The 72089-nt window shown below is 40.1% G+C and overlaps 1 protein-coding gene across 4 annotated transcripts; it reads right to left on the reverse strand.

Annotated features, from left to right (window-relative positions):
- Positions 1 to 6825: 6825 nt before the first annotated feature.
- LOC148017382 (zinc knuckle (CCHC-type) family protein) lies at positions 6826 to 33907 on the reverse strand. 4 transcript variants are annotated; one of them, XM_087663414.1, is made up of 8 exons: positions 32340 to 33646; positions 32009 to 32257; positions 30917 to 30979; positions 8820 to 8966; positions 8604 to 8699; positions 8134 to 8332; positions 7941 to 8058; positions 6826 to 7816 (listed from the first exon to the last, which is right to left on the reverse strand). In XM_087663414.1, exons 2-8 carry the CDS (start codon positions 32011 to 32013, stop codon positions 7335 to 7337), a joined length of 1110 nt encoding a protein of 369 aa, XP_087519540.1. In that variant the 5' UTR covers positions 32014 to 32257; positions 32340 to 33646; the 3' UTR covers positions 6826 to 7334. The 4 variants fall into 4 exon arrangements, with proteins under 4 accessions (XP_087519540.1, XP_087519541.1, XP_087519539.1 ...); XM_087663415.1 differs by having other exon boundaries at positions 8820 to 8959; positions 32340 to 33645; XM_087663413.1 differs by lacking the exons at positions 32009 to 32257; positions 32340 to 33646 and adding an exon at positions 33657 to 33907 and having other exon boundaries at positions 8820 to 8959.
- Positions 33908 to 72089: the final 38182 nt, after the last annotated feature.

Below are 72089 nucleotides of genomic sequence, written 5' to 3' on the forward strand. Positions count from 1 at the left end.
TTGTCAATGCTTCGTGCACTTGTGAGGAAGAGGACTATCTTATCTCTTGTGAAAGTGCAAGATTCCAAGGAAATATTATATGTTGAACTTTGAAGTTTGAAGTTAGCCTACAGAACAAGAGAATGAATTCGTTTTTATAAGTTGGGTTGATGGTTGTTTCGCCACCTTTGATATGATTCTCTAAATCTTCTACGCCAGCCCTCTGATCGTGCTAGTAGGCTGAGATAGTTATGGTTACCTCCTCCTTGGCAACTGCAGCCCCCACGAATAGTCCAGAACAAGACGACTTCTCTCTGAAACAACAATAGCAGTCCTGCGGCTCCAGATTGATTATGCTTGATCTGCAGCTCAATCAGCCTCGACGTCTCATCAAATCCTCTCTTACAATCTCTGCATTAGCACGGTTATGGTTTCAAAAGCGGCTCCATCTTCACTACACCTGCAGAGATCCTTCTCCAGCATAGAAGCAGGGCCGCCGCTTGTTAGAGTAGGCGCCGCAGAAGCAGAATATCCCCCCGAAATCTTCACATGCACACCATAATCACATATATATACAACGACGAATATCCTCTCCTTATCTCTCATTGATTTAAAGAAGCCTACGCTCACCCTCAACACTTCACTATGCTCTCTAGGTCATGTCGTTTGGAATAAAGCCCAAATCTCACATTAATGCCACCTGCTAGGGCTTCCTTTGATGCATCCTAGAGTACATGCTTATGCGGCTGAATTCACTTGTACTCAAGCATCTGATGTTGTGATGAAGATATGTAATGGACATCATGGCATGCACGTCAAACATCCAATGCTTACAAGAAGCATGCATGCAATCTGAAACGGTTGTGTGCCATACATTGTGCTTTCAATGCCTACTGCCTCATGCATAGGAAATTCATTGATTAGCTTTAGATCCTTTAGCTCTTCATATTCTCACCTCTCAATAACTGATGATGGAACTCCTATCCATCCCCACACTCACAGTATCTCTAGTAATATATAAGGACAATAAAAATCCTAACTTTCGACTGATGTAGACCCTTTAGGGCCCTCAATTCACCAACCCACCACCTTACTCTCTACCCCCCGAGTTCATTGAGTGTACGATTACCCAATGTGCAATGTCAGAAGGTGTGTGCACAAAAAAGGTGCTTCTCTCATGCATGTGCATCTAGATTTATTGGATCTAGCTCCAATGGGCCTCATGTCGTGCAATGCATCAAGATGGTACAATTAAGTATGTCTTCCCATTGACATGAAAGTAGTTGAGATGTAGGGGTATATGAAACACCTAGTGTTGTGCAAAACAATGTATGGTGAACTGCTCCTATCCCTTGTCCCCTATGATGTGCAAGAGTTCAAGGCTTAAGAAAAATATACTTCCTCTCCTTGCCGCTTGGCTCTTTGCATTCTCATCCTTCTTCCAACTCGTACAAACAACTATCCTTGGCAAACGAAGTTATAAACCTTATAAAAATATAGCCATGAAGTGATGTTTGAACTACTAGCTTATTAAGAACTCAAGTTTTATTAGATTATCAAGACACAAAAGCAACAACCGAACAAGCAATCAAGGTCCTTAAAACAACCTACCCTATGTGGACTTAGGGTTTTCTAAGTTTTGTGAAAGCACATCACAATGCATTAAGGTTGAGTAAGCATCCAATTGCAATCCTCAACTTCAAGATGAACGCCCCTACTTTTAAATAGTAGTGGACACTATATCACCAACCCTCCCCCAAGGAAGAATACTCCAGCTCTCTTAAATATTCTATGCCTTTCTGCTTCTGGTGATTCCATGCCATGTCCCCTTGTATGAAGATCAAGCCTCCTCTCAATGATCTCCCCTAACATACACAGGTCTTGGTCTTCCAAATTTAGATGTACCTTGTATGATTCTTCCCTGTTGCTTCTTTGTAGCCCCTATTACAATCTCATTTCAACACTAGCAAAAGTTGTGGCTCTTAGCCCTCATGCCGAGGATTCTAGTACCAAGCCTAGCTCTATTTTTGCATGTAGCCAGTTCCATGGGTAGCCACAATGCCACTCTCAAGACCTACATACGAGAGGCCTTGCTCCTCCAAAGTCTATTATTGTCCCTTCTTTCCCCGATCCAAACCTTTTATCAACTTGTTGATCAAATGTTTCAAGGTATTACAGTAATTAGAAGAAGGGCTATCCTTATGAAGGACGATGCTTCCCCATTTTTTCTCCATAGCCAAATTACTTCCAAGCTCCATTCACACCCATCACATCCTATACAAAATTGTTTCCTTCATACCTCTACTCACTGTTTCTTCCAACAATATGTCGTGATCCTATGGTGTCATGAAAAGAAGAAAACACGAGCCCCATACTCTTTGTACATCACCCTCAGCTATAGCACCCTTAGTGGCTTTTAGTGCTAATACAATAGTAGAAACCTTTTGATAAAGTAGCAATAGCAATGTGTTCCCCTTGAATACCCTCCACCTCTCTTCCCTTAAAGACTTTTTTCATCCTATTCATGTATTGTTCACGGCCCACTTGGGATGCTTGGCTCTCTCTATCATCTCCCCTTCATTCCAAAACTCGTTCCACTTCCTCTTCTCCTTAATCATTAAAAATTTAGATGTATATCTCATGAGTCTTCACCCCTTCCAAATTTCTTCCTCACGAGTCTCTGTTGTTGCCCCTTGCTATATCCAAAGCCTTGTCAAAACTCCCCCTGTTTCATGGTCTCCTGTGCCTATTTTTTTAAGCCACCTCCCTTCTCGTCTTCTTTCTTTTGTTGGTTACTTTTTAGTTGCCTTTTTCAAATGCCTTTGGATAAAGCCTTATAAGCACCTATTCTCACACTTTAGGCACTCTAGTTCCAACATGCACACAACAATAAAACTTATTTATATAGGACAGCCACATCACAATTTAATTTTATGCACACATGAATACATGCAATAAAATCTCTAGTATGCACACATATAATCCCTTCATCACCAAAAGAACCCACCCATAGGTATATAAAACACCATGCACTACCCTATATAGTAGATCCCACAAAATACACAAAAGTAAAATAATTCTATGGATAGAAACAAGGACCTTGGGCCATACATATGTTAATATTCCAAAAGAAAAAGGTTTGCACTCTTCTTGATCTCTCCTGTCATGATAAGAAAGGAAGCTACACTCCACCCCCATTCTTACAACTCAAAGTAGTGTTTGAAAGGTTGCCCATTCCTCATGTGCAAGGCCTAGTGCACGAGCTCCTATACGACCCTTGTGTATCTAGAAGAACAACATGCTTATCCAGTTGTTGATGGGCTACTATTCAAGCATCTAATGTTGTAATGAAGATGTGCAACAAAATATCACGGTGATGGACTACTGTTCAAGCATCTAATGTTGTAATGAAGATGTGCAACAAAATATCATGGTATGCAGGGTAAGCATTCAATGCTTCCATAAGAAGATATCCATGCAATTTGGAAAATTTGCCCCTACATTGTCCTTTCAATGCCTAATGCAAGATGTATACAAAATTCCTTGATTAGCTTAAGATCCTTTAGCTCTTATACCCTTGATGTGATGGAACTCCTCTCCACCCCCCACACTCTCAAACTCTCATGATGGATGCGATAATCCAAGAAAACCCTAGCTTTTAGTTGATGTCATTCTATGACAATCCTCTAGTCACCCAACCTCCTTTCCCTCTCATTCCAATGGTTCCTAACATGTGATAGAAGTTCCCAAAGTGATGTGCAAGAAGGTGATTGCTCATTGAAGGTGTTCTCTCATGTGCTCATGCCTCTAGGATTGCTAGATATAGCTCTAATGGGCCTCATACAGTACAATGCATTGAAAATGTAGTGCTTTAGTGCTTCAACCTAATGGCATGGATGTAATTTGAGATAAAGAGACATACAAGGCCCATGTGCAGTGCCCAAAAACAAAGTGCAGTGTAGTGCATGTGTCCCTCTTGTTCCCAATGAAGTGCATGAGTTCAAAGTTCAGAAAATATACATCTTCCTTTGTGTAGCCTTGACCTCTAGCACCATCTCCTTTATTCACATGTACATATACTCAAACTTGACAAGAAAAGGTTAAGCTGCAAACTTGACCACACAAATGATGCTACTTTAGATGGCTATGCATGGCCCATATTTGAATTTATTGTGTGTACTTGTGTCACATTGAGAGATTATACTCTCATACCTATATCGTCTCACGAATTATGAGAAAGAATAATGTAATTAGTTTATTAGTTAAATTTGTCGCAACATAGCCATGCATAAACAAATTCCTACACATGCACTATACTTCAAGGAGTATAAATCTTCATACTAACTTACACATGATTTACATTGAAGTACTTTTTATTATGTTTTTATCATGTCTACATTTAATAATGTTAATATGAAATTGCAACTACATCATGATGGATAATTATATTATTATTATTATTATTATTACTACTACTATATTAATGTGTGGCTACACATCACTATGCTTACACAAACAATTACACATTTGTGCCATAGTTAAGTGGTTGAAAGTCATCAAACTAACTTACACAAAATTCATTCCATTCAATTATGTTTGTCTAGACTTTAAAATGTTAGCAATAATAAATTTTAACTACTACATACTGTGCATTTAATTTATCTACAAATATATACATATAGCTCTACACATATATCATTGCTTTATTTATATAAAGGTGCCTTCATGTAACTAATATATTTTCATTGTGCCGCTATTAGCTATAGTATATGCATGCTTGCATATCTATGGTTAATTGTGTACATGTAATATTGCAATGTGTGATACATAGAGATGGACACACACAATTTGTGGCTATATTATGGACTGAGTTGAAATGACACAAACTAAATTGTGGTATAAAGAAATGAAGTAGTTAATAATGTAATGTAATTGAAACACAAGTATCTCAAAATCCTTACGTGAGCAATGATGGTTGGCATATGTATCATAAGTCATAGCCTTAGCTAAAATTGTATATAGTATGTGAGTTCTTCTTTGAAGATGCCTTTTATGTGTGGTCAACAATATCCCTACAAACCCCAACCATCTATATTTATCCTTTTTGGATTCTTACTCTCAAAGTACTCGCTACAACTAGACTATTCCTTATTTTTTTATCAATAGAGTTTTGCTTATCTTAAAATTTGGTATGATGTTCTCTTCAAATATTTAAATGCCTTACTTACAAACAATCAACTAATCAATATCTATATCAACCTTAAGTATAAAACAATGTGACATGTTTTTGTATGTACCCCAAAACTTATAAACATTTGGGCGAATTTGACTTATTTCTTTGAATTTTTCTTTCACATGAATGGTGAAAGACTTTCATAACCTGGATATACCTTAGAAATGTGGGTGAATAAAATATCTTAAAAATTATAACTAAAGTTACTTAACTTTCTTTAAAAATCAAAGATATATAAAATTTTAACCAATTGGTGAATATTAGCCACTAAAGTATACTAACAAACTTTCCATTAGATGAGACTTGAAGTATACGATGTGCTTAAGTGTCTTTTTGAAATATTGACAATTTGTGTTTACAATTTTTGATGTGATCTTACTATTATTAAATAAAATACAGACTGAGATAGAGAATGTGTGGAAGTGAATGTCCTCCACAGATTTCAATATGTCAGTAGGCCATTGTCAAGTCCACCATTTTTTTTTGGTGGTGGTGGGTGGTGGGGGGGGGGGGGGGGGGGGGGGGAGGCGGGTTTGGGTTGGGTTATTGGCATATTCAACTAAGAGCATAATGACAAGAATAAATCTCCACACATGTACTAGTTTTCTTATCCACTACATTCTCTCTTCCCTTTTTTTTTTGTTTTACTATACTACCATTCATACACACTTTTGAAGTCTTGTAACTTATTTAACATTACATGTACCACAAATGCTGCCCAAAGCCTTTTTGTCGTGAAATTGCAAGACATTAAAGCTCCCAAAAAAGATTTACCTATTGATTTCACAGTTTACAAAAGCTTGCTTTTTGGGAAATGACGCTAATACCATTTGTCAATGATTATCTAGATATATCAAATCTATGAGTAAAGTGCTTCAACAAGAATGAATAAACTAATTAAAGCAAATCTTTTCCATGCCATTAGTAGACTTTGAAGAGATTACACACAACACATTCGCCTAATCAATTCACAACACAAACACAAATCAAACCATGCCTCAAATGCATGCAAGAAAAGCATGTGTTGGTGGTATCGATAGTTAAGCAAGCATGCATCTACTATTTTTAAGTTATAAATCATTTAAAAAAGTAAGAGGATCACCTCAAAAAAGAGTCTATCCAAGACAACAAATTTGTTAAGCCATGCTCCCAAAATTATGGTGAGGTGACATTCAAGTTGTAGTGTATGTTGACTGCTTAAAGGTTAGATCACACATCATTTCGAATTGTGATATTTTTCAAGTTATTAGGAACTTGAGACTCATGTATGGGACTTCTTAATTATTGGTTCAATAATGAACCCTAGGTAAGATTCATGGAAATAATATGGGTTCCCTTTCGATTGTGGTTAAACATGGTGACTCGTTATACTTGAAATGATCAACCAAATTACTATGGAATAAAGCAACAAAACTTGAACCTTAAGCTGGGTATGGGAATTTCCAAAAAATTACAAGGGTACAGTAGGTGGCCCTTGCAAAATACACAGGGAGTCCGGACTACTTTCCTCAAATTTGTACCCATCATATCTCAAGGGGAGAAGCTTTGATTTAAAATACACAGACAACAAAAGATAAAAAGGGTAATATTGATACCGTTTTGGGATGTATGCATGTGTGTGTGTGTGTGTGTGTGTGTGTGTGTGAGAGAGAGAGAGAGAGAGATCTCATGGTTCACCTCAGGTGGCCATAACTTGAAACATGACCAACGAGCAATAAATTTCTTACGTAACTGTCTTTTCAGGAAGACATTTCATTTGAAAATGGTAGCTAGCACTACAGAGCCACCCCATAGGAAGTTAAGAGACTTTCCACCCGACCATCCATGTACATAAGCTACTACACTTGCAATGGCTTTGTTCTATCCTTTGCTCGCACATTCACAAGATGTCCACAAGCACATTGCATTGTAGGAATTCCTGGAGAGCCCTTTTTATGACTAAGCCCAAACATCTACCCTTCATGGCATTCACCAGGTCAGAGAGACTGTTGAACATATTCAGACATTCAAGGAGCCATTCGAAGCAGCATTTGGAATGAAGCCTGACCCCCTATTATGTAAGATTCACTTTGTAGCTAAGGTGTTCTTTTCTTTCCTGGTCCTGGGACAGTCCTGCATCCAATCAAGTATCAGATTCAGATGATGAATCTGTATAGTCGGCCTTTTTCTTCTTTGACCTGCTGTGCTTCCTTCCCAACTTAACAGATTCTGTTCTCCATCTTTGTTTCTTTGTTTTGTGCAGGTGTTCACTGTCACTGTCACTGTCACTGGCAGATGCTTGCTTGCCTTTCAGTTTTTTGACATGTTCGCTTCCTTTGTGCTTCTCTCTTCTTGTTTTATGGTGATGGCCATGATTCCCCTCACTATCACCGTCATTGTACTTGCCCTTTTTCACTTTCTTTTTGCAATCAGGGCCACCGTCACCATCACTATCGCTGTCATTGTGCTTGCCTTTTTTCACTCGATGTTTGTGACCATGGTCACTGTCACTATCACTCTCATAGGCTGACTTGTTTCTTCTCTTCCTTCGCTCTTTATCTTTGTGTTTCTTTTGTTTCAACGATGCCAAAAGGTCCCCAACATCCGTTCCACCAGCAAGAAATCCTGCATGATCAGTCATTTAACACAACATGAAAAACTGACGTGGACAGCCTGGTACTTTTGCTGCATGTTCTCAATAACTTCTAACTGAGGACCCACTTACAACTTGCAAAATTACACTACATACCACCATATTCATCATAAATATCCTCTGGTATAATCTGCTGATTTGGGTCATCCACCTTAAAACCACCACGTGGTGGACTCAACCCTCCAGGCCGTTGCTTTAATTCCCATTTCAATGGCTGAAGTAACAAAATAGGTCAGTTTACTGGGACTTGCAAAATGTCAAGTTGTAGAAAAAGAAGAAAGAGAAGCACCTCATCCGAAACAACTGCAGTCATGATAGTCAGAGGATCATCACGTCTCTGTCGAGCCTCCTCACTTGGAGTGATACTGTCCTTCATTGGACACTCTCTGTCGCCACTCTGATGACCAAAGGCCCCACATCGCGCACATTTCACATTCCTAATCTCTATAGCAAATGGCTTGACCCTTGCAGATGCGCCACTCTCAAGCCTGTAAATGGGGCAAAATGGACACTGTTATCGTAACAACACTTACAAGTTGAAAAGTCGAATGTACCATAAATTTCAGATTAGAGACAAAAACACTGGCCATTTTCACTTTGATATTGATAATTGATCACTATTTGCTTAGATGTTGCCCTGCTAAATATATGCACAAATTATCTAAGGACCTTAAAACAAAGGCCTCGATGCTCTCATGTCTTGCCTAATACAAACCAAGAAAAAAATTTATTAGTAAACCCTCAAATATTGGACCTTACCTTGGAGCATTCTTAAGAACTGGGAACTCCTCTTCGGTCGGCACAGTCCGACCGTACAAATCTTTAACACGTGCCTTCCTCTTTTCATCAGCCTTACTAAAGAACACACTAGCAGCTTTCTTATGATCTTAATAAGGAAACAAAAATCTGGGACAGCTAATGCATGTTCTATAAATTTCTTAACTTCACCCAATGAAAATAATGATGAGAAAGTACCTGTCAAGATTATCAAAGTTTAACTCCACATCATTACCAGCATGTCTCTTTTCATCTGTAATCTCTGCTGCTCGTGCGCTTTCTGCATTGTAACCTGGTGGCCTGATATACATGAAGCTTACTGCCTGCATTGCCTCAACCTGCATGCTATCAAGCCAACATATTACACATCAATCAAAGTATATGATTACGACACTTCTGTGACTTCATCCTTGCTGCATGAAAACCAAATTATCGAGAATGTATGGAAATCACATTATAAAACACAGTTCATGACATTGTCATTCAGTACTATGATTAAAAATAAGCCTCCAAACTTTTTAAGTGGACACAAAACTTATTGTTTACCCTTGCCTAGTCATTTGGGTTTCTCCTTTGTCAACACTATTCAACATCTCCTCTTAATAAAGCTGAGGCATTGCTTAAGAAACCTCTTGTATTAGTTTGAAGTTGAAAGTTGCAAATCACATTATTGTGATATATCTGATTATATTACACTTTATGAGTCCAGTGAGCTCTGTTTGTCATATTAACACTAGGTATCTTCTTTAAATAGTGTGTGAGACATCTCTATTACATCCTTGGACATTCACAATGGGTACCCACAGGATTGGCCACTAGGTGTGGACAAACCTAAAGATTAAAAACAGTTTGAGTCTTATTAAAAAGGGCTGAGAGAATCATTTGTGGAATCCATTATATCCTTGATCATTCACAATGGATGCCCACAGCATTGGCCACCAAGTGTAAACAATCATAAAGGTTAAGGTGGATGAAGAGTCATATAGGAAGAGTTAAGGTGATAATTTGCCGAATCTTATGTGAATAGCATACTTGGACTCTAGATCTTTTGGAAATCTTGTCCAAACACTAGGATGGTCTGTGTTGTTGCTATGGAACACTAGTCTCCACAACGCATGCTCAACAATCTAGCTAGAGCTATCTCAAAATCATAAGCCTCTCAAGGCAGTCTAGGTGGTAAGGGGGAAAGAAACCATGGAGGTGGAATGTATCGCCAGCCACCTAGGGCCTCCTGCCTGCATCGTGAAAAAAAGTTGTGGCGACCCCAAGTGAGGATGAACTGCCGTTGGAGCTCCTGACAAGCCTAGGACTTCCCCTACAGCTAGTCCCAAAGGCCACGGAGTGAGTGGATGATGGATGTCCAAAGCTCTGATAAGGTGCATATATTGAGAGCCTCCCACCACCAAAAATCATCTGGCAACATGCCTTCCAAATATGACATCCCATGAGTCTCCCAATGATCTCCCAAACCTTTGAGCATGATGATGTGGACTCCAATACTTGATGGCTAGGCAAAGCATCCAAGCCCGACTGCAATGCAAGAGCCTACTTCAAAGATGAAGATTGTATCACACATCTCTGCCTCGTATAGTAGGTGGTGGCCTTGATTGACTGACTGCCAACGAAAGGCCCCCTACGATATACACCCCGTGCTAGGTGCAACTCAATGGAGAAGATAGTAAACTCCTCTCCACACTCACTTGGCTACCTCACATGACCAAAGACAATGCTTAGGGGTCTCCAAGCACTACTATGGGCAATGCTTGCAAACTCTATCTTGCTGCATTTAGCTAGCCAACTCCCAACAGCCAAGCTCCTATGTGTGTTTGAAGCCAAATGAAATAGGTAACTTTCATTGGCTTCCAACTATCCCATAGGCATTGCCAAAAGGCCCAATGAAAAGCATCCACGATGCTATGCTCTACCCAATATCTTCTACGTGAGGGCACACAATCCATATCCTCTGTCATGAGGACATGTATTTTTGAAACCTCACTTAACATATGGATTAATTTTTAATCACATGATCAAGTAAATGTTGCACATATGGGGTGCAACTGGGGTTAAGGTAAATTTACGAGCCTGGGACCCGAAAAAATCACGAGATGTCAAAGGCAAAAGTTGTTATAAGTTATGCCGCACATGTACTTGGTGGTATTTGGTGCCAGTTGTTGGCCTAGGTTATCCATTTGGCCATAAGTGTTAGTTGGTGACACTAGAAAAAAGTGACGTTTAATGGTACCTAATGTCAATCTGATGGTCAAAGACGGAGCAGAGACACTCGGGAATGGAAGTTGACTAGCCAATTTAATTATTGGCCAGTCATCTTATTTTTCAGGGCACTGAAATAATTATTAGATTAATTTTCAATATTTAAAGGCTGAAAATTAATATTTAATTATGGAAAATGCTGGAAAAACCATTTGGAAAGGTTATGACTAGTCAAAAATGCCCATGCAAGGCTGAAAAACGTCTTTAAAGGCTGGAGAGAGGCATTTTTATAAATTCAGCTTGCAAAAGAGAGGGAGGAGATTTGCAGCCATTGGAGGACCTTCTGAGGCTGTCAAGGGCAGGAGAAGACCAATCAACAGCAGGAGACAGCATCTACAACCTGTTGAGGCAGCGCAGCAGCAGTAAATGACTGATTTTCTTTAGTTCTTTGCATCTACAAGCTATTGTGGCAGGGCACAACTGCATTTGACTGATTTTCAATCATTCTTCGCAACAAAACTCTAAATTTTCTCTCTCTACAGCTTTCCCCCCATCTCCCAGCCATTTCACAGCTTTGCTCTGAAGATCTCAGCATTTGGACCCTTGCAGGCTGAGAAATTTCATTTTTCTCTGCTCAAAACCCTAATCTACAACAGAAATTAGAGTTTAGCAACAGCCTCGAGAAGCGTGCCAGTAATTAGAAGCTCCAAGATTTGGATTCAACAGGGCTAAAGCTGTTTTTAGCCTATTCAACTGGAGGGACCAACAAATAATTGAATTTGGGGCATTTTCCATCTCCATCAAAGCGGGTGAAGGCCAATTCATTGCCCGAATCAAGGGGCAAATCGGATTAAAGACTTGTTGGTGATTGATCACAGCAAGGGGAGTTGGAATACCAAAAGGGATTGGAAGAATCCCATTGTAAATCAACTTCTGCTTCGATAAAGCTAAAGAAATACCAAAAGGGGCACCAATTTTGGGACCAGTCGGATGTGCGTTGTCCAAGATCAATAGGTAAATTTGTATTTTCAGATTTGCACTAATTATTTGCTCCTGTAATTAAGTTGTAATCAAGGATTTACCACCCATCCACGGAAGGAAGGCTGGTTACATCCTCCTACATTGAACATGTCTACCCACCTAGCTATACAGGCCAAAAAGCACTATGACTACTAGCAATTGTTGTGGCTAACCAAAGCCACTCTCTTGGATCCCACTCTAGCTCGTCTAGAGACTAGCTCTCCCAAATCCAAAGGCGCCACTCTTGGATATCAAAGTAGCGTACATATAGGTCCACACTCCAAGTCTTCCTTTTAGGCCTGAAGGCCGATGATGCAAATACTCCTCCAAGGGATGGCAAGGAGAGCCGCACCCTTCTGTCCTCTATTGATAGCTAGTTGGCCATTCTCCTATGCCAAGAATATAGTGCCTAGGAGGCAACATTGAGTCTGAAGGAATCAATTAGGCATGGAGATCGAGGCAGACAGTCATTACGTGCAGTGACAGATACAAAGAGAGTGCGAGTGAGCAGAGTAGAGAGTGAACACGTTTTTCGGTACAATGACAAGAGTACCACTTTAGGTTTTAGATAGATATATGTATGAAAGTACAATGTGCTAAGGGTGTGTTCACACCCGTACACATATAAAAGGCATGATGGCCCTTTATTCCCAACAACCTCCCACCTAAAGGCAATGTGCCTTGAGAGGAGAAAAGAATCAGCTCAGTCTAAGTATGTACAAAGTTGAAATAAATATATCTATCCAACTCCCATCATCTGTCGGCAATGAGCAAACCGCTCTGCTGGAAGACCCTTCATGAGAAGGTCTGCAGGATTATCATCTGTATGCACTTTGACAAGCTCAATGCTCTTATTGTCAAGTACATCTCTAATGAAGTGATACTTCACCTGTATGTGCTTTGTCTTTGCATAAAAGACAGGATTTCGTGCTAACATGATAGCACTCTGACTATCATGATGGAGAACAGGTAACTCTGTGATGCCAAGCTCTCCCACCAGACATGAAAGTCATAAAGCCTCCTTGCATGCCTCAATGACAGCTACATACTCTGTCTCTGTAGTAGACAATGCAACACACTTTTGTAGCCTGGAGATCCAAGAGACCGCTCCTCCTGTGAAAATAAACACATACCCAGAAGTGGACTTCCTGCAGTCCACATGACCAGCATAGTCTGCATCCGTAAAGCCAACAATAGATACCTTCTGCTTTCCAAAGCAGATACACAACTCCTTTGTGCCTTTGAGGTATCTCATAATACCTTTCACTGCATTCCAATGCTTCTTGCCAAGGGTTGCCATGTATCTGGTAACCACTTCCATTGCAAAAGCCATGTCAGGACGTGTAGCAACCATAGCATACATCAAACTGCCAACAACTGAAGCATATGGTATCTTGGCCATTTCAGCCTTCTCATCATCAAATGTAGAGCTGTCCTCTGCGCTGAGTTTCACATATGGAGGCAATGGAAGCCCAATTGTTTTCCCCCCCTCCATATTGAAACGCTGCAAAACTTTGGAGGTATACTCTTGCTGAGATAGATAAGAGTAAACCTTTAGAACTATCTCTGAGTATTCGCATGCCAAGAATGTGATTTGCATCACCAAGATCCTTCATGTCAAAGCTGCTATAAAGACTTTGCTTCAATGAATCCAAGGCATGAGTATTCCTGCCAGCAATCAGCATGTCATCAATATACAAAACCAAGATAATCAAGCTGTCATCCACTGCCTTCTTGGTGTACAAGCAGTGATCCACTGGACTTCTATGAAAGCCTTGGGACTGCATGAATGTATCAAACTTATGATACCATTCTCTTTGTGCTTGTTTCAGCCCATACAAACTCCTTTTGAGTTTACATATCATTTTTTCTTTCCCTTGTTCAACAAACCCTTCAGGCTGCTGCATATATATGTCTTCATGCAGATCACCATGTAAAAACGCAGTCTTTACGTCCATCTATATGAGCTCCATATCCTCAACTGCAACCAAGCCCAAAATGATTCTCAATGTAGTCATCTTGACTACAAGAGAGAAAATCTCATCAAAGTCAATTCCATGCTCCTGCTTGTACCCTTTTGCAACCAATCTTGCTTTATACTTTGGTGAGGAACCAGAAGTAACCTTCATTTTGTAAACCCATTTGCATGGAAGGGTTTTCTGCCCTTTAGGCAACTGCACCAAGTCCCAAGTGCCATTTTTTTCAAGAGATTCCATCTCTGACAGCATGGCTTTATACCATTTCTTCCTGTCCTATCTGTCCATTGCTTCCTTGAAGCAAGACGGTTCACCACAGTTTGTCAACATGACATACTCAGCCACATTAATTGCACCAGGAACAAATCTGACTACATTCACCTCTTCAAATTTTACACTGCTCTTCTTAGGCTGACTGTCCTTTTTCTCTTCCTTGCAATTATCTGTCTTCTTGCCTTTTCCGTTCTCTTTCTTTCATTTGTAGCAGTCACGTTTAAAGTGATCCTTCTTGCCACAATGATGGCATTCAACATCTTTGCCACGTGATTTACTGCGTCCCTTGCCATCATATTTGTCCTTTTGCTGTGACCTGCCCCCAGTATGCAAAGCATTGGAAGACTTACTGGATGCATTGTTCTGCCGATTCATCTCTTCCATAAGTAGAGCACTCTCTACATCAGCATACAAAAGGATCACATTAGAATTGCTCATAGCAATCCTAAATGTATCCCAACTCTCTAGTAGAGTGCAAAGCAAGAAAGTAGCCTTAAATTCCTCATCAATGTGCATCACATTACATGAGAAATCCCAAAATTTCAGCTGCAATTTCTGTTGTACGTGTACCCACGGGCATAAAATTTGATACAAACGGTCAAAAGCCCCAAAATTTTGTGCTCAAAATTGTCACACACACATCTGCATTTCCTCTATCATGCATAGGACCGTCTAATTTTGCCAAAATAAAGCAATTTCAGCAAAAACCCCAAATTTTACAAAGTGTTGATATCCAAATTGCGCGGAATTCAACTTGCATGTACATAAAATGACCAAATGCTGCACAAATTTTGCCCAAATTGCACGGGGTCCAATGTGCCTCAATGTCAAGAAATTGGGTAAATTTCAGCCCAATTTGTGCATGTACATGAAAAGCCCCAAATGTCGGAGACAAAATGTCACAAATTCTTGCAATTTCTGAGACAAATATCACTTTGCATCTTGAAATTTGGACAAATCCCCAAATTTTCCAAGTCCTGCGTGCACTAATTTCAGTGAAATTGAAAGAATTTCACTAAAAATGTGAAAAGCCCCAAAATTCCCGGGCAAATGTGCACCGACTTTGCAATTTCTAAGTCAAATTGTCCAATTCTATGTTGAGATCCCCAGATTCGAGAAAAGCCCCAAATTTCTGAGCCGATTTTGCACAGATCTGAAGTCTTATGCTTACACGCGCGAAACCCTGTCATTTTTAGTGAAGCAATTATCAGAAAAAAAAGGTTGAATTTTGGAAAAGAAAAAAATCTGACGGGTCAACGAACCCGTCTGCCATGCAATGTGACGCCCACTGGAAACGGCACCTGTTCGCCATCCCGTGACCGCCGTCCCGTGACACCTCGCCGCTGGCGTGGCTGTTTGGTGCCCGCGTGCCCTCTTGCCTGGTCGTTGTTCCCTGTCGCCTGTCACACAGCTCGACTGGTCACGCAGCAGCAGCCTCCTCATTCGTCAGCGCTACAGCCCGTCACACACTTGGTCCACGCCTGCTGCAGTCGCCTACTGCAGTCGACTGTCACTGCCTGCAGCTTACACCTGTGACTCTCCTGCTCGCCTTTGAGCTCTCGTCACCACGCTGGTCTTCTGCCTCAGCCTGACAACCGTCTGCAACACCTTACGCTCTGATACCAATTTGAAGGAATCGATTAGGCATGGAGATCGAGGCAGACAGTCATTACACACAGTGAGAGACAGAGAGAGTGCGAGTGAGCAGAGAGTAGAGTGAACGCGTTTTTCGGTACAATGACAAGAGTACCACTTTAGGTTTTAGATAGATATATGTATGAAAGTACAATGTGCTAAGGGTGTGTTCACACCCGTGCACATATAAAAGGCACGATGGCCCTTTATTCCCAGCAAAGTCTACCTACCACCTATAGGGACATGCCCACGAGCAAGAACTGAGTGCCCACACCTCTCTAGCTAGCATTGGCTCTCTATGGAGGGATCGCTACATCAATCTCCCTCCTTGCCTTTATCCCTCTAGAATCCTACAGCCTACTATAAGACCTCCCAATCTACCTACGATCTTGTAGGCATCCCTCCAAATGCTAACAGAGCACGGAGGACCCGCCTTCCAACCAGCCCATTGGATGTGAGGTGCTCTCCTTTGTTGCAATCTGTCACGATCTCGAATCTATGGATTCCAAACAACAGGCTATCTAACATGTTGGGAGCTGCTACCCTAGGGCCTTATGTAGACATTGTTAGACCCGTAGCAAATTGTTGAGGAAGGATGATCTAGGTAGCGGGTCATTGTTGTAGTGAAGGTCCATCTCAAGGACAATTTGCACTCTCCACCTACCCAAGGCCTGCAATCTCAAAAGCCCTCCTAGAAGAGGACTTTCCATGTCTATCCACCTAGGGTAAGCCCTCAAATCCCTAGCTTGCCTAGTAGGGTTTGACTCTAGTACTTTGGATCTCCGATCAATGATTTCCAAGCTCTCCTTAAAGTGACAACAAACGATAGTCTCCCAAGCCACCATAACAAAGGAATCACTGGACCCATCCGATCCAATCCAAAGGATATTTAGCACCAAGCAGAGTAGTTGAACCATACGCACCAAGAAGAAACACCAGCAAGAAGCAATGTACCAAGCTGTTGACAACACTACCTAGTTGACCACTAAGACCCTACTTGCCAAGGAGAGTTAGACCATGCTCCAATAGGTCATCTTCGGACTAATGGAGCCAAGCACCAAGATGAATTGTTGGGTTGTTATGATGTCAAGTACCACCTAGAAACCCAAGTGCATGACTGTCTGATCACTACTCGCCTATCTAAAACACCAAGAGAAGACCCCGCCCAATGCTAGAATTTAGGTTTGTAGGAAAACCAATCAACTTCCGCCAATTGATTTTCGCATCTATAGCTGTGAAAAACACTAGTGTCAATCTCACTCTCTCTAGTATCATTATATTATCTCAACATATAGGACTATATCATCTACATACTCCAAGCCCACTAGCCCTATCTCAACCACCACAAGTAGCTTGAAGCCTTGTAGGCCACTCACTGTCAAGTAAAGAAGTAGAATATCGCCTCCGAAAAGAGTAGAAAGAGGTAACGAGTGAGAGGTTAGCCCTAACGAACAAACTACTCCAACTCAAACTCTGCCCCTCTCCACCCCCCAATGACCACTCTACCAGTGACCAACTTGTATAGTACAAAGACTCTGCTAATCCATTGTTGAGGAAAGCCTAGTTGTGCCATGGCACCCTCAAAGAAGTCCTAGTCAACGCTATCATAGTGAAACCAACCTTCCTCCTCGATAGGGTGGTAAATAACCTAATTAAGCACTAATTAGAACAAGCATAAAATTCACCTAGACTGAAAATGCACACTTTACCGCTTTAATCCTGGACATTGGACACCTTATTGGCCCCAAAACTGGCATCCTTGCAGCATTTCCTTTTCTTGTATTGCAAATGGAATGAGTACAACTAAGATCCTCCGATCTCCTCCGCTAATCCAAGTGCCTATTGCTGTCAAATCTAACCAACAATACTCCAAAACAATTCGCCCCTGGGGATTGGCCTTCACCCTACTACTTGAAAGACAAATTCAGCCCCAAATCTAATATTGGCTGCCTAGCATCTTGAATCTCCCTGAAATTCCTCAATTTCAAATAACCATGCATATGATATTGAAGGAATGGGCACCACACACCTAGCTCTTGAAAATGGTCAAGAATTGACTCTTCATGATGTTAGGTATGTACCTGGCATTAAGAAAAGCTTGCTTTCTACTGGGCAACTAGACAGCAGAGGTTACTTCACTACCTTTGGTAGTGGAATGTGGAAGATACAGAAAGGATCCATGCTAGTCACTATAGACGGTAAAAAGGGAACTCTATATTATTTCCACTGCAAGGCACTCCTAGAAAGTTTGTTGCAGTTGCAAAAGAGCAATCACACATGGAGTTAAGGCACAAGCGTCTTGGACACATGAGTCAAAGGGTTTACAAGCACTTTCCCCACTTAAAAGAGTTGACGTGAAAAAATCAATGCTTGACTTTTGTGATAACTGTTTTTTGGGAACACATGTAAAGAGTTCATACTCTCATGAAGTCTGTAGAAAGGCATGTATTTTGGATTTAGTCCATTCTTATGTATGTACCATGCCAATAAAAACTCATAGTGGTTTCCGTTATTTTGTGCCTTTTATTGATGACCGTTCTAGAAAGCTATGGATTTACTTGTTTAAGCAAAAAAGTAAGGCATTGGATGCCTTTAAAAAGTTTTATGCATTTGTTAGTACTCAAAAGGGTTTAAAATTAGAATGCATAAGAGCAGACAATGGAAGAGAGTATGTATCTAAAGAATTCAATAAGTTTTGTGATGTCAATGGGATTAATGGGAGCTTACATCTCCTTATAATCCATCATCTAATGGTGTGGCTGAGCGAATGAATCGCACTTTATGTGAGTACATTTGGTGCATGCTATCCACAGCTAATCTCCCACAATTGTTTTAGGGAGAGGCACTTAAAACCACAGTACATATTTGCAACTAATCTCCACATCATGCACTTGAAAGTGGCATCCCTGAAGAGGTTTGGTCTAGCAAACCTACTACATATGACCAGTTACAAGTCTTTGGCTACGATTGCTATGTACATGTACCTGCTAATAGCAGAACCAAACTTGATATGAAATCCCACAAAGGCATCTTTATGTATTATGGAGATGAATGTGAAATGGGTTATAGAGTTTGGGTTCCAAGCATGAAAAAGGTACTACGTAGCCGAGATGTGGTATTTAATGAGTCAAAGCTACTGAAAAATGCCACATCTAGTGATTTAGACAAAAAGAAAGTAAAATTTCAGCATGATCAACCACTTGGATTGCCATCAACCACTGAAAATTCAGCTCCATTTGATGCTGGTTTTGATAATCAACGTATTATTATTGAGCCAGATGACAATGGGCAGCAAAGGGATGCTGAAAATCAGCTTGGGCAACAAAATCAGCATGCTGAAAATGAATTACAGCAACCGGAAAATGCAGTTCAGCAGCCAAATAATGAGGTCATTGACATTCCTTTGGATGCATTGACATTCCTTTGGATGTAGATCCATTGTCTGATAACACAGATCATTGAGTGAGAAGGTCTACACATGTCAGGAAACCTATACAAAGGTTTGATCCCTCTTTGGACTGCATTTTACTCACAAATGAGGGTGAGCCTCTTACATATAAAGAGGCATTATCATGTGAGTTAAAGAAAAAGTGAAAGCTAGCTATGCAAGAAGAAATGAAATGTATCAAAATAATACTTGGGATTTGGTTCCATTGCCCAAAGATAGGAAAGCTATTCCTAACAAATGGGTCTATAAAATCAAGTGTATGGATGGTCCATTGCCCAAAGATAGGAAAGCTATTCCTAACAAATGGATCTATAAAATCAAGTGTGTGGATGGCAAACCCAAATACAAAGCCACGCTTGTGGCTAAGGGTTATACACAAAAAGAGGGGATTGACTTTCAGGAAGTATTTTCACCTATTGTCAAAATGACCACTCTTCAAGTATTGTTTGCTATTGTAGCATCTATGGATCTTGAACTTGATCAGATGGATGTTAGAACTGCATTCCTTCATGGTGATTTAGAAGAAGAGTTGTACGTGAAACAGCTAGAGGGCTTTGTTATGCCAGGAAAGGAGCATTTGATGTGTAGGCTCAAGAGAAGCTTGTATGGTTTAAAACAAGCTCCTAGACAGTGGTATAAAAAATTTTATGCCTTCATGCTCTCACATGGATTTAAAAGAAGCAATGTAGATCATTGCTTATATATAAAGAAGGCTGATGATGGAAGCCTTATAATACTTGTGCTTAATGTGGATGATATGCTTATTGTTGGTAAGCATAAAAGCCAAGTTAATACACTAAAAGACAGTTGCATTCAGCCTTTTCCATGAAGGACTTGGGTGCAGCTAAACACATTTTGGGCATACGTGTGACAAGAGATAGAGAGCAATAGCTTTTATTTCTCTCACAAGAAAAGTACATCAGCAGAGTACTTGATCGTTTTTCTATGGCAAATGCTAAGCCACTTGTTGGGATAAAGGCCCGGTAAACACCGTGTATAGTACACACACATTGTACATGTGAATGCACCCTTTACATGCCCCAAGTATAAATACATTTTATTCTTTGTGTACCAACACATTTGTTGGTACACTCTAATCAACTCGTACTTTCACTCTGCTCACTCATTCTTCAACTACCACACTCTCTCACTCGCCGACTCCTGCTCGACTTCTATCCCTCTCAGCTATGCTCTTGTTTCAACAACTCGTATCAGAGCTTAAGGTTCTATGCACACTTCCCAGTGTCTTACCAGTCGAACACAACCAGCAGGCGGGTGACTAAGCATTCGTGTCGTGGACCAACAAGCATCGATTGATAGCAAACATGCAGACAGGTCAACAGGAACGTGGACCAGCAAGTGTCGACTGATAGCGGGCGACAGGCAATCGACCTCTACAAGCAAGCGACAGGCAAGCAACCTCTGCGAGTAGCGAGCAACACGTGACGAGCGACAAGCAGCAAGCGGCAGTGGCGGGCAAGCGCCAAACGTGACAAGGCAGGGTCAACGGGCCCCCCCAATCATTTTGTAAATCGTAACCTTTATTTTCTTTCAAATCCTTTCTTGAATTCCTTCTCCTTGGCGGGAGTTCACACGTCGGAGGCACAGATCTTAGATTTGTGAAGATTCAAGCCAAAAATCTGGGGCTTTTCCCAGCTTTGACATCGTTTATGCCTGTCAGTGACTTTCATGTCAAAAATTGCAGACATTGTGAGCCATGACCCAAATTAATTTGGGGATTTTACCAAATTAGTCAAGATTTTGCCCCTTTGAGCAAAATTTCCTCACATTGGATCCCAGAAATTTGGAGCTTTTCATATATTGGCAAAGTTTTGCTCAGCTCGGTCAGATTGGTTGACATTTATGCAGTTTTGGAATTAAAATTTTGGGGATTCACACAGAATTTGATAAAATTTTGCATTTTTGCCGGTGTGGTGGCTATGTTAGGGATGAGCTGAGGAACAAACTTGACCCAAAATCCACCAAAGGCATTTTCACGGGCTATGGTGATGAGGGTGAATTTGGCTACAAAGTGTGGTTACCTTAGTCCAAGAAAATTATTTGCAGCCGTAATGTTGTGTTTAATGAGGCAAAATTACTAAAAGGCACTTTAGCCTCTAATGAAGATCTGAAAAAGGTGAAGTTTCAGAGTTTGCAGCCACCTATTACTTCAGAAAATGAGCCTCACGGTGCTGTACCACAGGTTGAAATTGATGATCAACCGGTTATTTTTGAGCCAGATGATGATGGACAACAAATAGAAGCACAAGGAGGTCATGGATAGCAGGATAGGCTTGCGTGTATGAAAATGCAAGTGCTGAAAATGAAAATGAAGGTGTTGTACAGCATGAACAGCATGCTAAAAATGGTTTACAGCAGCCAATAAATGCTAAAAATAATATCCCTCCAAATGTAGACCCAATTCCTGAAAATGTTGGTCATTAGGTACGCAAGTCTAAACACATAAGAAAGCAACGACATAGGTTTGACCCCTCCTTGCATTATGTGATGCTTACAGATGAGGGTGAACCTCTTACATACACAGAGGCCAAATCATATGAGTTCAACAGTAAGTGGGAGCTAGCTATGCAGGAAGAGATTAAATCTCTATATGCAAATGATACTTGGGATCTTGTGTCATTGCCCAAAGGAAGGAAGCCACTTCCAAACAAATGGGTGTACAAAGTAAAGACAGTTGATGGGAAACCCAAGTACAAGGCAAGACTGGTTGCCAAAGAATATGCACAGAAGGAAGGGATTGATTTCCAAGAGGTCTTCTCACTTGTTGTAAAAATGACTACTCTACGTGTGCCTTTTGCTCTTACTACTGTATTGGACTTAGAGATGTATCAAATGGATGTAAAAACAGCTTTCTTGCATGGTGACATTGATGAGGAAATCTACATGAAACAGCCCGAGGGCTTTGTAGTTCCTGGAAAAGAGCAGATGGTGTGTAAGCTAAAACACAGCCTCTATGGACTAAAGCAAGCACCACGATAGTGGTACAAAAAGTTTGACACTTTTTTTCTATCTCATGAGTTTACACACAGCCATGCAAATCATTGCTTGTACATGAAAAAGGATACAGATGACAGCCCCATCATACTTATTTTGTATGTGGATGATATGTTGCTAGCTGGGAAAAGAAAGACTAGCTTGGATGCTCTCAAAAATCAGCTGAAATCATCTTTTTCCATGAAAGATTTGGGGAATGCAGAGCATATTTTAGGCATGAGGATTCGTAGAGATAGAATGCAGAAATTGCTGTTTTTATCTCAAGAAAAGTACATTGGAAAGGTACTGGACAGATTTAATATGGCTGAAGCTAAGCCTTTTGGGGTACCCTTACCTCCTTATCTCAAGCTTAGCAAAGCCAACAGCCCAAAAGATGACGTGGAAGCAAATGCTATGAAGGGAGTTCCTTATGCATCAGCTTGTGGCTCTCTTATGTATGCTATGGTAGCTACTCATCCAGACATTGCTCATGTAGTGGGAGTTGTTAGTAGATTTATGTCAAATCCTGGCAAAGCACATTGGGAGGCTGTCAAGTGTATTCTTCGATACCTTAAGGGTACATAAAGAAAAAGTATTTGCACTTAGTTTGCAAGGTTATTGTAATGTAGACATGGCAGGTGACTTGAACACTCGTAGGTCCACCAGCAGGTATGTCTTTTTAGTTACTGGTGGGGCTATTTCTTAGTGTTCCAGGTTACAAAACATTGTTGCACTAAGTACCACTGAAGCTGAATACATATCAGCTACTAAAGCTTCTAAGGAAGCTATATGGTTGAGCAAACTTGCAAATGATCTCCGCATGTCTATGGGTACTGCAGTTTTGGGATGTGATAGCTAGAGTGTTGTGTATCTGGCTAAGAATGCCATGTATCATTCATGCACAAAGCATATAGATGTGCGATATCACTTCATCATACACATTCTAGAAGATGGTCAAATCACATTGACCAAGATTAAAACACAAGATAACCCTGTAGATGTTCTCACTAAAAGTCTAAGCGAAACTCAGCACAAGCATTGCATTCGACTAGTGGGAGTTGGTTAGCTAGAAGTTCACATCGGACCTTTAAGTGGGAGGTTGTTGGGATAAAGGCCCGGTAAACCCCGTGTATAGTTCACGCACATGCCCTAAGTATAAATACATTTTATTCTTTGTATACCAACACATTTGTTGGTACATAATTGACTTGTACTTTCACTTTGCTCACTCATTCTTAAGCTGCCACACTCTTTGACTCGCTAACTCCTGCTCAACTTCTACCCCTCTCAGTTGTGCTCTTGTGTCCATTACCACCATACCTTAAGCTTAGCAAAACAGCTTGCCCAAAAGAAGATAAGGTAGCCAGCTCTATGAAGCGCTTAGGACCTTTAAGTGGAAGGTTGTTGGGTGTAAAGGCCCTTTCGATATTCCCTTGTATATATTTACTTGCACATGTGAACACACCCTTGCGGGTGTAAGTGTACCATACCCTAAGTATAAATACATTCTTTTATTCTTTGTGTGTACCACACTGGTACACACCCATCTCAAATCTCCACTCTCTCAGCACACTCTCTGCTGCTGAATACACCTCCTTTGACACACACACACTACCTGAGTACTTCCGCTCATGCCCTTTAGCACCTTGATCAGTAATCCAAAAATAACTCTAACCTTGGCTCTCCAAGCCTTGCGATACATGCTCAGACACCTAATCTCTCAAGACTTCCTCCACGTGGGCAATGTCCAACTGCAAAAGTGGCAAGTCTAAAGGAAGAAGTGCTTTGGCCATCAAGAGGTGCTAGTAGATGTACCCTTCCACTCCTGGACTTATAGATCATGAAGATTCCTAACTCCAAAAGAAGTGGAAATCCCCATGACCTGCAACTCTCATGTACATCTAGGGGCCACTATAGAATTCTTATGGTAGGACCTAAGCATGTTGTTGAAAAGTACAGGCTCTTGATGGGGCATAGATACTACAAGCATCATGGGAAGGGCCACTCGACTACTGTCAGCATAGTTTCCCAAAACGGCATTTTGAACCCCTTGAAACCACAACGTCAAAATGGGATAACCATTTTCTTTAAGATTCAAGAAAAAATGTTCTATTATCTCCCCTCCCTTTTCCCTTTTGGGGGGGAGGGAGAGGAAGGAAAAAAAAGTAAGGGGGGGATATGAAGAAATACCCTGACACAAAAACATAAATCAAAGCGTACAAAAAACCATAAACTCAAAGGAATGCAATTAGGGTTAGAGTAACTCAGAGACAATGAACACAGTGAAATCTACATGAATGACTGAATACTAAATATAGATTGCTCATGCACCATGAAAATTATACCTCAAACTCTCGTGTCTCGAGGACCAAGGCAAAGTGCTGAGCAAGAGTGTGTCGTACTCCTAATGGATCCCGAAACGCAGCAAAGGCAACCTCCGTGAGTCGAACACCAGCAAACACAGCTATGGAAGCTGGATCTGATGCAGACAGGCAATGAGGAGAGAGAAAATCAGCAAACACAAATACCTGGAGGATGTAGACAGTCTGGGCAGCAACAAGGATGATGAAACACAGTAGTATGAGGTCAGTAGAGTGCAAGGCAGTAGCTAGAAGGGCCAAACACAAATGTGTGGGCAATCGCCGAGCTGTTAGCAGCAGCAAACGCAGAAAATCGAGTTGCCAAGCTGATGCGGAACCACCAAAAGGGTAGAGGACAGTAGGCGACAACTCCAAGATGTGTAGATTGCGAAGCAAAGGCTGGTATGTAATGCTTATGTTAGCTCAACGTGGGGAACTCGGCGGCCGGGGGGGAGCTTGAACTTTACCTATCCATGTTTTCATTTTTTGCTAACTGCAATGTGTTTTAGTTTTCAGCTTTCATTTCTAGCCTTCATATCCTAGTTTTATTACATGTTTGCATGCTTGTTTCTATTCATTAAAGCCATCTGCAATGAGAGGATGCATGGAGTCACATAAAGACTTGCGAAAATATGAAGGTCGTACTCTTGCTAGCACCTAGTAGATACTAAATAGAGTATAATGTGTATATTTGGCAATGTAAGCATCTAATTATGTAAAGGTTAAACTAGTAACTTGTATAGTGTACTACAAGTATGCACACACCCTCATACACACGCACGCACACATTTTCTTTACATTTATATTCATATTTGTATTTATTTGTTTATTTCTATTTCTATTTTTTTCATTTTTCTATTTCGGAAGTCCATTTCGCAACTTTGAAACACATTTTCATTTCCCCATTTCCGAAACCCCTAGCATTGGGGGTTGAGGCTTGTCACTCCCAGTTGGGTGGAAGAGGCCAAGGGTGAGGGTGTTGGATGGAAGTGGGGGCAGTACCCGGAGGTGGGGGTGGGGTAGGCCCCCACGTGTATGCTTTTCTTATTTTTTGTGGGTGTGTGGGGTATGGGGTGGAGTGGGGCAGGTGGGGGTGGGGGTGGGGGTGGGGGTGGGGATGGGGGTTAGACATGTATGAGGCAGAAGGGTATCAAAGTGCAGCAAATGCAGATGCCTGACTTTAAAAACCCCAAAACACACTTAATTAATGAAGAAACCATCTTGCCAACTGATTTTGTATTTTCTGTTGGATCGAGAGATGCTCATCAAGAAGAAACTCTTCAAAACAAGCTTTCATTTGTGAGTAATGAGGAAGACAAATATTTCTTCAAGAACTCCAAACTAAGTAAGAAGCTAAAAGAAAAACCTGTGAGTATTCCGATCCTTCTAGATGCACTGGAATCTAGCAGACACCAACATGCATAAGTAACTCACCCGAATTGCCGGAGGGCCGGTAACACGTCCACCTTGCCACATGTCCGAATGGAAATGACTCATCACCAACTTGCAAACGGCCAACCTATAAGCTCCCTTTGAAGTTTGCGAGTATAATGTATTAACTATTATAAATACCACACTTGTAAATTGCTACACCACAATGCCTTCATTGTTCCCTGTTCAACAACCAATCACCACCCTCCCTTTCACTATTCACTGCTCTATTCACAACTACCAACCAGCCCATGCCCGTTTTCATGCCCATCTCAAGTCTAGAGTCTCCATTAGACACGATTGTCTGCACTATGCAACATCTCTCTTGCACTCTCTCAAAAAGGTACAAGTATAAGGTTGCAAGATTACAAATTGTACTCTCTCTCTCTCTCTCTCTCTCTCTCTCAATCATCTCATTATTCATGGCATCAACATCGTAAGGACACGGCACGGTAACCAGTCTCACCAAGACTGTCATCACCACTAAAGAAGTAGGAGAATTGATATCCAGATGGTCTTGGAATGATGTACATGTTGAGTGTCCAAGGAGCGGTGGAGGATCTCATGCATAGACGTATAAATTGTATTCTATTGTCACATAAGTGGGAGAAGCAAAATTCGAGCTCACCTCTTGCACATTGAAGCCATGAGGTGCAATATTTCCCCAGCATGACTCGAGAGAAGAGAAGAGAGCTTACAAAGAAAGATACGAGACTACAACATCGTCTTCAACAAGGAGAGCACCACCCTGTGCCAACAATCAACCTTGCTACATTTGCAATGGCATCAAATTCTCAAGTATCACATGCACCATCTAGTGCTTCAATTGGTCACGCATCAGCTATTCCAAATATTTTTGTAACAGGAACATCTATTGGGCAAGCATTGAATGGTCCTCCCAAGCAGTAACACACTCTTGAGGCTGTTTGGGATCCACAAAAAAATGAGAAAGATGATGATATTTTTGCACGCTTCTTTTTTCATAATCACATTGCGTTTAATGTTGTTAGGTCAAAATATTTTAAAGCAATGTGCAAAAAGATCAAGGAGTATGGCCCAACTTATACTCCTCCATCATAGACCTTAAGGTGCATACAACATTGCTTGAAAGAGAAAGGCAAGTGGTGGAGCAAGCAACTAAGAAAACCAAGCATGTATGGCAAAAAAATGGTGTATTACTCGTTGGACATGGATGGAGTGACTCACAAAGGAAATCTATCCATGGGGTAGTCACTTACTCTCAAGGTGAAATGTACTTCATTTCATCTCATGATGCTTTAGGACAAGAAAGTCAACAAAAATGCATGCTACTGAGTGGGAAAATGCAATGGAGTTTATTAGCAAAGAACTTGTTGTGAGGTTTGTTGTTGATGGTGAGCCCACAAATATGGCAATAGGTTTTATTTTACAAAATGTCTATCCTCGTATTGCAATTTGTTGTTACATGGTCACTATCTAAACAACTTGCTAAAAGATATTGGAAAGCTCCCATAGATAGAGCCTATTATCAACAATGTAAATTTTATGGTATCGTTTGTGTTGAATCATCAATTCTTATGTCATGAGCTTAGCAAGAAGTTAAACAAAATGCTTTTGAAATATTCTAACTTAGTTTACATTTAATTTCATTATATTGGATCGATTGAGCACATGTAGTGGTGCTTTAAGGCAGTTTTTTGTTAGTGATGAGTTTAGTAATTCACCATTGGCTATCATTACTGCAAGCACTAAAAGACCGCCAAATACATCATTTTTTATGAGAACCGCTTGAAATCTTTCATGAACAACCATGAGGACACCAAAGTAATGCATAACCCTAATGTAAAACAATCTAAATCCATGGCATTCAACAATTCTATTTACTTCCCCATGATTCTTATACTCAATAGCACATGACATATCTTCCATTTATTTTTCATGCAAGACATGCCATAGGTCATGTTTGCTACAAAAGCAAACTCCACGAACGTTCCAAGTGGCGATTTTCATATACTAACAAAAAGAAAATCAATTTTAAGACTAATGCTACCTCGATCAAAGTTCTTTTTGCTGTCATCTCAAGCACCCCATCATCCAAAAAATCAGCCAACACTACAAAAGCATTTTGCCCATGATGCTCAAGACTTGGATGAAGAGGGCTTATCCTCATTTTAAGAAGTTGAGCACGGGTATTGGTGATCCAAACAAGTAACCACCTTACCCTGCTTATTAAATACAAGACGTGCTTAAAATCAAAAGTAGCCATAGTAGATGTATTTGGCATAGGTGAAAACTTATCTTTTCGACACACATACATATAGAAGGAGTCCTGGGAGTTTGCCAATGGACCGGCTAGCTACTCAACATCAACCTTCTTGCCTTTTTTATTTTGAACGTTAATCCATCTTGATTCCTCAAGAACTGAAACTAGCACAACTTGCTTGCTCTTAGCCAAATCTCTTTGGGCAAGCTTTTCATCAATGGCCAGTGTATAAACCATCATGCCAATATTGGTATCAATGTCAGTCCTTATATCCTTTTTTTCTAGGTAATCCAACCATGAAGTGGCCAAGCTTTGCCATAGGAAAAACACTGACCAGCAAAGTTGTCCCAGTTGAGTCTAAACCACATCAGATGCATACCAACACAATTCAAATGCAACCAATTGGGCCTTTTCCGTGCAATATCCCATAGCATGCACATGTGATTTCTATTTGTTGCCCTAATACTTGGAGCACCAAAACAGGGCCAATAACTCACATTGCATCCTTTAACAGAGGCCAATAGATTGTTGAGCAGTTTTCAACCTCAACCCATACTGGACATTCCTATTTAAGTAAACGTTGAAAATCCACCATGGATCTCCATGGCAGCACATACACCAATTGTCTATAAAAGAAAAGAGGCAACTTGCCCAAAAGATCATCCCAGTTTTTCATCAATTAAGGGTCGTATCACTTTAGACCCTCATGTGCATGGCTATGTGTAGATTGCTACCCAATTTGATGATTCCAAGGATCTAGATTGGGAACACTTGCTAGAATTTGCCAATACCTTCCTTGGTGAATATATTGAACATAATCATCATAATCTCCTAGAGTGTGATAAGGAGGAGAGTTTGGATACTCATGTGGACACGAAGAAAGTGCTTTGCTCCTCCTCTGCCTTTCATGGGCATGGAAGAGATCTTTGTGGGTCCCTTGGGCTTCAATGAGGTCCTGGGTTCATCTGCAGCATGCTTCCTGCATTTAACAGCTGGTTGTACTTCAGTGCATGTTACTGTTTCCTCTTCTTACACATCAAGCTCAAGCATAATGTCTGAAAACTGGAAAGCTCTCTCTCTCCCTCTCTCTCACAGTTAGTCTCTGGTCGCACAAGTCTGCTGCAGGTTATACAGGTCTGCTGCAAGTTGTGCAGGTCACACAGGTCTGCTGCAGGTCACGCAGGTTATTTCTCTGGTCATAGAGGTCTTCTGCAGGTCACATTTTTGCGGCTCTGCAGGTCATGTGGCTGCTCTGAGGTTCACACAGGTCAATTTACCGCAGGGTGCCTCACTGCAAATCAGTACATAGTTGTTTCAAGGAACCTCTGGAAAAGCATGTTCAAACAATTTTCTTAGTCCCGCTGTAGCACACTCAAAGCATCAACTGTCCAGGAGGACCTTGTTTGAGATTTAATTTGAAGGTCATTTAGATGGATTGCCTCCTACAGACTTCTCTCAACACATGGCAGACCTTTGCTTTGGAAAAAAGCCATGTAGCTCTAGTTGTGACTGCATTATTTATCTAGAACTTTAGAGTAGATCTAGAGAAAGCAATTCTTATGTGTGAACAATTGCTAATATAAGTTTCCTTTTAGTGGGAACAACCTTTTATGCAATATTTGTAAAATGGATACACTTTTTGAGGAGACACTTGGTATTACTTTGTGACATGGCATGTATAACGGCTACACTTGAAAGGGGATGTCTCTCTTCTATAAAAGAACCTATGCTGCCAGCTTTCGAGATGTAACCTTTTGTGGTTCATTGCTCTTTACTTTATGTGCTTATGTTTAAATTCTTTAATGTTTATTTCTTAACTCCTCGTGTGTTAAAAACTGCCCCTTAATTTTCTTCAGCAACAACCCCAATCATGCCAACACTCAGTTGCTATTTATTACTTCAAAAGCAATGCTATGGACATGGTTTATTATGAAACCTTGTCAAACCATGAGTTTGTGAAGAGTGTCTATGACAGCATGCCATCTGAGAGTCTCCAAAGTTTGTATTCTGTATATATCCTCATGCATACAACATCTTACAATGTTAATTGCATATCTATACACGTAATCTACATTTCTTTTCAGCATTAGATATAAAACCCCAGCTTCAAGTTTCAAACCGACATTTAGTACCTTCTTCAACCTTGCAAATGAAGCCTAGCCTGAGTATTGTCTACATTGCATATTTCAATGTAGAGACCTTGATTGATCATTGTCTCTAAAACCTTGTTTGCACCTTATCACTCCATCTATTCTGGCCAACTTCAAAAAATATCAAATGATAGCATAAACAACACAAGCTTTGTGCTGTAAACCTACGACTTTACAATATCTGCTTGTTTGAATAGTTGGTTTGGCACCTTTATCACAACTTCCCATTGCAGAAAGAAAGCAACATACATAAAGACAAATATATTCCAGAAAACTTTTCACTAACCAAGTTTTCTTACAAGTTCATGCATGCTGTTCCTTGCTTGCTTTCTTCCAATTCAAAAAACCTTCCTTTCAAACCCAAGTAATTATTTGAGGAGCTTTCTATAGAATTTTGAAATACTCATATATCAATGCATCCCTAGTTTTGGCTCATAATGTCTAAGAGCTTATAGATCAATTCCAAATTGCAAAGCAAATGAGAATCTGAATGCCTGAATTGTTATCAATGCATTGAAAGGTTTTACAATGTCAGCACAATAATTTGAGAATTACCTTCTCTCTTTCTTTCTTTGACAGCATAGCACTTGTCTGAAAAAACTCCTGCTCCTGAGCAAACTGCAAGGCAAGCACAAACAATAAAATCAAGCCAGACAAGTCAAACAAGCAAATCATATTCACAATTAAAATCAATAGACTACTTTCCAAAAACTGTTGTAGAAATGTTAATATTTCGCATCAACATTATAAATAACTACATTGTTATAGACTAATATTGTTATGGTCCTTGTGATACTTTGCATGAGATATTCTCCCTTTAGCACACTATCCAACTACTAGATTTCGACTTTTCAATCAATCATGCTCACACTTCCTCATGCTTGCAGTTAATAAATTCCAAAAGAGAGAGAGGTACCAAGAGTAGAGAGGAATAAACATTAAGTCACAAATACTCTATTCACTATCACAATACAACAAAAAAAAGAACTTGTATCTTTTTTAAGATATTTGCAAAATCAATTATTTCTTAAATTTGTGTCCTTTGTGATTACTAGGTATTTAGAAAAGTGTACTAGAGCTGGCCAATAATGAGTGGTCACAAGTTATGGTGGAGCCATGTAGTGGGTTACAAGAAAGATAGTGCAAGGTTCCATCTATATGATCCAATCAAGTGCCTATGACCAAAACTCAAGCATATCAAGGTTAAATTTGCACATTGAAAGGATTAATAGACTTGCCAAAATAGACAATTACAATGAACAAAATGGCATGAATATGAAATGTTTGTTCAATGTGCATCTGTAGGCTAAAAGCTTAAGATAAAGATGTGTTTACATCGAAAACTTATATATGGACTCCAATACTGTTTTTGTAATGTACTCAAAGAGAGCTTTCACAAGATACCTTTATTAGGGGGTCCCTAAATTTTAGGGGATTCTTAAGTTTTAGGAGCCTTGAATTCGCCTAAAAATGCCAATCCTAAAAAGTAAGGATGATACTCTAAAAATAGTAAGATTTGTGTTCTCACAGTGCTTACTAAACTTGATTGTTTCTATTCTTAACAGTTCTTAGTCCAAATTTTAAAAAGCAAGCTATGGAGAGGAGACAAATGTCACAACACATCACACAACCTTCCAAGTGTCACACCTCATGGCATGTGGTTGGGTGACTTGGAGAGAAAAATATCAAGGTGATCGAGAGGGAACCCAATCATGGTCGATCAACACCACGATCTATGCCTCGATCTTAGTGACGATCCTCCCAGTCATCGGTCACAGAGATCTATCTGAATGCTAGTCTTCTAGGCCTCGGTTGTCACTTCAACAGTCCTAACAGTCCCAATTCACACAACCCTATCAATCATAATGGTGCACCATCTATGTCCTTCGAGATAGCCTGCAAAACACAAAGAAAAGGGCTGTTGCTGATGAAAATGGCCTGCAAACTAATGACATCAGTCTGTGTGGGGCCTGCCTACCTGCTGTATGACACAACTTTGATGTGCAGCAGATCACTCGAGGAGTATCTAGAGCTGGAGGTTGAGGGTTGAAATCTGCAAAACGCACGGTGGCTGATATCTGGGACAGAAAATGCAGGCTTAATACAGGCCTAACCTGCTCTTGACAGGTGAAAAATAAGCTGCCCTGATGAAAACAGAGATCTGCAGCAGTCCTCAGGTTGTGAACAGCTGCTGAAGTTGGTCGCCTAGTAAAAACACAGCTTGATTGTGGCCCCTCTTCGAAAAACTCTTGCTCCCGCCAAGGCAAATGACACCATGTGAAAGTGCACAGCAGAAAGGAAAGCGAACATGGCGTGAGAGAAAGAAGAAGGAGACAAAAGGAATCCAAAGAACTAAAGGAACAAACTGATATGAAAACTGAATGATACAAGGCTACAATAGTCAGCCCAAACATGCAATTCAAAGCATCAGTGTGGACACTAGACAGAAGACAAAATGATGCAAAAGGCTGGCTGAAAAGTGAGTGAACAAGACAATGAGGACGAGCAGCTATAAATAGATCGTCAACAGCTGGACTGGCCAACCTCATGCTGGCTGACCGGTGGCCAGCACGCAGGTTGGACCGGTCTAAAATTGCTGTCTGATCAAAATGAAGCTGCCCAATACTCCCCGTGGCATAAATGCATGCCCCTGATCAAAAGGAAACAGGCTGCCATGACAAATGCAGGTGTGGACCTCCACCTAAAGTGTCTCAGACAAATGAGATGACAGACAAAGACTGAGTGTGGGGAAGTGAACAGTACAATACAACATTTTATCCTCCTTGGCAAGGGACTTCTATGCTCGTACACAAATGCGGTTTACCAATCAGCCCCACACTCTATGTGGTTTACCAATGGGCTCCACAAGAGAGTGCGGAAGTAAACAGTACAGTACAACAGTTTATCCTCCTTTGTAAGGGATTTCTATGCTCATACATGGATGTGGTTTACCAATCGGTTCCACAAGACTGTTGGGAAGTGAACACATTGCACATGTAATGTCTTGAACCTCCATTGACGAGGCGCATGGATTTACATTTCTGGACTTTTCTATGACTTACATTATCTCTTGTTTAATTTAATAGTAGAAAGTTTTGTTTGGTCCTGAAATTGGATTATTTCGTGCTGGATACTCTGCTAATCTGCTGCTTCTTTGTGGCAAGGGTAATCATAACATTTAAGACAAGCAGGATACAGACACTGACTGTAGTCCGTCTGCATCTCGCAACCCTGTAATCAGGAAGGGGAATCTAGACAAACGGAGGAAGCTAGAAATTACAGTAAGGAATTGTACCTCTCGGGCGACCTCCTCTGCTCTGCGTTCTCGCTCTGAGTGCGTCTGCTCGGCTATCCATTTGCGGCGCTGATTGGGGTACGACAGAGGATGCCATGGCTTCTGATTAAGATATGAGTGGCTCCACGCAGTGCCTGACTTGTGCTTGTACTCTACCTCTTTTCTTCCGGGCTCCTTCTTCATCATCGTCGACCGCGAACGTCCTTCATCAGCTGTGCAAAGCGGAAGCTCTGTTTTCCTTTTGTGGTTAAATAATGCGGGTTAAATAATGCGATATATCAATAATCATACAGCGGGTCACGTGATACCATTTACCAAAGCATCCTTAGCCTTTAGGGCCTTGTATACAATGTGCACCAAAAATCGCACTTCAATGATAAGGCTATCGTTGGGAGAGAGACAGATCGGGAAAGAAGGGAAACAGCATTGTATACAATGTGCACCAAAAATCGCACTTCAATGAACGAAGGCTATCGTTGGGAGAGAGACAGATCGCGAAAGAAGGGAAACATGTCGCATTTCATGTGGCCATGTAGCACAAGGGCTCGCTTGAACCAATGTGTCCCCCTTGAGGACAATGGGACAATCAAGGTGTAGAAGACTAGTGATCTCATGGACCTTGACTTTTGATACTATGGTGTGGAATGAAATATGTGATATGTAAGAGGTCAATAAAAGCTTTGAGAGATTATATTCGAATCCACAATGAGAGAGTCCATGGAGACTATGGTAGGAAGAGAATCTTAAAGGCACCTATGGCTTTCTCCTTTCCCCAACTCAAGTAGAGGTGTCTTATTCCACAACATGTATCGTCTTCTATTTCCTCTCCAAAGTATCAAGTGAGCAAGGGTTTAAAAAATGGTTCACTACAACTTATGAGTCTTGCACAATGCTTCATGATATATAGATTTGTTGGGAAAGGCTTCTTCTTCACCTTGTTGACTTCATCTGTAGAAAAGTTGTGTGTCTTGACAAGTACCATATGCTACAAATGTGATTATGTCTATATCTTGTCATGGACTACTTAATTTTTTCTCTTGAGAAAACCTTGCAATTGAACCAAAATAGGAGAGGGTATGGCTACTAAATTGAAGCTAACAAAATCTCCATAGTCTGTCCCTACCATATTTGAGTTCAAATGTCCTTGTTTTGACCTTTTTGTATTAAAATTCCATCTAAGATTACGAATCCAGTTGCAAATATATGCGCGAGGGATGTAACAACAATCAAGGGTACCTACATGGGTTCTAAATCATTGGGGGGATGTGTAGAGTTCCACCCCAAGCTAGTTTTTTGCACCCCTTTGGGGTCTTCAAGAGTGAGGGAAAGTCACCTCTCTTTTGTTCCACTCTCTCCCTCAACATCCACCTTTGTCCTTAGGTGAAATAATTTCTCAATGGATTTCAATACTAAGCATGCTAGGAATACAAGCATGAGATGGATTGAATGGAAAGAAGCTTTCAATTCGAAAATCTATTTGAGGAGAAACTTCTTCTCTTGTGCCTCCGCTGGGCTTAGTGCGGCGGACACAAGACTTTGGTTCTGCGCTTGGGGTTGTATCTGGTTTTACAATTAAAGCCTTCATGTTAAGATACATTTACATTTCTCTACACCTCTTGAATCAATGCACAAAATTATTTTTCATTGATGTCATACAATAATTCAAATGAACGTAAAGTTCTTATTTATTCATAAAGAAGCATAAGACTCGAGTACAATTATTCGGGATAGATAGACATTGACTGGGATGATTTTTCTTTTCAATAGATACATCAACGCCAAGTTAATAATTCCCTATTGGATTCAGCTACATGGACAAAATAGTAATATGGGTTGGGAGAATGGATTCTCAGAAAGGGGTAAGTCATGGGAAGCTCGAGAAGTCCCCATTTTTGATAGCCATGACCTTCGTTTCGCCCCATTACTTTAATTCTATCAGCTGGCAAGACTTTGACCACCTCGTCATAGATGTAGCGATTCTATTCTACTTACCGGGATCTGATGTATAGAATGGAATTTACACGAGCCTCATGGAAGATGAATAACTTGATAATCTTCAAGTCTTCCAACCATTTTAGTCTCTTCAGGTTGTTTTGAAGATAGGCGAGTCGGTGGCATCTATATAGCAGTATCCCGCGCTCCAGGTCCAATGCTTTTCCACATACAGCAGTGAAGGGTTGTAGAGTCGATCTAGGATCCCCATCATGTCGGATCGTCGACAATAACTTGAAGAGTTCATAGCCGTCTTGAACATGATGTGAAATACGAGAAACCTGCTCCATGCCTTGTAATTCTGGAAGCGACAACAAACCACGAATGAGTAACAGAAAAATTATTGCCCTAGTGAAAGCATCACTTCTTCCTTCCTGATTTATTCCTGTCTTGGTTGTTTTATTCATCGGTTGGCTCTGATACCAATTGTAACGTGCCTGCCTATTGGCTGTCCAAGCACGTTTTAGCGGTCCATCGAGAAACGATTCTAGGCGTCGCCGCCCGACACTCCCATGGAGTGTTTCGAGGTTTGTCACCTAGGGCTTCCCGAGTCCACCTCACAACGGAAGGTCCACAACCAAAACCCACTAGGATCGACCTGAAATTTGGGTTCCTAGTAAACAAAGACTCATGACAACACCCTAGCATCACATTTTGGACATCCTACTTTACGCAGAGATGCCCAATCCGAAGCAAATCCATACCGCACTTGGTTCAAAGAGAATGGAAAATGAGAGGGATGTACTGCTCAACCTCCCTGCCCATAAGGCCTCCCATTCCGGTCCCCTAAAATGGCATGAATCGGTTTCTATTCTAATATTACCTAAAGGTCGTTCGTCTATAGAACCTTGTGAGAAGCCTTCCAGCTCTCTAGGACCACCCTTCCATAGGACGGACCCGTCAGGGGTTCCACCCACCCGCTTCCCTCATTGGGTATTTCTTTAGTTACCTAATTAGATCCTATCACATTTATATGGGACATTTAAAAATAGCTTCCTTAATTAGGCGTTTTAAGAAACATGGTTCATTTGCGTAACTTATGGCACTAACACAAAAACAATTCAGACAAGTTCTTTGGAAGTAAACTTTATATTATCATCTTAACTGAAATACAAATTCTTATACAAAAGGGATGGATTCCGCAATCCATGAGGATGCATTTTATTTTCTCCAAGTATCCACCCTTGCACTAGTAATAGGGCCTCGAGATTCTATCCCGAGTCACGTAGATTGTTTGAGTAGGACCCGGAGGCAGGGAATTTACAGCCAGAACCCCCCTGGCATCCAAGCGTCCTCCTACATTCAACCCACAAAGAGACCTCTCGTGGCGGGTTCGGTCCACATTCCTGTCACGGTTATTTAGAACCCCCTTGGCTAGGGTTGGCGGCCAGCTGCGGGTAGCTTGGCCCGCCCTCCTTGAATTCAACCTGATTCATTATTCAATTTTTCCGTTGTGAGCTTGGGTCATTCATTCCTTTCACAAACATTGAACCTAGATGTACAAGCACACACAAACAATGACAGCGAGTGCTCTCAAGACATCTACTAAGGTGGAGTCCTCATCTTTGACACTAACGTCGCCTTTCTTGATCATTCTTGCCTTGGCGTCATTTTCCATTATTTCTCGAGGGATGAAGAAAACTCTCTGCTCGGCCTCACTAGTACTTATTAGGGTAGAGCAATTACACTATAGTTTCAAATGATGGCTCCCCTGGGTTACTATCCTTTGGTCCGCCTATCTTAAGATTTTGGTGTGGGGTTTTGTTGGGTCAATTTGGTAGTTATCTTTTCCATCTTAGAACTCTATCGAGTTTTAAGTTCACCCTAGGGTCTCCTCGTACTCAAGATAACGGAAACTTGTATTTACTCTTTTTTTTTCCCCTTCCAGACAACGTAGACCAAGTCTACTTAGCATTCCTAGATAGCTACGAGTATCAAATGTAGCTTAGCGAGTAGTCATTCTCCTTATGGGTACTACATTCAAACTTCCTTGTGTTAGTCTCAGGGTGTTTCATATTCCCGAAATGATATACTTAAGCGTGTTTTGGGTTCATCACGATTGGCTATTGGGGTAGAGACCAACGAGCGTGTTGGCTTCAAGTCAAAATATGGTCATAAAGACGAGCAGATTCATATTGCGACTAGGATCCTAGGTGGATCGAGCTAAACCATGGCTTCACTTATCGGCCAAGACCTTATTTACCAAACTATTCCTTACATCGAGCTCAACAATTCACGTGCGTATCCTAATCTACCTTTTTAGATGCATACCCCATTATGTGATGCAATTGAAGCTATTCGTGATGCCATGTAAGGCACAATGCAAGTCTCCCCTATGTTGTCGATGCGATACAAGATCCCTATTCGTAGAAATCTCTTCCAGTACATTTATGCAACTCAAAAGGCATGCCTTAATTATTCAAATGCGAATGTACATGCATCCATTGATAATTCAAGTTAATTCTCTACGATGGTCTATGGAGTATAATTGACCTAGACGGAATATTTATGTGCTTTGACCATCTATGATGCATCTGCGGAAGTTAGATCTTATTTCTTGACTTGTTTTTGCTACACCCATAGTTACCCAATTTATTTTCGACATTCCATGATTATTAAACCCCTTTTTCGACTACCTTTAAAAATATGCAAACTACCCAATGCAAGGCATGACTTTATTTCTAATAGTGCATATGCTTAAATATTCGATTCTAGTTTCTAACATGGTAGCAGTACCTAGTTTTGGGGAGCTAAGTTAGTGTTTCCACCTGACACACCGTTTGTGTTGATAGTGGCATCTTTACCCGATCCTTCTCTCGTAGTTGCGGCTCTTCCGGTTACTTGGGAGAGCTTATGCTTTGGGGCCATTTCGGAGTTGGAAGTGACCTCCACTTCCTTCGAAGGACTCCTTGGTGTCAGAGTTTCCTGGGCTCGCCTTGACTCTTGCGGTCTCTAGAGGCAGTCGATGGAGAGGTTACGAGGCTCGCGATGGTGGGGAAGATGGTACTCGAGCCTTTGTCCAAGGAAGAGGTTTGTACTCGAGCCTCTTCTCCCTCTCTCTCTTACTCTCTCCCTCTCTCTCTCTTACTATCCTTCACTACATCTCCCTCTTTTCTCTTTCTCACAAGATGACAGCAAGGGAAGGGGAAGAGTAGTGTATCCGTGGTAGGGAAGGGGGAGATCTACAAAGGAAGAAGGGTAATAGGTAGGGAGGAAAGGAAGAGAGGAATCTCTGGCCTTCTCAGGGAGGGGGGGTTTATAAGGGCGAGGCGATGATAATCCGGGGTTGGGAAATGCTACGATAGGGGGTCCTTAACTACACAGGACCCCTAGACTTTTTTTAACTGTCGCCATGCAACCTTGAGGGAAGGGAAGGGATATTTTGGCAAGGGTGGTTTGGAGGTGGCATACGTGTGTCCCTCCCCCCCATCGTAATCATCATCCTCTTGTACCTCGGTAGCTCCACCTTGGTCTTTTCATCACCCAGTCCCAGTGTCGGTGCCCACTGTGGCTCCTCTTCACCTAATAGTGGTAGTTCTCCTCCGGTCGTCATGTAGATTAACTCTCTCTCCCTCTGCCACCCGACGGCGTTGAGGGGGGGGGAGGTGAAACGTGATAAAACAATTTTCGTTTTTATTTGTTTTTAAATTCAAATTAAACGAAAAAGGGAGAGGAGGTAATTTATAGCGATGGCGACGAAGGATAGAAAAGGGGGGGTCGTTATATGGCGGTGACAGTGTGTTACATGTTTAGCTATAAATATGAGGAATGGGGAGCAATTTAGAGAAGCACAATAAGCACAAGGACACCCCGAGATGCTACAAGAGAGAGGTAGAAGGATACCCCTCCAAGAGGCTATGAGAAGGAGCTTGAGAGAGAGAGAGAGAGAGAGAGAGAGAGAGAGAGAGAGAGAGAGAGAGAGAGAGAGAGAGAGAGAGAGAGAGAGAGAGAGAGAGAGAAGTTATTCGGAGGGATTGCGAGGTAGAGACTTAGCTCAATTCCCCCCTATCTTGATCTTCGACTAACCCATCTTCTCTTATGCTCTCCCATCTCAAATTCATTCCTCCTTCTTTATCTCTCGAATCCACTTGAACGATGGCTCCAAAGCGACTAGGTGGAAGGACCATGGGAACCACCACAACCGATCAAGGAATGGGTATTACCAGAGATACAAAGTGCCTGAGATTGCCGGAGTTGCCACTACCAATGGAACATTAGGTGTGGTGAATGTGAGTGTGGGCAAAGACGAAATTCCCAATGTTGTCATGCCAAACTAGGTTACTATTTCACCACATAAATATTTACATAAAATTCTAGCTTCTATATTTTACACTTACACAAATTGACAGTTTTATCTAGAAAGCATATTAATACATGCATAAACAATTAATCACTATGATTTGTAGTTAGATTAAGTGAGATTCTAAATCATGGAATCATGAATGGAAAGAGTTACAAGAGGTTATTGCACATATGACTTTGTGCGCACTCGAGTTTAGTAAAATAATTTGATATGATTATTGTCAAATGCGACAAGGTTAAGTGTCTCTCAAAAGGTGAAACTCTATTTAAAGGATCTGTAAGTCATCTTGTTAAGTTATTCGCATAATATATTTCTTTAAGGAATTTCACTTATGTTGGGTAAGATAGCCCAAACAGGAAATTCATGCCATGCTTAACATGTGGTAAGAGGTGTACTTGACACTTCTTTATGGGAAGGAGAATCCTCATTAGAATGTAAGGTTACCTTAGGATAAGGTCTACCTTGCCAATGCAATTGGAAATTTTGCTCCTACCTGGGGAAATAAGGATAGTATTAGATGCTTTCATTGTAATGAGCTAGGACATTTTAGGAAAGATTGTCCAAAGCTTGGTGGAAACCTTCGCCATGCCAATTTCGAGGTCAAGGTAGAGCTGCCTAAGGCTGTGGTCAAGTAGCTATGGCAAGAGGAAGAACGTCAAATATTACCCTAAAAGAGACTAATAGGTAGGAAGACCCTACTATGGAAGAAGATATTGAAAGAGCAACTGTTCATGCTGCATTCCACAGGAAGGGCCCAAATCATCAATATTCGGTAATGCAGACACCGGCTAGTCTCACTAAGGTAAATTATTTAAAGTTTTGATTGACCGTGGAAGTATACACTCATTTATTTCACCCATGTGTGCTAAGAAGTCAGGAATAGATTCAATAAATGCATCAAAACTGCTTGTGGAATTAGCAAATGAAAAGGAAGCACTTTCTACATGGCAAATTGCCAAAGTAGAGTTTAACTTAGGAGAAAACCTTTCAAGTATGAGGTTCAAAATAATGGACTTAGGAGCCTATGAATGTTTAGTGGGAATGGATTGGTTGATTCCCAATGATTCTCATATCCATTGTGGAAAAGGTCAAGTCACATTTCAGGATATGAATGGTGAAATAGCAACTACACAAGCTGAAACAGGGAAACCTAAAGTTCAATTAGCAAAAGCTTCTCGAATTGTAAAAGGCTTGAAGAAAGGATTACCTATTTATTTGATCAAGCTTAACAAGGTAAATCAAGATGGTCGACAGAAGAAGAACCATCTTGGTTAATAGAGTACGCTGACATATTTCTTGAAGAACTAACCGAGTTACCTCCAGAAAGAGAAGTTGATCATGAGATCAAACTTGTTCCAAGATCCACTCTAGTGGCAAAGAGACCTTAGAAAATGTCTATTCATGAAGCCATCGAACTAAAAGAGCAACTCAAACAACTACTAGAACAAGGGTATATTTGGTCAAGTAATTCACCATGGGGAGGCCTAGTATTATTCCAAAAGAAGAAAGATGGAACCCTCCATCTTTGTATTGACTACCGAGGGCTAAACTAGGTAATAGTAAAGAATAAGTACTCGATCTTGAGGATAGACAAGCCTCTTGATTGTCTACAAAAGAACAAGGATCTTTTCTAAGATCGATCTTCGGTTAGGATATTACTAGGTCAAAGTCAAGAATGAAGGTATTCCTAAAACTGCCTTCAACACAAGATACGGTCATTTGAAATTCATTGTGATGTCGTTTGGGTTGGCAAATTCTCTAGGTACCTTCAACAGGTTAATGCAAAACACTTTTAGACCTCATCTCGATGATTTGTTCTTGTATTCTTTGATGACGTCCTAACTTATTCTAAGGAGGAAGAAGATCATGAACCACATCTTCGCATTGTCCTGGAGACAATGAGAACACACAAGTTGTATGCCAAGAAGAAGAAGTGTGCCTTCTTCAAAAGGAAGATTAAGTACTTGGGATTCATAGTGTTTGTTGAAGGTATATCAGAAGATCCTGCTGCCAAGGTTAAAGATGTTCAAGATTGGCCACCCCCAACCACTATCAAGGAAGTGAGAAGTTTTCTAGGTATGACAGGATGGTATAGGATATTCATTAGTGTTAGAAATCAAAGCTCCTGTATCTTTCATATCTCTTATGTTAATGTGTGAGACCAACTCCAGCTAGATACAACTGTTCATATGTGTGTCATTGAATAAGTCAGTGTAGGGTTAATCTAACTATAGTAAGATGATTGGCTAGTTAGATCTAGAGTAACACTTACTCTTATCTTTCAGTCTTGTATACCTAGTGTGATATAATGAAGAAAATGAATTACAGCCGATGCTCGTTGGTTCTGCTCCATTCCCTGTCTCTCTCTCCTTCTCTTTTTACATGGTATCAGCGCCATGCTAGGATGGGCTCTCTAGAGCAGGAGGAAGTCAAGAACACTTGCAGGAGTTGAAGAATAAGTTTTCCTTGAAGACAAGCAGGTTGCCATTACTCTTCAAAGGTATGCATTGTTCATTAGGGTCTCCAATCATTATCATCAACTTTAAGTTGCTACATCCTAGAGCATGAATTGTGCCTGTATCTAGGTTGATCTCATTTGTTGGAAATAATCAAGGAGATCATTTGCTGATGACTGATATAGAGCTTGGGTGAACCCTTTGGAAGGCATATGAAGGCCTGGAAGCATCATTGTCTGGTTAAGAGCTCACATGGGAGCTAAAAGGACTGAGTGACATGAACAGTGGCCTGCTGTATACTAGCATTTCACAGTATGTATGCATCTCTAATATGAGTCTGGAGCTCTTAAACTTGCCTAGGAATACCATTGGAGCATAGGTATATGCTGGGAAGTCATATGTACTTGATGTTATGCATTGAAGCTGAAGTTTTATACTGAAAATATTTAGATCTTGAATTTTTAAATGACTGGAAATTGTCATTGACTATGGGTTGTGGGCATTGTAACTTGTTGAAGCATTACATAGCATTTGGTTGGCATTTGTCATATGTATGACATGTGATATGTTTGCTGAAGGCTCTAGGGATTGAGATGAACATTGAGTGCTCATGAAAGTTGAAGGTCAAGGCTAGAACTATTGTAGTGACATTGTCTTGGTTGGTTGCTAACTCTAAATGCAATCTATGACTTGAATTCATGAAGAAGACAAGATGTCTATGGTTACCTGAATGCCCATGTATTGAACCTATCACTTCAAAGTGAATGTATGACATGATTTGAGGTTGTTTTGGAGCTGGGTAGACTTGGTTTTATTGAGCATTTGCTGACTACAATATGTAAACAGGAGGCTTGACACTTATACTTGGTGCCTATTCACTGATTTGTGCTCGTATAATCATGTTTGGACTGCTACATGTAATAATAGATGTCTATGAAGGTTTGGGACATGTATGACATGTATATGAATCAATTTTGGCTTTAAATAAGCTGCTGGTCGTTGACAGTTTACAGTGTTCTGACTGCATGAATGTACCCTAGCAGTAAGGCTGCATGTTACAAACCTAAAGAAACTACATAGCATATGTATTGAAAAATGTACATATAAGTGGGACCACATGTTTATGGATGTTTTTGAGCAGTTAAAGGGCTGAAATACCCTAGTTTTGACAATAAATTTGTTGCAAAAAATTGTCATAAATAGTCAAGAACTGTAGTGAGTTAGGGACACTTGTTGGCTTGCAGGAAGTTGACATAGTCTACTGCACCATGGCTAATGCACAGGGCTCTAACAATATTACCCAAATCATTGGAGAGAAGTTAGATAATAATAATTTTTCATTGTGGAAATTCAGGATCAATAATTTTTTAGTTGGCAGAGGTTATTGGGACTTATGTACAGGTGATGAGGCTGAACTTGAATTGTCTGTGAGAAGAACCCAACCAATGATCAAAAAAGGGCTCATAAGCAAGTCATAAGCTATGGACTAAGAGAGCATGCAAGGTGCTACATTGGTTCTCATTATGTATAACCAATGCTATGGTAATACATATCACTGGATGTGAGTCCCCAAAAGATGCATGGGACATACTTGTGAAGAACTATGGAAATGTGACACATGCACGTAAGATTCAGCTGAGACAACAATTCAACAACATGTCTAGGAATGGCAAGAACATCCATGCGTATACAACAGAGGTTAAGACCATAGTTGACCAGCTTACTACCATTGGATCACAGGTATCTGAGGATGATATGATTGCTGTCACTTTGAATACTTGGCAAGCTGCACATTAATTATCAAAGGTAGAAGAGATGGAAAGATGTTTACATTGGATGTGACCATTCTAGAACTTAAAGCAGCCATGTTTGCACATGATGAGAGTGCTATTTGAGATGTTGGGATTTGGCACAAAAGGATTGGCCATGTCAATGTACAAAAATTGAAATCTATGCAGTAGAAGGAAGTGGTACTTGGATTGCCCAAATTCAAGTACAATTATTTTGGTCATGTATGCCCTGCATGTAGGTTTGGAAAGAAGGCACAATTTCCATGAGGCATGTAAAGAATAGCTTGTGACCCTTATAGTTGGTGCACTCTAATGTTTGGGTCCGTTGCATAATGCTTCGTTTGGAGGTGCACATTACTCTGTATCTTTTATTGATGATTTTAGCAGGTACGCTTGGCTTTACATTTTGAAGCATAAAGATGATGTGTTTGATGCATTCAAAGACTTCAAAAAGCATGCTGAAAATGAGTAGGTTGTCAAATTTCATGTCTATGATCAGATGGAGGTGGAGAATATGTCTCTAATTACTTTGACATGTATCTTGCTAAATATGGGATCTGACGACAGTTAACTTGCAGACATACACCGTAGCAAAACAGTGTTGCAGAGAGGAAAAATAGGGTATTGATGGAATCAACTAGAGCTATGCTGAATGAGAAGAGTCTATCGAATGGCTATTGGGCTGAATTAATGATGACTGCTGTCTATATGCTAAATCGAACCCCTATAGCAGCGATTCATGATGTTACACCTTATTAGAGGTTGTATGGTCATAAGCCTGACATTTCGCACTTGAAGGTATTTGGCAGCATCGCATATGTGCATATACCAGATGAAAAGAGGAAGAAATTGGATCCTAAGGTAGTAAAAAGTGTGTTTTTGGGGTATGCATAGGACCAGAAGGCCTATAAGTGCTATGTGCCGTCTACATAAGAGACATTGATAAGCAGAGATTTTGTCTTTGACGAGTTAGCTTCCTGGTATGGGAATTCAATTGCAGTACTACTAATGAATCATCCAATATGAGTAATGCTAAAAATACCCCTACAATTAGTAATTCCATGAGTGGTCAGACAGGTGATATATCATCTATAGTGGGTCCTTGGTTGGAACGGTTGCACGGTCGCACTTCTATGTCCACTAACATGGACGTGCCAGTGACGGAGAGATTAGATAAGGGAAAAGAAAAAGTGTTTGAGGATGTAACAGGACCACTTACTGCAAGTTATGAGTCGTCCAACAGTGATAGCTTGGACAGTGAGTTGAGGATTCTGTCTGTCATGACACCAAGTGCTAGGCAGAATTGTTATGTGCTACCTCATGAGAGGCAAGCTCAGAGTGAGACATAGATATGGAGGTCTGAGAGAATCAGGAAGCTTGTTGACAGGTTGACTTACACTAGATATTCAGCCTTGGAGATGATGAAAGTAGGATTGATGAAATAAATTCATGTTTGCAGGGTGAATTCAAAGTCAAAGATATTGCTGAGTTGAAATATTTTTGGGAATTGAGGTAGTATCGACACCTCAAGGCATATGGTTGCTACAGAAGTAGTATGCTCATGACATGTTACAGAAGTATGCTATGGCTGATTGCAAGGCTATGGATAGACCTCTAGAGCAAAATGTCAAGCTACAGATTGATGTTGGACATGAGATAGAGAATGTAACTATGTACAGATAGATGGTAGGTAGCTTGATCTACTTGACTATTACGCGACCTAACTTGAGTTATGCTCTGGGGCTGATTAGTCAGTTCATGGAGAAGCCTCACAAGCCGTATTTGGATGCAGTCAAGAGAATCATAAGATATGTAAAGAGTATGACTGACTATGGGCTATTTTATGCATATGGGAAAATCCTTGACTTGACAGGGTATACTGACACTAACTAGGCTGGTTGTGCCTATGACAGGAGGTCAACCAGTGGCTATGCATTTGGATTGGGCAGCAGTACGATCAGTTGGCAAAGTGAGAAACAGCCTACAATTGCATTGTCTATTACAGAAGCTGAGTACCGTGGTGTGGCCTTAGTGGCTTGTGAAGCTGTTTGGTTAACAGAAGTTACTGCATGACTTGGGGAGTACACTTGGATAGCAAAGTGAAGTTGTATTGTGATAATCTGAGCAGTGTTATGCTTACAAGCAATCCCGTCTATCATGCAAGATCGAAACACATTGAAGTTCATTACCATTTTATTAGAGAAATGGTACTAGCGGATCAGAATGACCTGATGCATGTGAAGACTGAAGACCAGGTAGTGGACATCTTTACCAAGTCACTTGGTAAAGATAAGCTCATTTATTTTAGGAAGCTACTTGGAGTATTGCAAATGGTTTGGGCTTGAGAGGAGTGTTAGAAATCAAGCTCCCATATCTTCCGTCTCTTAGGTTAGTGTGTGAGACCGACTCCAACTAAATATAGCTGTTCATGTGTGTGCCATTGAATAAGTCGGTGTAGGGTTAGTCTAACTATAGTTAGATGATTGGTTAGTTAGATCTAGAGTAACGCTTACTCTTATCTTTCAGTCTTGTAGACCTAGTGTGATATTATAAAGAAAATGGATGAGAGCTAATGCTCATTGGTTCTGCTCCATTCCTTATCTCTCTCTCCTTCTCTTTTTCCAATCAGAAACTATGCCCAAATTGGAGCAACTCTTACAGGCCTACTCAAAAAGCAAGTTGCCATTAATTGGATGCCAATTGAATAGTCTAGCATTGAGCAACTAAAGCATAGTTTGATAACTACTCCTATCTTAAGGATATGTGACTTAAATAAGGAATTTTAAGTTGTCACAGATGCTAGCTCTCAATTTGATGATTATTTCCATGAAGAACAGTATGTTGAGAAAGACAAAATTAAGTGTGTCACTAATCATCTAGTGGACTGAGCATCCCTATGGTGGACTGTTATCCGCAAGAGCATTGATTGTCCTACTACTTGGGAGACTTTCCAAAAGAAATTTTTGTAGAATTTCCTTCCACCTCAATTCCACGAAAAAGCAATCAAACAATGGGATCTTCTACAACAGAGGGATTGTGATCCTATTTCACAATATAACGCGCATTTTTGGAATGCTTTATTGCAACTTTGAATGCTCGAAGATGTGCCTGAAACAACCCATAAACATAAGTTTATGTCTGGCTTACTTGGATATTTTTATGCGTAGGTCAACATGTTCAAGTCAACGACTCTTGAAGATGCAATTTCCTTGACCCATGACACTGAAGACAAAATTCAAGGATGAGAGAAGCAACCACAACAATTTCAAACTAATGGTAACTTTAGTTCAAAACAACTCAATTCAAATTTTTGAAGATTCAATCAAAACCGTTTCCTTCCATCTTCATTCTGTGAATCTTGGACACGACCACCTGTTTTACCATCAAACACAAATCCAAACCCTAAGCCATCTCTCCAACCAAATTTAGTCAAATTCCAACATTCCTAAACTTCATGCTATTACCAATAATGTATCTAAAGCCAAACCCATAGTTTGTTACAAATGTCATCAACGTGGACATCTAGCGGCGAATTGTCAAACCAAAAAGCCAATTGTTCATGTCAATTATTTGGGAGCGACAGAAGATGAAGAACATGAAGAAATGCCAAATTTCACGGAAGACGATGACGATATCGGTACTACTTCAGATACTTTACCAGGTATGCCAAATCCCCATTCTTTATTAACGATGAAATGTCTTGTGCATAGTAAAGAAAAGACTGTTTTACATGATGATGGGAGCACACACGACTTTATTTCTGCAAAATTGGTCAAAGAATTGAATTTACATACTGTTTCTACACATTATCGCATCAAGGTTGCATTCTTAGGCACTAGATACAATGGAACACAAGAAGTGCATGACTTAGAAATTAAAATTGGTGATTATGTTGAACGTAGAAATTTCTTAGTTGTGCCTTTGCAATCTAGTGATATTATCTTAGGAATGCCTTGGCATCATCAGTACAATCTTGATATAGATTATTCCACGCATTCAATGAAGATCCATTCTAATGGGAAACAAATCACATTGCATGGTATGCACACTTTCGATAATTTTCCATTGCTTAGTCATACACAAACTAAACGTACATTACGAAAAGGTAGCAAATCCTATTTAATATGGGTGAATGTAATTGAAGCTAAAGAAAATCAAATGCATCCTAAGCACGCACAATTTCTTTCACAATTTCAAGATTGTTTTGCTGCTGACTTACCACCTGGCTTACCACCTATACGTTCCAAAGATCACAAAATAGACCTAATTCCTGGATCACAACCACCATGTAAAGAACTATATAGACACAACCAAATCGAACAGAAAGAAATTCAAGCCCAAGTTGAAGAATTGTTAACCCGAGGACTCATTAGACCTAGTAGTTCTCCATTTGGTGCACCTATCTTATTAGTGAAGAAGAAAAATAATACCGATCGCATGTGCATTGATTATCGTGCCCTAAATAAAATCACTGTTAAGAATAGATATTTGATTCCTAGGGTAGATGATCTTATGGACAAGCTACAAGGGTTTGCAATTTTTAGCAAGATAGATCTTAAATCTAGATACTATCAAGTAAGATTGGAAACATCTGATATATTCAAAACTGCATTTAGAACACAATTTGGACACTATGAATTCCTTGTTATGCCGTTTGGTTTAACTAATGCACCAGCCACATTCAGTCGTATGATGAATCACATATTTTTGAAGCATCAGCATTGTGTCATTATTTTCTTTGATGACATATTGGTTTTCAGTAAGAATGAAAACGAGCATTATGAACATTTATATTTGGTTTTTAAATTATTGAAAGAGAATCAATTATATGCTAATCTAGAAAAGAGTGAATTTTTCCAAACACAAATTGAATACCTAGGACATATTGTTTCATCTGAAGGTATTAAAGTTGACCCTAAAAAGATAGAAGCAAATTTGAAGTGGCGGATACCTAAAAATGTGCACAAATTACGTTCTTTCTTAGGTCTTGCTAGCTTTTACAGAAAATTTGTGAGAAAATTTTCATTGCTTGCATTACCTTTGACAAAATTATTAAAGAAAGGCACTGTGTATCATTGGTCTGACAATCAACAAAAGTCCTTTGATTTATTGAAATATGCTTTAACTCATGCTCTTGTATTGCAATTACCTGACTTCAATAGACCATTTTTCCTAGTAGTCACTGATGCTAGTGGATCTAGAATAGGAGCAGTCCTTATGCAAGATTCTCATCCCATAGCCTACTCTAGCTGCAAACTTAAACCCTCTGAACTTAAATATTCTACCTATAATAAGGAATTGCTAGCTTTAGTACAAGCTTTACGTCAATGGAAACACTATTTAATGGGATCTAAATTCATGATCAAAACAGACCAACAAAGCATTAAACATCTCCTTAGTCAACCACAAATATCTAACCGACACATTAAATGGGCTGCTTTTATTCAAAGTTTTCATCCACTCATACAATATCAACCCGGAAAAGAGAATATTGTTACCGATGCTTTAAGTAGAAGACTGACTATATATAATATTTCTGTGATATCTTTTGACTCTCTTCTCCCTATGAAAGATACTTACGACCAAGACCCTAGTTTTCAAGCTGATTGGAATAAATTAGTTACAAATAACTGGATTCCCATTGATTCATTGTCTTACACTGATGGATTTATGTTTTATGAAAAAAGATTATGTGTAACTGTTCCATTTCGATCATTTGTTTTGCATGAAATTCATTGTCCTTCATACCAAGGCCATAGAGGAATTATTTCTACTTTACGTACATTGATTGAAGATTTTTATTAGCCACACATGGAATTTGATGTATCTAACTTTGTATCTGAATGCTTAATTTGCCAAAGAGTTAAACGACACCATGGTAAACAATATGGTTTATTAATGCCTTTACCAATTCCAGAACGATCATGGGAACATATTTCAATGGATTTTATCATTGGTTTGCCTAACACTAAAGCTAATTATGACATGATTTGGACTATTGTTGATAGGTTTAGCAAACAAACATATTTCATTCCATGCAAGAAAATGTTAACTACATCTCAGGCTGCTCAATTATTCTTGAAAACTGTTTTCACTAATCATGGTTTGCCAAAAGTTATTATTTTTGACCGTGATTTTAGATTCTGCAATAATTTTTGGATTACTTTATTTGCTAATTTAGGAACAAAGATTGATTTTTCATCTGCATTTCATTTTGAAACAAATGGGCAAACAGAAGCTACTAACAGTACCATTTTAGATCTTTTGCGTGCATACATAATTTCAAAACCACAAATATGGGATACACATTTACATTTACTTCAGTTTGCATACAATAACACACCACATACAGCTACACAGAAAGCACCATTTGAAATTATTTATGGATATAGATTACCTATACCTGTTACATAATTGTCAAACAAAGTTCAAGCTGCTGATGATATTGTTAACATGCATGCTACTATTTTTGATGAAGTTAAAGGTATGATTGCCAAAGCCCAGCAATCATACACAAAACAAGCCAACAAGAAAAGAAAAGCTACGAGTTTCAAAGTTAATGATTATGTTTGGTTACGTATTGAAAATCGAAGATTACAAAGTGTTGATAAACACCCTGTTGTAAAGTTAGCTCCTAGATTTTATGGACCTTTCAAGATCATTCACAAAATCAATGACAATGCATTCAAACTAGAATTGCCACAACACTGGAAAATCCACAACACTTTTCATATCAGTTTGTTACGACCTTTTAGAGGCCAATTACTTGTACATCTTGTCTATGAAAACCCTCCCTTGCTAGAAGAAGAAACTAAAATCCTTGAGCCTGAAACTATTTTAAATACTGACTTTATGACCACTAGAACTGACCGTAGATATTCTAGATATTTGGTTAAGTTTAAAAATCATCATGTTGAAGAGGCTCAATGGATGCATGCTCGAGACCTAAGTGCTTACTCCTCACTTGCTAGCTCCACATTGAGCTAATAGCAATTGAGGACAATTACTATCCCACCCCGGGGGTATGATGCCAAAAGGCATATTCCACGGTGGATTTCGTGAGGTTTTGCGGTGGATTCCGTAAAATTATATTTATTGTTGGGGCTCATACACAAGGTGGATTCCTTGTGCCAAAAGTCGATGGGGACGCTTGTCCTTTTTGGACATCTTGTTAATTTAATGTGCAAGTGGGTGATTCCGCAAAATGCATATTTAAATTAATAGATATTTATGAGTTTAGAGTGCGCACTCATAATAAATTAAGGTTAGGATTGAGTTCTAACCAATTTATTTATTTTGTAGCTGAAGACTGCTAGGTATTCACTTTTGTCGGTTTAATTTTATTATTTTCTAACAATTGTGAATGCTTTAGTTGATGTGTAGAGCAGGTAGCGGTGGCGTTGGGAAGCATTGGGCGATAGTGTGTATTCAAGTTATTTAGAAGAAATTATCATTTTTGATAGGTGTGCATCTTAGACGTAGCGCCAATATTTATTTTGACACGCTTATTTATTGAAGTGCTTGATATTTATTTATTATTTTATATGTGCATGGACACACGATTTAAATATTTGTTATTGGACATTGTATTTGGGCACTGCTCAACTCTTTGGGTGCCCAATAGCTTTAATTCTTTAGTGGGACAAAAGCAAACATAAAAGCTAAAGCATGCTAATTGTAAATTGGGCTATTTTTTGAGCTTGGAGATGAATAATATATCAAATACATGCTTTCTAGAGCGCTCACACAAGGCATGGGGAGAGATTGTACCCAATTAGTCTTTTGCTTTATGTCGTGCAAGTCTTTTCTCTTTTTTTTTGTGCAAAAATAGAGTTCTTTTGTTCTTGGGAACCTTCCGACGCTCACTACGCGCGCATACAACATCCGATCTGTGCACCAAGGTATCAAGAATTCTCTATAGAAGATGGACTTGTTTATTTCAGAATGAGACTATGCATTCCTTCAAGTCAAACTTTCTAGAGAAGATACTTTGGGAAGCACATGGTTCTCCTTTTTCAGGACACTCGGGATATGCAAAAACTCTTAATGCTATCAAGAAAAGCTATTATTGGCAAAAACTCAAGGGTGATGTACTTAAGTATGCCACTAAATGTCTAAATTACCAAAGGGTAAAATATGAAAGTATCAAGTTACCATAGAAACTCTAGCCACTTGACATGTCCTATATGAAATGGAAATTTATTAGCATGGACTTTGCAGTTGGGTTACCTTTTATACAAGGAGGATATAACTCGAAAATGGTAATAGTAGACATGCTAACAAAGGTCACTCATCTTATTCTAACAAAAATCAATTACAAAGCTTTAGATATTGCAAGAATTTTTCTAAACAAGATTTTTAGGTTATATGGGTTACCTTAAAGGATCATCAGCGATCGTGATTCTCTTTTCACATCAAATTTCTAGAAGAGTTTATTTGAAGCCATTGGAACCCAACTTTGTTTCAGTACTACTTATCATCCACAATTTGATGGTAGACAAAACGAGTTAATCAAGTGATTGAGGATATTCTGCATGCATATTGTAGCCTTAATGGAATTTAGATGACTCCTACAATGGATTCAGTATCTATCCTTAGTGGAAATTTCTTATAATGCCTCCTATCATTGAAGTATTCTGATGACTCCATTTTAAGCACTATATGGTTAAAATTACCGCATGCCACTTAATTTTTCCAATCCTACTTTAAAGGTAGAAGCTTCAAGAAAAATGTTAGAAGTAATGGACGATCAAATCAAGATTATTAGACATGATATTCAATCTGCCAAGGACTCACAAAAGGCATATGCTGATCTGAAAAGGCAAGAACACATTTTCAAAGAAGGAGATATGGTATTCATCCGTGTCCATCCAAAGAAGAGTTCTTTATCTTTAGAAAAATTTACGAAGCTAAGTCCAAGATATTGTGGACTCTATAAGGTTCATAAATGCTTAGGAGCAAGCTCTTATAAGATACAACTCCCTAAGAATATAAAAATCCATAATGTATTTCATGTTAGCTTATTAAAAGCATACGTAGCTAACCCTAACCATATCCTTGATGATCAACAAGTTGTAATATCTAACCAAGGAGTCCTTGAGCTACAACATGATAGAGTAATTGATGTAAGAGAAATAAAATTGAGGAGTAGAACCCTTAGAGAATACCTTGTCCAGTGGAAGGATTATCCTGAAGAAGATGCTACATGGATAGATGAGAATGCTCTTCATCAATAATATCCATGGTTTCTGTCGAGATGAGGACATCTCGATTTCTCTAAGGGGAGGAGGATATAATATTTTCACACAATTAAAAGTAAATTGGTTAGTTCAAAAGTTAGTTAGTCAATTAACAAGTTAGTAAGGTTACTAGCTAAAGACTAACTAAAGTAAAAAAAATGAACTAATGTTAATAACTAACTAATATTTAATAAATAAATAAATAAAATAGAGGATCATAATCTAATATTTTTTCTAAATTAACAAGGACTATAGCCACCCATTACGAAAGTTGCCACGTGAATGAAAGCTATGAGCCATATTAGTCATTAGTGTCAATGTGTATGGTATGGATGGTCCGAAAATATTAGATTTTTGGACAAGAATAGTATAATTTAGATATCATTTATTGTAAATATCCTAAAAAGATATGAAAAATTCTAGAACACGATATCATGTTAAAAAAAGCAAGTGGATTTTTCAGCTTGTTTTGGAGATTTAATACAAAGAAAAAGAATGATTGGCAAAATCGTGCATGTCGCGATCACAGTTTATAGGCAGCAAACAACACTTCAAATAGGGAGAAGAAGAAGGAGTAATTTGGAAGATTTCTAAGTAAGTGTGTTGGGGTTTTACTCCCCTTTTGGAGCCAATGGAACTATTAGATTTGTGATTTGAGTATCAGATTGCATCATAGAAGTTTCATATCACTAATTTTTCCAAGATCCCCTCTACAAAGAGCTCTTCTTCTCAACCACAACCCATCTTCTCTTATTTAGCTATAAATATGAGGCATGGGGAGTAGTTTATAGAAGCACAAGGAGTCCCTGAGGCTACAAGAGAGAGGTGGAGAGAGAGTAGAAGGATACCCCTCCAAGAGGCTGTGAAAAGGAGCTTGAGAGAGAGAGAGAGAGAGAGAGAGAGAGAGAGAGAGAGAGAGAGAGAGAGAGAGAGAGAGAGAGAGAGAGAGAGAGAGAGAGAGAGAGAGAGAGAGAGTTACCGTGAGAGACTACTATGAGGGAGAGAGTTAGCTCGATTCCCCCTATCTCAGTCTTTGACTAAGCCATCTTCTCTTACGCTCTCCCATCTCAAATTCAGTCCTCCTTCTTTATCTCTCGAATCAACTTGAACGATGACTCCAAAGCGACGAGGTGAAAGGACCATGGGAACCACCGCAACTGGTCAAGGAATGGGTATTGCCACAGATACGGGAATGTCCGAGGTAGCCAGAGTTGCCACTACCAACAAAACATTAGGTGTGGTGAATATGAGTGCGAGCAAAGACGAAATTCCCAATGTTGTCATGCCAAACCACGTTATTCCCTACTAGATTATTATTTTACCACATAAAATAATTACATAAAATATTAGCTTTTATATTTTACACTTACACAAATTGACAGTTTCATCTAGAAAACATATTAATACATGCATAAACAATTAATCACTATGATTTGTAGTTAGATTAAGTGAGATTCTAAATCATGGAATCGTGATGGAAAGAGTTATAAGAGGTTATTGCACATATGACTTTATGCGTACTCGAGTTTAGTAAAATAATTTGATATGATTATTGTCAAATGCGACAAGGTTAAGTATTGCTTAAAAGGTGAAAGTCTATTTAAAGGATCTGTAAATAGTCATCTCGTTAAGTTATTGGCACAATATATTTCTTTAAGGAAATTTTCTTATGTTGAGTAAGATAGCCCAAACGAGAAATTCATGCCTTGCTTAACATATGGTAAGACATGTACTCAACACTTCTTTATGGGGAGGATAATCCTCATTAGAATGTAAAGTTACCTTAGGATAAGGTCTACCTTGGCTATGGAAGTTGTGAATTGCACGATGGTGTGATTGTCATTGCATTGTTTGATATACATTTGAAAGGACTGTTTGTGTTTGCTAGAATCTAGATCTCTGATTGAAAATATTAATAAACATGATAAAGGAAGGATCACTCTAGGATACCCCCAAGCTAGTTGCGAGACCCTACTCCAAGGGGGTCATGGTTATCCCTTTGTGAGGCTTAGACCGACTCCGTTAGCAAAAGGTCTATTAATAGGGATAGTCTCAGGGAGTACGAAATGTAGGTGCCAGGGGGGACTCTAGCTGTAAATCATGCATTGTTTCTAGAATTTGATGAGCCCCTTCATGACCCATGATGGGATCTTGGAACCTTAAATACTACTACATGGGTGGAATCTTGGTGGGCAGAACAGCCTCGTGGAATTTTGTGTATCTTCCGCAGGGTCAGAAAGATGAAACTTGTAATAACTTCCAATATAATAAAGAAGTTTGTTTTATTCAAGGATTGTTTGAATTGTATGTGTGTCCATAAGATAAATCATGTGAAGGAACATGTGATTTAATGGACTAATTAAGGAAGCCGCTTGTATATGTTCCAATAAATGTGTTTTAGGTAATTAAAAAACTAAAGATGATTCTATCATCAAAGGAAAGTAGGTGGGCGTGACCCTCGACGGGTCAGTCCAATGGTAGGGTGGTCCCGGTTAGCTTGGAGCTTTTCTAAATTGGCAATAGAAATAGAAAGACGATAAATTGACCAACTAGTCGTTAGGTAGAACTGACTTACATTGTTTTAGGGGACCGAAATGGGATTTTGGCTTATGGGCAGGAGGGTTGACGTACCGCACTCCCCTCTGTCTCCCATTGTCTTTGAACCAAGTGCAATGGCAAGTCCACTTCAGGTCGAGTAATCCTGTAGAAGTAAAAACTTGAAATTACTAATGCTAGCTGGCTATTAGGAGACTCATTTGATTTTAGGGACCTAGAAATTCAGGTTGATCCTAGTGGGTTCAATTGGAACTCTCACGTGCACTATAAGTGGGTACTTGATCTGGTTACTATGCTCGTGGATCTTTGAACACAATATTAGTGAGTTTGGGGATCTCTCAATTTCAATTTTTTGAATACTAAAAAGGTGGCACCCAGATAATATGCCCATAAGTTTCTCAAAACCATATGATGTGACCTATCATTGGAAAGCGCTTGAAAACGTGGAGCATTAAGGACTAAACTACCATTGTTATATGCATGTTTCTTCTTGAATAGATTTTCTATAGGTATGGATGTATTGGAAAAGTGGATCAAGGTAAATTAGATGTGGATGAGGCTAGGAAATTCTTCTCTAAACATGGTATCAAACTAGCCTTGAGCTTTGCTTACAATCCAAATGGAAAGATTGAGATAGGACATCTGCCTATGGTAAAGGCATTGGCCAAATCTTGTGGAGGATGGATTAGGGATTGACCGAGGTTGCTACCTTTTGCATTGTGGTTGATCGTACAACTCATAGTGTGACTACTGGATCCATGCTAGTAGAGTTGATGTATGGACAAAAATTGGTTATTCCCATTGAGACTTGTGCCTTAACTTGGATTGTATTGGCATGGCTAGAGGATATGTCTATAGAGAAGGAATAAAGATAGATTTGATAGTAGGCATTGTTTACATACTAAAGTTGTGGAAGAGGGGGATTTGGTGTTGGTATATGACAATAGCCTAGTGTCATTTGTAAGATAGTGAAGAGGTGGTTCAGATAGTATGTGGTGAAGCATATCTATGACAATGCTACATATGGATTGGCTGAGCTCGATGGGATAGAATTGCAAGTACCTACTGGAAAAGAATAAAGATCTTCAAGGGTAAAAAGCATACGACTATTATAGCCAATTGCAAGGACTACAACATCGAGAATATTGCAAATCTTAGAGGCTATTCTATGGGAGACAAGGAGAGAAGTGCCAAAGATGATCAAGAGCAACGACATTTCTGATTGGAAGAAGAAAGGCTAAGCTTAAAAGCTTAGTAGGCTATCACTTAAAATCTCTATGATGTAAGTTCATATGCTTTTCACATGGAAAAAAGACATAGCATACTCAGATGCCAAAAGTAGAGATAAATTAGAGTTTTTTGAAGCTCTTTGAGTTCTCAGGCTCTTTTCCTTTCAAGGGAAATCTCTCACATAAGGAAATGTAGGGCAAGTAATCCATTGAAGGAGAAACCTATAAATATGGATTGTATCTTCTTGTCCAAACCTTGGGCAATCAAGAATACAAAGTGAATGTATTGAGAAACATGGACTAAGAAGAGTTCTAGTAGGATTGAGTTGCCTCTTGCCCAAAGAGGCAACTCTCATTGTAAAATCCAATTATTGAGGTACTTGTCTTCTCTTCATTATATTTAGATCATGCATAATACAAAGTGTTTCTTGGCATCATGCTAGTTGTTTCTTTCTAGCTTGATAGCCAACAAATCGTAGCTAAACACATTTCTCGTCAACGATGTAAAGGGGTAAAGACCTGGAGTTGTTAGCCATGATTCATGCTATCAAATTATGGATACATTACTTGCTTGGAAATAAGTTTTCCTTAGTCACAAATCATAAAAGTCTTAAGTGGATTTTTACTCAGTCTAATCTTAATATGAGGCAATGACAATGGATTGAAATTCTGCAGGAGTATCACTTTGAAATTAAGTTCAAACATGGTAAAGTATAGTAGATGCCCTTAGTCGTAAAGCCTTTCTTAATGCTCTTATCACTGAAGAACCATCTAGGGTAGAGACTCTAGCTACAATGGTATCAATGCCAACTAATCCTATCATCGAATTGACTAAGGATAAAGTAAATAAGGATCCAGACTATCAACCATTGTTTTGGGAAGTTCAGAATAGGAAACAAGGTCCCAAACTCAAGACTAAGTATGATGCCATGAGGCATATTCCACGGTGGATTCCATGAGGTTTTGCGGTGGATTCTGTAAAATTATATTTATTGCCGGGGCTCATACACAAAAAAGTGGATTCCTTATGCGAAAAGTCGATGGGGACGCTGTCGTAGAGTTCACGCAAGAGCTGTAGAACATGGGGTTCAAGAAATAGCAAGGAAAGAGACTAACAGGAAGAAAACGAATTTTTGATGCCAAAGTTCACTATATTTCTTGTCAAGTAAATTACATGAGGTCCAAGTTCAGAAAAATCTGAAGTAACTCATAAACTGTTTTGCATTCAGGTGTATAATGACAGTTGTGCCTTTGGCACATAGGCTTGAAGAGATTTGAAGAGTTCTGTTGGAATTAGTTTTGCTGGGCAGCAATTCTGAGCGTTTTCTCAATTTAATCATTGAGCAATCAACCCATAAATCTATCCAACATTCAGCACCAGTTCAAGGCTGTTTTCAGCATTCAGATTTCAGCAAGAGATTGCCACACGAGAAGACAATAGCAGTGGACAGCTGAGAATGGAAACACTTCAGCTGTATGATTTGAGCCCAATACACTCATGCTCTTTTGTGGTTGCATTCCCAAATTAGTCGATCGTCCTCCTCATTTTCCCCCAGAATTTTCGCTGATTCCTTCAATATAGCTTGATAAAAAAAAGCCCAATGAATATAATTACATCCATCTTTGAGCCTTTCTTCTGTGGAGCATCATTTGTCTTTAGTGCTTTAGATATCAAAGACTCTTTAGCAGAAATTTGAGGCATTGCTACCTCTAGTTTCTTTACACCAACAGGAGATCTACGCACAAACTTTGATTTCGGCCTTGAGAACTGGGTGGCAAAATGCTCTCTCGGTGCTTCACTAGTGTTGTCAATAGCCCCATTGAAGGATTCCTGAGAGTCCTTGAGAGATGGTTCAGACCTTGCTTATTGATGACTGAAGAAGCCGCTGAGCCTGAGTTTTCGCATCCTTTAATATGTACCTTTACTCGCTTAAGCAGCTTTTGAGAGACTTCCTTCAACTCTATTTCATGGGAACTTTTGAACTTAGATGATCGGCTTCCACAAAGCTTCCTTTGATTCCACAATTCCCTGCACTTTTCTTAGAGATCATAATTGAAATTATCAGCTTGATAATGTCCTTTGGCATCAGTTTTTCATATTTTTCTAACACACACACATCATGCATCCAAATAGAAACACACACACACACACTAGCGGAATATATACATTGGATGCGGGTACTGAAAGGACGGATTATCGTAATGCATCAATCACACACAATGAATCACACACGGAAAAATAACACAAATGCACAACAAAAAAAATGGAGGTGTATACGGCTCAGATGCGCAGCAGCACGATATCCACCCCCTCTAAACCTGCGCATCCTCCGGATGAGCCAACTATCCAGGATCATTCAAGTCCACAAACAGGTCGAGTCCTTCATCAATTTCTAGTAGACCTGTTTCTCCATCAGCTTCATCATCTATATTCTCTGCTTCTTCTGCTTGACTTTCTTCTACCTGCTCTTCTTCTGCCAATGCTTCAAGTGAATATTCTTCATCTTCTCTTCTCTTGAAAATCTTGACCCGTTTTCCAGCAATGGGCACCCTCAATACTGTTCCATCTAATTCAGCCAACTCATAGGTACCATTGTCAAAAACCTGTTTCACCTCATACGGTCCAAACCATCTTTGAACCATTTTTCTCATGCTACTATGCTGATTCTCTAGACTACTGTCGTAGACTAGAACCCAATCTCCTTCTTTTATGGCTCTAGGCCTCAAGCGATGCCTCAAATCAAATCTATCCTTGTTTCTGAGTCGGGCTGCCCTCAAATGATCAACTGCTAGCTGCACATCTTCTGTCCTTCTCTCTAGTTGACGAATCCGAAGAGCTAGAAGCTCCTTCCTTGATAAATTCTCTTGCCATGGAAGAGCACTCCACATGAGAGCACAGTTTTCTGTAGGCATGACAGGTTTTTGCCCATACATCAACTCTGCAAGCATATATCCAGTAGTCACGCTATGTGTAGAGTGATCTGCCCACAATGCAAAAGGTAGTAATCTCGGCCAATCCCCAATCTGACCTCTACAAGCTTTTGCCAATGCTTTAACTATCGGCGGATGTCCTCTTTCGCTCTTCCCATTTCCCTCTGGATTATAGGCAGTAGTAAGAGCCAACTTAATCCCAAGCCGTGAGAAAAATTCTCTAGCTTCGTCTGCATCTAGCTCTCCACGATCAGCTGTAATCTTGCCTATACATCCGTACCTGCAAAATATTTCTTCCAACAAGAATTTACATACTGTAGTGGTGGTCTTCATCTGCAAAGATTTGCCTTCAACATAGTTTGTAAGATCCTCCCTAGCCAAGACAAGATATCTCATCTGCCAAAGTCCCACTGGCAAAGTAACCAAGTCTACCACCCACTTATAATGCATACATAGTGGATAGGTTGGATGCAACTCATCATGATGCCGCACTAAAGAGTAAAGCTGACAGTCCCTGCAAGTCTCCACAGAGTGAGAAACATCTTTATACATCCCTTTCCACCAGTATCTTTCTTTGATTTTCTCATAGGTAGCCCACACACCTCTATGACCAGCCCATGAGCTCTCATGAAACTCTCGCATAATCTGTATCTGCATCGCTACCTCACAAACTACTCTCAAGGGTAAGCCGCCTCTCTTCTTTGGATGCTTCCAAAGAAAACCATCTTTCAAGAAATACCCATAAGCCTTCCTTCTGATTTTCTTGAATTCATCATCTGTCCAATCAGCTCTTCGAGTCAATGAACTTAGATACTGTCCAATTTGCAGCCACTCGTCAACATAAAGTTCTTCAATAAAGGCTTCAACAGTAGATACATGACAATCATGAACAAGGACAGAAGCTGCAAACTCTGTCTCATCATCTTCTGCAAGCATTGACTCCTCATCCTCATATCTCGCTCTAGATAGCATGTCAGCAACTGGATTATCTTTCCCTGCTATGTGTCGAAATTCTGGATTCAATGATTTGATATAGGCAATCCACTGAAGCATCGCTATATCTGGAGTAGCAGCTATTAATCATGCCAAGCAAAGGCAAACAATCTGTTTCCACAACAACTGAAGCTCCAATAAAATACCCTTTATCACACTTCAGTGCAATGACTACTCCCCACAACTCTCTTTTAATCTGCGGATATCTCCTCTGTCGCTCATTAAGAACTTTAGCTCCAAAGCGGATTGCATATCTATTTCCATCAGCATCATCCTGTCCCACTGCCCAGCCTATGCCAATAGGGCTAGTATCAACTGTCAACATGATTGGCTGTCCACACTGATAATCCGCCTTGCGAAGAGTAGGAGCTGACTGCAACAGCTTCTTGAGTTTACGCATGGCTTTCGAATGCTTCTCATCCCAATGAAATTTCTGCCCCTTTCGAAGCAGCTGATAGAGAACATTTGCTATATGAGCAAAATTAGGAATCCAAATCATGTAAAATACACAAGCTCCCACAAATCTCCGCACCTCTGAAGTAGTCGAGCAATGCTCTGCAATCCTGCTTATGGCATCCACCTTTGCAGATGAAGGCTTCCTGCCATAATATCCAACCATATGCCCAACTATGATGACTTCATTAACACCAAAGACAGATTTCAGCCCTGAAAGAGTCAAGTCCACCTCCTCTAATCGTGTCAATATTTTCTCACAAGCAACTAAGTGTTCAGCCACAAACTGTCTACATCCTCGCAAATCAAGACTTTCATTCTTTTCTTCTTCTGCACAACCCTTAATAGGCACATCATCCAGGAAAGGCATGGTATACTGCGGAATATAGTCTTGTAGAACTCTATGCATAGCATTCATCATATGAGCAACTGAGTTGGTGGCACCTTGAGGCAAGGTACACATCCTCACAAGACCAATAGGTGTCCGCATAGTAGTAATATCCCTGCTTTCCAAGGCAAGCTGAAACTGATCATAACCTGAATACAAGTCACCTAGAGAATAGATGGCTCATCCTGCAAAAGCCTCAGCAAATTCATCCACAACTGGACATGTTCCCACATTCCTGATTGTCACTTTGTTCATGGGCTGCATATCCTGAATAAATCTCAAAGTACCATTCTTCTTTGGTACAGTAAACCACCTGTTAGAATAGGGCGCAGAAGAGGGTTCCAAAATCCCCATCTTAATCTTCTCATTCAACAACTCTATCAGCTTTGGCAAGTGTGCTTTAGGCATAGGTATAGGACGTATATTCCATGGTACATGAGGGACAGTGAAGATGACCATAGGTGCAACCAATTCGGGACTAATGCAGCCAATTTCATGAGGAAAGAAAGCAAATGCCTTACCATGACGTCCAAGCATCTCTCTAAAACATTCTTTTTCCACTGGAAGCAAGAAATCATCATTTCCAATCTTCAATTCTGCAAGAGTTTCAACTGTAAGTTTATGTCCAATATTTGCAGGATCTCTCAACATAGGCTGCTTCATAGCTTTTTCTATCTGCTCATCACTATCAGGAGGAAGCGGCCCTGCAACCGGCTTAACCTTCTTATCAACTATTTTATACTTCGTGTCAACCTTGGCATCAGTCAGACACTCTTTTCTTTGCTGCAATTTCTGCAAATTTTCAGCAACTCTCAACTCTGTTGGCTGAAAGATTTCAGCCCTTTGCTCTATGGACTGCATGGGTGCAGCTTGAAACTCTGTATGCTGAAAATTTTCAGCATTAAACTCTGTTGGCTGCATGAATTCAGCCCTCGGCTCTATGGACTGCATGGGTGCAGCCTCATACTCCATATGCTGAATTTTTCCAGCATTTAACTCTGCTGGCAGCCCTCTGCAACTTTGTAAGCTGATTAAGATTAGCCATAAATTCAGTTTGCTGAGTTTTCTCAGCCTCTAACTCTGTTTTCAGCATAAAATCAGAAATTTCCTGAAACATATCCAAGGTTTGCACAGGTATGATCTTTGAACCCTTACATACATCAGTTTCAGCATTGTTCCCATCTCAAACAATGTATCTGCATAAGACATCCCTTCATACAATCCATCTACATGCTCTTCTGCTTGCAAAATACCTGCAATCTTCAACTCTTTCTCCTTACGACTAATGTACTGCCTGGCAGCTCTAGGCAAATCTGAAATTCTCTGATAACTCACAGAACTATCTGAAGAAAAACCAACAAAATTAGTGGAGAAAGACTGGCTGCCAGGAGGCGAGATCTCCTCTTTTCTCCGCTCCGTATCACTGGCGTCTCGCAAGACAGCGGTACCTAATGAAAATCCAACTCCTTCGTAGGTAGTGGTGCCTCACGCAAGGAGTCCCTGTTTCTCGGATGATTTACCCCAACAGTCATAAACTGAACAGCTTGCATACCATCCTTACTGCGTATCCGTGCATAGGCTGAGCCGTCATCCATCACTTTCGTCTCCATTCTTGCTTCTGTAATGAAAGGCTATCCAAGAATAATTGGATAAGAGCAAGAATCCTGAACAAAGCAATGATAATCTTCTTCAACATTACCAATAGAAATTCTGATACTCGGTCAAGCAGCATACATATCACCAGAAGTATTATTGGCGGCTCTCATGTGCCAGCCATGCTCTGCATCCATAGGCCACTTGCCACTCTCATAAACACCTTGAGCAATAAGATTAATCTCGGAACCATGATCGACTAAAGCGACCAAAGGAATCTGTTTCTCTCCAATCCTTACCACCATCTCAGTGGTTGCTCTAGCCCAATGACTACGTGAAAAATGGCTGCGAGGAATGAGGATAGGGGTATCATCATCTTCATACTGCATAGGCTGAACTATTTTCTCCAATTGCGGATTGACAGAAGCATTCTCAACCATCACTGCATCATCATGCTCTTCCCCAAGAGCTCCATGCCATAATCCCTGTAAAGCAGGTCCTTCCATCGCATGTCGTCCCCTCCGCAAAAGATCCTGCATCTGATCCTGTATTTTTCTTCTAGCAATCCCAAGAGCTTCTCCAACAGTAAAAGTGACTTCATTATTCAAAATTCTTTCATGAAAAATCTTACTCATATCCGTCTGCATATCAAGGTTTGACAAGAGCTTGAATCCTGGCTCCTTTCTTGGTTGCCTCTTCTCTTTCATCTGCTTGTCTCCCATAGGTTGTTCAGGACCTGATTGAGCTGGAGAACTTGACATAGGTGGAGCTGTAATAGGTGGTGAAACAAAGTCACCCCCTCTAGTCTTTTTGGAGGTGCTGAGGCCCTCCTCTTCTCTTCTTCTCTTTTCCTCAACCATGGCATTTAAACCCTGTGTTTTCGCCATATAAGCAAAAATAGAATACCTGTCAACTGGAGAATCCCATCCCGTTTCTCCTCGGATGCTGGAGCCCACACAAGTCATAGTAGATGCCTGAACTTTCCCTCTTCTTGCTATCTCCAAGGCAGAGGACCATAAAGCAGAGTCTCCATCTGATTTCTACTCAAGCTGGACTCCATAAGCTGAAGCATCTCCTCTAACACTCACATAAGCTGATCGCGCAGCCATATCATCAACAAGCTTCTTCATGCCTCCTTTATCAAAGTTCGTGTCAAGAGGAGCACCAGTCTCTCTCTGTCAGCCATATCTTCCCATCTTGTCCCTAGAACACTACATTCTTCTTAAGCGCTTCCTGAAAAGCATCACAATCTCTGCAGTGTTGGTGCTCTGTACTATCGCACCAAATACATCGTCTCCCTTTTCTTTGGCCAGCTGGAAAAGTAGTCGCTAGAGCATGTGCTACAGCAGGTACTGACATAAGTTGCTCTTTTAACTTACCAACTTAAGCTTTGACTGCTTCAATCATCAAATCTGCCAAGCCTTTAATAACATCATCTACAGATAAGGGCACTGGAGCAGCAGGAACTGGTGGATTTACAACAGGAGGAGTAGGCTTAGGCATAGAACTTGCAGCAGGGGTAGAAGAAGAAGTCTCCAAGGATTTTTCAGAAGCAGATCCTGTATTACGATGCAATCGTACTCTCCTGCGTTGCTTCTTAACAAGAGCATTCACAGCATCAATGACATGTCTCTACTCGGTCTTTAAACCTGAATCAGTAGCTTGATCTTCCAAAAGATCATCCAACTTTTCCTGTAAATCAGCATCAGCGGCTTGTAAAAATAATTCCACTTTCTGCATCTCCAAAGCTTGCTGCTCAGTTCCATCCAACTGATCATAGCGGCTCTCAAACTCTCGCAGAAGGGCGGTAACTGAAAGTCCCTTATTAGGCATAGAAATCCATGCTAAGAAATTCCTACGATTTATAAGACCTGTATCTTCCAGGAAATATTCATCTTTTAATGCCTTCTTAAACTCTGCCCAACCAGCATGTGTTTCTTGAATTTCTGAAATTCGGACTTCAAGAGCGCGCACCACGATCCGCAAGAAATAGCGGCTCCAAACATCTTGAGAAACCCCAAAAAACTTCATCTTTTCTTCATACAAATGCAGGTAAGTTGACACTTGTTGGCCGTTAAACTGCTTCATCTCCTGTTGGACAGCTTTCAAGGCATCCATGGCATCACTATCATGTTTCCCGTGAGCTTGCTGCTGCATATAGGTTGTAAATGACTGAAACAGGTTCTTCATGACATTGTCATCTGTCATCTCTTCTTGTGAGTCTCCCATCTTGCTGAAAAGTGACGCAGCACTTTCACGACGAGTTCACCAGAAATGTAGTAGAGTTCACGCAAGAGCTGCAGAACACGGGGTTTAAGAAATAGCAAGGAAAGAGACTAACAAGAAGAAAACGAATTTTTGATGCCAAAGTTCACTATATTTCTTATCAAGTAAATTACATGAGGTCCAAGTTCAGAAAAATCTGAAGTAACTCATAAACTGTTTTGCATTTAGGTGTATAATGACAGTTGTGCCTTTGGCACATAGGCTTGAAGAGACTTGAAGAGTTCTACTGGAATTAGTTTTGCTGGGCAGCAATTCTGAGCGTTTTCTCAATTTAATCATTGAGCAATCAACCCATAAATCTGTCCAACATTCAGCACCAGTTCAAGGCTGTTTTCAGCATTCAGATTTCAACAAGAGATTGCCACACGAGAAGACAATAGCAGTGGATAGCTGAGAATGGAAACACTTCAGCTATATGATTTGAGCCCAATACACTCAGCAAAGGAGTCATGGTTTTTCCACAAAAAGGAATGTCTAACAAAGGACCCTCTGATAGATTGTATTACAACCTGAAAGAATGTTTTTCAATAGACTCAATAACTTCGCCAGACTCTATCTTCAATGCCAAAATTTCTTTCGTCATTTTTTTTTCAGGAAGATCAAACACTGCCCCCTCACTGTCACTGAGCATGCATACTTTCCCTAGGCTGAATGCAGCATTTGCATGTAGCTTTGAAAGCACTTGTGTCACACGAGCACAGCTGAGGTGATCCCTGGTCCTGTTCGAGAAGTAATCTTTAAAGTCATCACTCCTGATTCATAAGATATCAAGGAACGTGAAACAGGCGCCTCTCTTAAGCCACAAACATGGGCTATGGCTCCTGCAAGAGCTCTGGGCCCTTGTTCTTCAAGCAGTTTCTTAGCTGTAGGAAGAAAAATGTTTTTCACATCAGCATGTACATTCTGAAACTTGGCAGTTGCCTGATCAGCAGAGGATCTTAGAAGATCCAGAGAGCTGGAAGGATCTAAGTGCTGGAACCTGCAACCCAACTCGCGTTCTAGAGTATCAAGTGTCCGCATCTGGAATTGTGTATGCATAAGAATAGCCGTTCCCTGTTTGCCAGCACGACCTGTTCTTCCAGAACGATGCACGAATGTCTCTGTGTCATTAGCCACATCATAATGTATAATGAGATCAACATTTTAAATGTCTAGACCTCTAGCTGCAACGTCTGTCGCCACCAAGACTGACAACCTTCCATCCTTGAAAGATTTCAATGTCCTCTCTCTCCAGGCTCCTGGCTATCTTTCCAAAGGTTGAATGCAACCTGTATCCAGCAATCTTCCATACCAGCAGCAGGTAGACATTTGCTTGTTTGACACAGCTCCCGTATCACTAAACCGGCAAGAGGAGACAGCCTGTTGTACTGCGATTCAGCCACAAGGACCCGGTCCCTGTACTTGATGAGGGTGATAGTACGTAGAACACACAGTTTACGATACAGTTCATGTCAATCAGGAAGCTCTAGATGCACCCCTTCTCATGGTACAGAAACAAGCTTGTCGTAAGCAATTGTGAGAAACAAAGACTGCAAAAACCACTGATTGCAGCCCCAAAGTCTGCAGTCTACACAATATATGTTTGTTCAACTGCAGCGTGTTATAATGTCTCCAGTCGACACTGCCCCAAGCAAAAATCGCCAAAGCTGAGGAAGAGCAAGCGGTGTGTTTGTTCATAAGATGGCAATCATAAGCTGCAGCAGGAAAAGCTATGGTGCACCACTCATGAGGAATGCTTTGTGATTCCTCTTGCTCTTTTGTGGTTGCATTCCCAAATTAGTCGATCGTCCTCCTCTTTTCCCCCCAGACTTTTCGCTGATTCCTTCAATATAGCTTGATAAAAAAAAGCCCAATCAATATAATTACATCCATCTTTGAGCCTTTCTTCTGTGGAGCATCATTTGTCTTTAGTGCTTTAGATATCAAAGACTCTTTAGCAGAAATTTGAGGCATTGCTACCTCTAGTTTCTTTACACCAACAGGAGATCTACGCACAAACTTTGATTTCGGCCTTGAGAACTGGGTGGCAAAATGCTCTCTCGGTGCTTCACTAGTGCTGTCAATAGCCCCATTGAAGGATTCCTGAGAGTCCTTGAGAGATGGTTCAGACCTTGCTTATTGATGACTGAAGAAGCCGCTGAGCCTGAGTTTTCGCATCCTTTAATATGTACCTTTACTCGCTTAAGCAGCTTTTGAGAGACTTCCTTCAACTCTATTTCATGGGAACTTTTGAACTTAGATGATCGGCTTCCACAAAGCTTCCTTTGATTCCACAATTCCCTGCACTTTTCTTAGAGATCATCATTGAAATTATCAGCTTGATAATGTCCTTTGGCATCAGTTTTTCATATTTTTCTAACACACACACATCATGCATCCAAACAGAAACACACACACACACTAGCGGAATATATACATTGGATGCGGGTACTGAAAGGACGGATTATCGTAATGCATCAATCACACACAATGAATCACATGCGGAAAAATAACACAAATGCACAACAAAAAAAATGGAGGTGTATACGGCTCAGATGTGCAGCAGCACGACAACGCCTGTCCTTTTCGGGCCTTGAAGAGTGCAAGAAGCATTGTCGGAGGGGTTTTAGTCAAAGGTCGTATCCACCAGGGATCAAAGATAGAAGAAAGTAGAGAATAGGAGATGGAAGAGAAGAAAAAGAATAGACAAGAGGTACACACGACAAAGACAAAGCACAATGAATAAAAGTACTATGAATTGATAGAATCTAAAATTCCTTGTTTGGCACTACTCAGAAGCAATCTCCAAGCATTAGATCTCCTGGAGCTCCCTTGTAGACAAAAAACGTGCATAAAAACAGTAGCTTCTTCTCTACTATGCTTAGATCGCAAATCTTATGGTTCTTTTGGCTCCAAAAGGGGGTAAAACTGCAAGAAACTTGATTAGAAATCTCCTAGATCACCCCTTCTTCTTCTCCCAGCTCAAAGTGTTGTTTGCTGCTTGTCAATTGTGATTGTGACACACATGATTTTGTCAATCCTTCTTTTTGCAAGAAATCTTCAAAATTGGATTAAAAAGCCACTTGCTTTTTACATGTTGCCCTATTCTAGAAATTTTCTTCAGCTTCTTAGATATATACAAGAAATAATATCCAAAATGTGAAAAATAGGCTAAATTATCTTAAAATCTAGTATTTTTGAACCATCTATACCACAGACACTAGCACTATGACTAAGATAACATTGACCCTCTAGATCAATGAGAAAGTTGAATGATGATGCATTTTATGTTTTTTCACACTGTGTCCGCATAGCGTCACGACATCCACCCCCTTTGAACATGCATATCCTCTAGTATGTGCCAAAATCCTAGTTGTCACCAGATTATGAGTCCTTCTCATCCTCTACAATCATATTCATTGCTTCTTCATATTCTATATTTTTGTGTGGCTAGCCCCTATATCATGGCTACTATTTTCTTCCAATTCTGGCAACTCATAGACAGAAGATTCTCGCCTCTTGAGTAATTTGATTCTTTTTCCTGCTACGAGAAGTTTTATGGCTATCCCATCTGACTCATTTAATGCATAAGTAGCATTATCAAACAGATGTCTTACCACATAGGGTCCAAACCATCTTTTGGAAATTTTACACATGGCACTATGCTCGTTGTCTAAATTGCTATCATAAACTAGTACCCAATCCCCATCTTGTATGGTTCTTGGCCTCAATCTATGTCTTTTGTCAATCTGTTTCTTGTTTTGTATACTTGCTTCCCTTCACTTTGCGATTGTTACCTATATGTCTTCTAACTTTCTTTCCAACTATCTAATACGTAAGGCCAACAAATCCTTTTGATTCAACTCCTCTTCCCAAGGTAGCACACTCCATGTGACTGTCATCTCTTCTATCAACATGATAGGTTTTTGACCATACACCAATTGAGCAGGCATATATCATGTAACATCACTATGAGTTATTATATCGACCCACAAGGCACAAGGAAGCAATTGTGGACACTCTTTTACCTTCTCTCCACATGCTTTTGCCAATGCCTTCATAATAGGTGGATAACCTCTTTCACTTTTGCCATTTGCTTCTGGGTTATAAGCTGAAGTTAAAGCAAGCTTTATCCTTAACCGTGCAAAGAAATCATGAGTTACATTTGCATCTAGCTCACCCCTATTTGTTGTAATTTTTTCCACACAGCCATACCAACAAAAGATCTCTTATAAGAGAAAAGTACACACTACATTTCTTATCTTGATATGTAGAGCTCTCCCTTCCACTTGATTAGTCACGTCTTCATAGGCAAGTACAAGATAGCAGAATCATCACCAATCACCTTTCTTTCCATACGCACTCTTGTAATATAAGGTTGTCCAAAAATCACTGCATATGAGGAACTATCTTGCACAAAGAAGTGTTGCTCTTCTTGTACATCACCAATCATCACTTTTACATTAGGACATGCATCATAGAGCTCCCCCAAAGAGTTATTTGCAGCCCTCATATACCAACCATGATCAGTGTCCACAAGCCATGCACCATTCTCATACAATCCACACTCAATGACATTAATCTCAAACCCAAGGTCAAGGAAAGAAACACAAGGAGTTTCACACTCCTCTATTTTCACTACCGTTTCAATGGTAGCACTAGCCCAGTGATTTCTTGTGTAATGACTTTGAGGAATAAATCCTAGAGTCTCTTCCGCATATGGTTGCATCTGCCTTACTCCACCATGCATATTGCTACAAGACAATGCATTTTTAGCCACTTTCTTCTCTTTTCCACATGCCATCCACACTGATTAGTAGCATCCTGCATAGATAATCCAATACTTACATCATGCTCATATTCAGCTCGAATACCCAAAAAACTCGTTTCCTCGTCAAATTGTAGCAATGCACTACTGGTATCACCAAGAAACTGACGCTTCCTCTTAAATAGGTCAATGATTTCATCATGAAATTCATGCTTGGCAATGCCAAGCACCTCTCCCAATGTGAATTCCACTCAACTATTTAAGATCCGTTCTTCAAGAACCTTCTTAAGATCAGTGGTTGTCTCATATCAGATTTTGCAACTTATATCATGGCTGCTTGCTCTTTTTTTTCCCCTCTTGTTTGCTATCGTGTTTTTGATCTTCATGATGACTAACCTCTTCCATAACATGCTTGGGAGGTGGCTAATTTGTAGCTTTAGGTAGATCCACACTTCTTGTGATTCTTTTAGATGTTCATGCATTATCTTCATCTCTCTTTCGTTTCTCTTCCACAAGTACATCCGTGTTTTGCACCTTTGCTAAATATGCATACACTAAATATGCATCTACTGGTGATTCCCAACTAGTTATGTCACGAATATCTTGCCATGCATGAGACATTTCATTATCAGTAATGTTTCTCTTTTTTAGCTGCATGCAAAGCATGTGTCCATATTGCAGCCTTTGGACCACCCATCACTTGGCTAGGCATTCTATCTAGCTATAGACCAAAAGTAGAAGCATGTGCATCTACATAAGCATTTTGGACAACCAAGTCTTTCAACAACTTTTGCATACCTCCCTTTCCAAAAATCAAAGCAAGAGGCAATCCCGTTTCTTGTGCATGGATCTTGCCATTTTTCCAAAAGTTGAGTTGTCATGTCAAGGCTTCTTGATAAGCAACACAATTCTTTCTCTCACATTGCAAACTATCACACCACATACATCTTTTCCTTGGTGTAGGTGATGGTGCCTATCCCCTTTCCTCTTGTCCTTTTTCATCAAATTTTGTGACCTTCAACTGAAGATCCCACATGCCTTTGACCAATTCATCTGATACATCTTCCCTAAAAGTGGGAATAGCACATGCAACCATAGATTTAGCCACAAAAGTGGGTGGCTTACTGGATACATCAATTGTTTTACCTGTAACAGTGGGCAAGCTAGAGACATAAAATCTTTCTCTTCTTCTATGCTTTTTCGTTAATGCAATAACAACTTCCTTGACATGCCTCCACTCTGTTTTAAGACTTGCATTTGTAGTTTGATCCTCTAGCAAATCATCAAGCTTCTCTTGAAGCTCACGACCTGCTGCTTGTAGAAACAATTCAATCTTCCGACTTACAAGAGCTTGATTTTCTGCAATATCTAACTACTCAAATAGACCTTCAAATTCTCGTAATAATTTTGTAGCCACAATACCCTTATTGGGTTGTAGAATCCACTCATGGAAAGTCTTATGTGTAATCAAAATGGT

The sequence above is a fragment of the Lygodium microphyllum genome, chromosome 22 (genome assembly GCF_053477565.2).
Source record: "Lygodium microphyllum isolate KBCC chromosome 22, Lygodium_microphyllum_v1.1.10, whole genome shotgun sequence".
NCBI lineage: Eukaryota > Viridiplantae > Streptophyta > Polypodiopsida > Schizaeales > Lygodiaceae > Lygodium > Lygodium microphyllum.

Excerpts from the sequence above, each read along its gene's own strand:
- LOC148017382 (XM_087663413.1), bottom strand. The coding sequence starts at position 33,842 with ATGATGAAGAAGGAGCCCGGAAGAAAAGAGGTAGAGTACAAGCACAAG. Across the intron at positions 8,960-30,916 it reads CAAAGAAAGAAAGAGAGAAG|GTTGAGGCAATGCAGGCAGT; the intron begins GTAATTCTCAAA and ends GATAGCATGCAG. Across the intron at positions 8,700-8,819 it reads AACTTTGATAATCTTGACAG|TAAGGCTGATGAAAAGAGGA; the intron begins GTACTTTCTCAT and ends TGTGTTCTTTAG.